This window comes from Mustela nigripes, unplaced genomic scaffold (assembly GCF_022355385.1).
Source record: "Mustela nigripes isolate SB6536 unplaced genomic scaffold, MUSNIG.SB6536 HiC_scaffold_75, whole genome shotgun sequence".
NCBI classification, from domain to species: domain Eukaryota; kingdom Metazoa; phylum Chordata; class Mammalia; order Carnivora; family Mustelidae; genus Mustela; species Mustela nigripes.
In genome coordinates, this window is record NW_026739490.1 from 4,267,233 (window position 1) to 4,334,902 (window position 67,670).

Consider the following 67,670-nt stretch of genomic DNA (forward strand, 5'->3'; position numbering starts at 1 on the left):
ACTCACCATTATAGTATCACACAAAGTAGTTTCACTGTCACAAAAATCCCCTGTCCTCCATTTATTTATCTGTTGAGGGCCTGGCACCCACAGGCAAAAAAAAATTTTGCCTTTTCCAGAATCAAATAGTTGGAATCATACAGAAGGTGGCCTTTTTTTCTCCCCACAAAGATTTTTTTTTAAAAAGATTTTATTTATTTATTTGACAGACAGAGATCACAAGTAGGCAGAGAGGCAGGCAGAGAGAGAGGGGGAAGCTGGCTCCCTGCTGAGCAGAGAGCCTGATGCGGGTTGGAGGCCCCTGAGATCATGACCTGAGCCGAAGGCAGAGGCTTAACCCACTGAGCCACCCAGGCGCCCTTCCCCCCAAATTTCATTTATTCATTTCAGAGAGGGAAGAGGGGCAGAGGGGAAGGTAGAAAGAATCTGAAGCAGACTCCACACTGAGTGCAGCTGACACCGGGCTCGATCCCACAACCGTGAGATCATGACCTGAACCGAAAATGAGAGTCAGACACTCAACTGACTGAGCCACCCAGGAGCCCTCAGAAGGTGGCCTTTCCAGACTAGCTTCTTTCATTTGGTCATATGCATTTAACTTCCTCCATTGCTTTTTGTCACTAAATTACATTTCCTTGTATGCGTGGAACAGTTTATTTATCCATTTACTCACTGAAGTATATCTTGGTTGCTTCCAGTTTTTGGCAATGATAAGTTAAGCTGCTATAAACATTTGTAGACAGAGTTTTGTGTAGACTTGAGTTTTCAGCTCATTTGGGTAAATATCTAGGAGTGTGACTGCTGGATCATATGGTAAGACTAGGTTTAACTTTGTAAGAAACCCACCAACTGTCTTCCCAAGTAGCTGTACCCTTTTGCATTCCCACCAGAAAAGAATGGAGGTTCCTGTTGCTCTGTATCCTCATCAGCATTTGGTGTTGTCAGTGTTCTGGATTTTGCCATTCTGATAGGTATGTAGTGACATTTCATTGTTGTTTTAACTTGCAATTTCCCAATGACTTAGGGTGTTGAGAGTCTTTTCAAATGGTTACTTGCCAGCTGTGGATCTTTGGTGACATATCTGTTCAGATCTGTTGTGCATTTTAAAATGACTTTTTAAATCTGAGGTAATCTCTTCACCCAACGTGGGGCTCGAACTCACCAACCCTGAGATCACGAGTGGCATGCTCCACTGACTGAGCCAGCCGGACACCTCACCCCTTTGTGCATGTTTTTCTGAGGTTGTTTGTTTTCTTATTGTTGAGTTGTAAACTTCCTCATATATTTTGGATACAAGTCCTTTATCAGATAAGTGTTTGCAAATATTTTCTCCCAGGCTGTGGCTTGTCTTTTCATTCTCTTAACAGATTGCCTGTTATTTATGTTTTTCTTCTTCATGCATATGAGCATTCCTGAATTTATCTGCCCTCCTTTCAGCTATAAGCAGAGGCCTAATCGTGTCACTTTGTTCTAGTTCCAGAGTTTTGAGAGACACTATTATTTGACAGTCTGGTGAAGTGGGAAATTAATTTTGGCTGAACGGTCGTGTGGTGGCATTAAGGCAGCTGGAAAGGAGTCTGGGAAATGCAAATGTGGTTTTCCACCCCCTTCAGTACAGGCAGACAAACTAGAAGGAGGTGGGAATGGTGCCTAGTGCCAACCCTCCATAGAAACACAGGAGGTAGCGTGAGGTGGGTGGTGGGGTTCTGATATGGCATAGTCTGTGTAGATAAAGAAATTCAACCAGTACAGGATGGGACAAAATGGAAGACAAAATTGCCTACACCCGTTCCACTCCTCAAAACTTTTTCTATTTTTAGATAGTCCAGAGTTTTAACATTATAGTTCTAAAGAATATGCTTTACCTCTGTTTCTTGGGGTGCCTGAGCAACTCAGTCGATTAAGCATAATTTCAGCTCAGGTCATGAACTCAGGGTCCTGGGATGGAGCCCGGTGTCGGGTTCCACTCTCTGGGGGAAGTCTACTTGGGATTCTCTCTCTCCCTCACATGTGCTTTCTCTCTCTCAAAACAAAACAAAACAAAAAAACAAAACCCAAACAACCCCAAACAACTACCTCTGTTTCTCAATTTAGTAACTCGAGAGCATCTAATGATACCTCATTGTTAATGCAAGAATTTAAATCACACTAGCTCCCATCTCCCCCCAAGCCCACTTTTTCAATTTTGTTGGCTGTATTATTATCACAGTCTCATTTGCTGTTATTTATAGTTCTGATCAACCTATATTTAAGATTGATTTATTTGAGGGAGAGAATGTGCACACATGTGCAGGAGGAGGGGCACAGGGAGAGAGAGAGAGAGAGAAATCTTCAAGCAGACTCCCTTGACTTGAAATCTTCCAGCAGACTCCCTGCCATGGGGCTTGATCCCAGGACCCTGAGATTGTGACCGGAGCCGAGATCAAGAGTTGGCGGCTTAACCTATGACTATGCCACCCAGGTGCCCCTGAACGATCTATATTTAAAACCTAGACAACTTCTTGAGCCCCATCAATACGTAAAGATAATTAATGTCTTTAGTCCACCTGCCATGCTCCTTCCCTACCCCCATCTAATTTCTATTGGTTTTACTTTCACATTTCCATGGCCAAAGTTTACAACATTTACATTTTGTTTTGTAATTATAACTAAATCTCCCATTCTTTATCTTCAAGTTGATCCAGAAAACTGAAAATCAGCCAATTTTATGATTATATAAACATCATTTCCTACAGAACCAAGTAATGGGATAGCTCCATTGAGAAGGAAATGTAAAGCCATTCTCTCCACCCTCTGCTGCCAGAAGAGCATTTGGTGTCTCCAACATCAAGGTCAAGCAGATTTTCTTTTCTTATACTTCACTAATTGTTCAAAATCATGCCTCACATGTGTTTGCTTCATATTCAGTGCCTGGAATAGATTTTGTTGTTTCTGGTTTTCTAATTGCCTTTCTTTTTTCTTCCTGAGAGAAGAAACAGATGTTGTTTCCATTATGTTACCACAAAATCGACTTGCCATGCACACCTTCGCATGCCTGGGCCTTTTGTCTGTGTAGTGAGAGTGGTAACTGCTGTTGTGTTTATCCAGCTCTCCTTTTTCCACCCCTTTCTTTCAGTGAACTGCTGCTTCCCCCGTCCAGTTTTGTGATTTGATTTGTTTTTGGTTTTGTTTCCAATTGCTGTGCCTTCAGGGGTGGGCTTGTACACCAGGCCAGGGAGTTTACCTTGATGGGGACTCATCTGAGGGCTGGAAACACAACTGAGGCAAGGATAAGTAGAGTCTTTCTATAGGATTTGATAAGTGGATATTGGGAAAGAGAAGCACTCACTCCTTTAGCTTCAGGTAAGCCTGGATCCAAGGACTGCCATGTCATCAAGGACCCAGGGTCACTATACATCTTTCCTCAGCCCTCGGTGTTGTCTCCATCCCTGGCTCCTCAGAATGGTCTGTCAGCAGCAACATGTTTCTCTTGTGTATAAAATGGAGGAGGGGTGGTCAATTCCACCCAATCCACAGGCTTCAGAAATCAGAGGGACATCAGAGCATTTTAAAATTTTATTATTATTATTATTATTCTACCAAAAGAAGGGTGAATTCATTTTGGACACCCAAACCACAGATGCTCACCCTCCTTTCTATTGAGTTTGGTTTTTCTTAGTGATTCTATTTTAAATTTCTAAGAATTATTTCTTGCTTTTTTTCATAGCTTCCTCTATTTGTTTTATGAATATAATAGAATGAGACTCTTATTAAGTTCTCTTCTGTTTGAATTATCTGTTTCCTCTGGGATCAGTAAGTCACTTTTTTGGGGGGTTTATTAAAGAGGGAGTATCCTTGGAAGCAGCCCAAGTGTCATCAAAAAATGAATGGATAAAGAAAACGTAGTATATGTACATGATGGAATATTATTCAGTCATAAAAAAGAACGAAATCTTGCTATTTGCAGCGGCTTAGATGGAGCGAGAGGGCTAAGTGAAACGAGTTAGCCAAAGAAAATTCATGTGATTTCACTCATATGTGGGATTGGAGAAACAAAACAAACAAGCAGAGTGAGAGAGAGAGAGAGAAACCAAGAATCAGACTCCTAACTCTAGAGAGCAAACTGGTGGGAAACTGGGAGGAGGACATGGGCAAACAGGTGAAGGGGATTGACACTTATCATGATGAGCACTGAGGAATGTATAGAATTGTTGACTCACTGTATTGTACATCTGAAACTTATTTAACTATATGTCCACTGGATTGGAATTAAAATAAAAAGATTAATAATAATAAGAAAGAAGCAGTAGAGTTGAGTAGTTCAGGTTGCAGTGCAGTAAACAGGCTGCCTGGGTTCAGATTCTGTGTCTCTGCCCCTCATGAGCTGTTTCAATCTTGACCAAGCTAATGTACTGTTCTGTGACTCAGTTTCCTGCAAAGTGGAGGTCACAAGAGCATCTAGCTCAGGGCATCGTTACCTGGTTACTGAACGGTGAGGCTTAGACCACGGCCAGGCGCACATCTTCACTCAGTTGTGGTTTGCTCTGCTTTTCTGAATCTTGCTTTTGTTGGGTTTTCTCAACTGGCCAGTAATACCTTGTGGCCAGTTCGTCTTTAGGAAGGGAGGGCAGGGCTGGCTGGTATTGGTATGGATGGAGGGATTTTCTCTGCCCTGGAGCGTTAGCAGGGGGAGATGGAGAAGTCCATATGCCTTCACACTCAGGGAGCAGAAATGAGTGCATGAGCAGGGGAGGAGAGCCAGAGGGACAGACCACAGGCTCTGGGGTGATTGAAGGAAAGCCAAGGGGTGGTTATAGGAGCAGTCACCTTCGTGGGGAAGTGGGAGCAGTCTTCGGCTACTCTCACGGCACCCACAGAGCTATTCTGACATTCCAGGCTTTGTGGCAGGCTCTTCACACTCACACAAGCTGTCTGGAAGTCTCCAAGTTCAGAGTGGTTGAGAGACTTCCCCTGGTCATACAGCTGGTGAATGATATGTCTGAATTTGAACTCAGCTCTGTGGAAGGCCCAGGCTCCTAACCACTGAGCTATGTGACTCGCATCTGTCCCCAAGCTGACCACAGCAGGCCCTGAGGATCTTCTTTGGGCCACTGTGGGCTGAGCTGGTCATAGGCCTCGGATATTGCTGCTGGATCCAAAAGGACAAAGGTGAGGAAGCAGAGGGCTCTGGCGCCCTCTATGGGGGACAGGAGGCTCTACAGAGATGCTGTCATAGTTGAGCTGGGGCCTGCGGCTGAGATCCCAACGGTTCCAAGGAATGAGAGATTTAATTAGGACCCTGGTTGCTCCATAAAAAGGCAGGGCTTCATCCCTCCACCGCCCACTTCTTAATAATGAACTCCTAGTATTTATCTGGGCACATCATCTATTGGAACAAAGACATAAGACCATGTGACTAACTTCTGGCTAGTGTGATATAAGCAGAAATGAAATATGCAATTTAAGGAATTATCCTTAAAAGACGGGGGCATGGCCTGCTTTGTTCCTTCCTCTATCTTGCTTTATGGAACGCAGATATGATGGCTGGTTTTCCAGTAGCCATCTTAGACCATGAGTGGAAGCAGCCCATTGAAGATGGCAGAACATACACACACACAAAAAAAGGGTTCTAGCTTCGTGACGGTTGGGCAGTTGCCACATCAGCCTTGATGCCAACCCTTACTATTTTATTTAAATCCCTATTAATTCTAATTTTCTGTATTTTAGCCAAAATTACTCTTCATAAGAAAAAAAATATGCTTGGGGCACCTGGATGGCTCAGCCAGGATCCTCAGGGTTCTGGGATTGAGTCCCACATGGGGCTCCCTCAGGGAGCCTGCTTCTCCCTCTGCCTCTCCTTCTACCTCCCCCTGCCTGGGCTTGAGTGTTCTCTCTCTCTCTCTCTGATAAATAAATAAATAAATAAATAAATAAATAAATAAATAAATAAATCTTTTAAAAAATTATACTTCTTTATTCCAGAACAAAAGTAAAACACATTATCCACATTTTACTAAGAGTAGCACCGTGAAACCATGAAATAAATTCATTTATTAACAAGATTTAATTTCATATTCAAGATTTCCCATGTCACGCATTGTCACTAAAAACATAATATGTGACATCTCTGCTCATTCTCTTTCCTAATCCTGCAAGGTTCTATTATTTTAAGATCTGTTATTCCTAGGACAGATTTTGATCTGATAGATTTAATTGCAAAGAGATGGAATTTCAGGATACAAAAGCCTGAGAATGGTTAAGAGAGTTTCTTTTCACCAACCATTACTCCTTTTATTTTACAATCTCCAAACAATAGGGATATAAAAGTGGCTTTGCATGCCGCCTTCAGCCACCTGCCTGAGGCTGAAACGTCAGCTGCCCGAGTCAAGGGCCTGAGTTGATCTTGGCTTCAGGGGCTGGAAGGTGGATGCCAAAGCTGTGGGCCTACGAGTTACAGCCAAAGTCTTGAGAGAATTTCTTTCTTTTTCTTTTCTTTTCTTTCTTTCTTTCTTTCTTTCTTTTTTTTTTTTAAGGAACACACTTTTTTAAAAAAAGATATTTATTTATTTGACAGAGAGGGAACACAATTGGGGGAGCGGCAGAGGGAGCGGGAGAAGCAGGCTCCCCACCAAGCAGAGAGCCCCATGTGGGGCTTGTTCCCAGGACCCTGAGATCATGACCTGAGCCAAAGGCAGACACTTAATGACTGAGCCACGCAGGTGCCCCTTGAGAGAATTTCTGAGCTCTCACTCCAGTGGCCGGAGCGAATGGAATGAGCTTTGTCCTTTCTAGTATTTTCTTTTCCTTCTTCTTTTCCTTTTTCTTTTTTCTTTCCCTTTCCTTCCTTCCTCCTTCCCTCCCTTCCATTCTTTTGAACTGTTTTAGGGTCGCATCAAAACGAGAAGAAGACACACAAATTTCCCATCCTCTTACCCCCACCACATGCATAGCTTCCCCCCGTTATCAACATCCCCTGCCAATTTGTCGTCACTGATGAACCTGCATTGACACATCCTAATCACCTCAAGTCCGCAGTTCACATTCGGGTTCACTCAGTTCTGTACAGTCTGTGTATCTGGGCAGGTGTTTAAGGACATGCGTACGTCATGGTACTATACAGAACAGTTTCACTGCCCTAAAAAATCCCCTGTGCTCCACCTAGTCATACTTCCTTCCCCACTAACCTCTGGTAACAACGACCTTTATGCTGTCTTCCTAGTTTGGCCTTATCCAGAATGTCATATAGTTGGAATCAGCTGCACAGACCTCAAACTGAACCAGCCAGTCTCATTTTGGGGTTGGAGGGGGAAACAATGGATTAACCCATTGTGTTTTGGTCAAAAGAGGAAATGACTCAAGGTTAGGAGAGATAAACGCGGGGCTGCAGAGAGGCCAGAGTAAGTGACAGAGCGCTCATTTTTGTGGGACTTGAGGACTTCAGGGCAGAATGTCAGGAGACAGTTGCTTTGGGCCACTGTGACCTGGGATCCTGGGTTCATCCTGATTCAGGGTTTCATGTCCTATTTGATCTGTACCTGTGGGTTTGCCCCCAGGGTCCAGGGGGCCTGATCTGCCATAAATATGTAGGGGCTGAGTTGAATTAAGTTTGAGCCGTGAAATGAGAACTGTGTTGTCACTTGTGGTGGCCATTATTTGGAGCAATGAACTCCCTTCTCCATATGCTATGTGTCTGGCACATAGTAGGCCATCAATGAAATGGGCTCCAATTTTAAAAAAAAAAGCCATTTCTAGCCATGGTGGAGGGTTTCTTTTTCTGCCTCAGCAGGGGTTGGGGGATGCTGAAATCACATGTGGGTATAGTGGGTAGGAGAGAGAGTAGGGAAGGGAGGGGAAACCAGAGACACCCTTCCAGACTAAGGAGTATCCTGGAGGTTGAGGGCCCTGTGTCTCCCATGACTGGGGCCTGCTTCTTGGCAGGGTGTGGGGGGGTGTTCTCAGAGTGTCCTGGTAGCATTGGGATACTAAGAGGTTCCCAAAGGGCTTGGAGAAGCAATACTTGCATCGGGGCACTCTGTCATGCTCCCTCACCCCAGGCTGGGCTTGTCTCCTTCTCAGTTGTCAGGAGGACCATGGGTAGAAAGTTCCCTTCCTCTTCTCTCGGACTCCCTAAAAAGGCCAGTGGCCGCAAAGAAGAGGAGAATGAACGTGGCTGGTAAACAGGACCCCCCCCCCCCATTTCATTTTGTCTGAGAGTACACCCAGTGTGGCCCCAGATCCCACTTCTGCTTCCTCAAGTCCTTAAGGGCCTTCCCAGGGCCCTTCCCCTGCCTAGGAGGACTTTCTTGTCTTGGTATTACGCAAGGCCTCCAGCTGCCTCCCTGACCAGCCTCCGGGCTGAGGCTTTGGGAAAAGAGGAAGCAGCCTCTGAGCCTGGAACTCCTCTCTTGGGGTGGCAGAGCCCTGGGAAGCCACCAGCACCACGAGCATCTGGCTCTCGTTCCTGTTCTTCTTCCTGTGGTTCACCAGCCTCGCAGCCCCTTCCCCCTGCGGAGCAGGTACCCCCATCTCCGGAGTGCGAGAGGAGGGCTGGGAGAGGGGTTGGGCTGAGATTTGCTGGGGGGCAATAGGGGTGGGTGCTGGGCCCCAGACCAACTCAAGCCCGAGACACTAATCAAGGCTGCAGCCATTACCAGAACCCCCAAATCTTCTCCAACCCATACCCCGGTCCCAGTCCTCACACCTGTCAGCCCTCCCTCACCCTCAGCGACACCCGCAACATTTCCATCATCTCCATGCAGCCTCAACCCTGACCTTCATCCTCTCCTGACCCATCACTCTCCCCTCCACGTCCACCCAGTTCCATCCCACACTGTAGCCGAAATTCATCTTCACACCCGCCCTGGGGCCACCCACCATTCATCTTGGCCTCACAGGAGCCCAGTCCCACTCACTGCCCTCATCACCACTTCTTCCTCCCAGCAGGACCCCCAGCACTGCCTAGCACAGCCTGGGGCGCAGGAGCTTGGGCCGGATTGAAAAAGGAGATGTGAAATCTCTATTGCCCATTTCAAAGCCAGGCGACTTCATTTATGGGCGATAGGGCTTTTCACGCAAAACGTTTGGCTTAGGTTTAGGGCTTTTCACGCAAAACGTTTGGCTTAGGTTTGGGGCTTTCCACTCTTAGGAAGATCATATACTCTGGAGTCTCCCTCCTGTACCCTGATTTCTTATCTGTGGGGAAGGACACTCCAGATGTCTGGATCCCCTCATTTCCCTCCTTCTGCAGCCTGATAGGGAAGTTGAGGGGGGAGCCCTGGTACTAGGAAACAGAAACTGAGCCCTACATAGCTGTCTGTAGTGAAACTCCGTCTGCCCTTCCTTCCCCAGGCCAGACTGGGCTCTGGGCTCAGAGGTCAGGGTTCAGCCAGCCCTCCCCACTTATCATGGGACACTTGGTCTCACATAGACTCTACCCGCCCGCCCACTCGTTCTCGCACAGGCAGCAGCAGACTCGGGCACCCACCTTCCAGGCCATCCCAGTCCCACCCTGATGCAACATACACCAATTTTGAGAGTGGGGATTAAAGCCCATGTTCGGAGCACCCAAGACTTGAAGCTACAAAGATGAATCTCAGAGCCCTGAGCTTTCTGAGGTCTGGTGATCATTGCCTAAGGAAGAGGTTGTTTCAGGCTTGCGGGGTCTGGTCCCCAGGACACCCACCCCCTTTCCTAGGACTGGCAATCACCCCTTTACCACCAGGGGGCGCAGGACGCCCACCAGTACACCCAGCTCAATCCAAGCCCTAGGAGCACCTAACCCCTAGCCCTGAGGTTTCCAAATAGGGACAGGGTCTTCCTTTCGGGGGTCTGTTTTGCCTCTTCTTTTCCCAGGAAAGTTCTCTAGGACGAGGGTGGTCTTAGACGAGGTCTTAGGATGAGGGGTGAAACAGGATGAGTCAATGAATTGGACGCCGGTGGGACTTACCTCTTGGGTGTTGGGGCTGGGCTAAGTGTAGGTGAAACCTACATGATGTGATTTGGGGTGGTTCTAGAAGGGGTCCTCTTGCATGTTTCAATAATCTCTGCTCTGTTCTGGGGTCAGTAGGTCTAAAATCCCACCATCCTGTAGTTTCACCATTGTCCCTTCCATGGCTCCAAATGGGAAGAGCAGGGGCCCTGGGGCCGACATGCCCCCTCTTCCTCATGCCCCTTCTGTAGCAGAGCTGACCTTGTTACCCACCCACCCCAAACATGCCCTGAGCTGCCTTTCAGCCCAGCATCTGGGCCTTAGCTCCAGCCTGGGCCAGCATGAACCTCTCCTGTGGCTTCTCCATTCTCCTGGGAGAGGAGCAGGCCTAGAGCCACCGAAAGAACTGGGGACGAGCCGCTGGGCCTCAGCCAATGACCAGCACTGTCGGCTGGGTTGCCTGAGGAACAGTGCTCTTCCCGGCCTTCCCATGCCTTCACCTTTGCCCCACTCCCTGCAAAGACAGCCCTCCCCCCTTCACACTTGGCCAAGTATCGTCATCCTGATGGACAATTCAGATCCCATTTAGGCCCTGGGTGTCTGCTCAGCCCCTCCCCAGGAGTGTACCCTGGTAGCCTCCAGAATCAGCTGGGCCCCATCCTGCGGCTGATGGGCTGGGGGCTGGGAGATGTTATGAGTTTCCTGTCCCCACTCCCAGCCTCCTCAGGCTCACCCCCTCACTCTGCCAAGTCAGCGTTTAGGACCAGGGAGGATTGCGAAGTTGGCAACATGGGTTTTTGTTTGTTTGTTGTTGTTTTAAAGATTTTTTTTTTTTTTTTTTTATTTGTGAGAGAGAGCACAACAGAAGGGGGGGGGGGGGGGTGCAGAGGGAGAGGGAGAAGCGGGCTTCCTGCTGAGCAGGGACTCTAAGGTGGGGCTCGATCCCAGGACCCTGATATCATGACCTGAGCTGAAGGCAGATGCTTCTCCAACTGAGCCACCCAGGCGGCCTAGCAACATGGGTTTTTGTATGCATGTTGTAAAATACACTTAACATAAAACTTACTGTTTTAACCATTTTTTAAGTGTTCAGTTTAGCAGCATTAAATACATTCATGATATTGTGTAACCATCACCACTGTCAATTTTCAGGAATTTCTCATCATCCAAAAGAGGGACTCTGCTCTCATTAAATATGACCTCTCCACTCACTCCTCCATGCCCCTTCCTTGTCCCTGTAACCTCTAGTCTGCTTTCTGTGTCTTTGAACTTGCATACTCTAGGTACCTCATATAAGTAGAATCATGCAATATTTGCCCTTATGTATATGGATGGTTTGACTTAGAATAATGGTTTCAGGGTTTGCCCTTGTCACACGTGTCAGAATGGGAGAATTTCGATCCTTCTTATGGCTGAATAATATTCTTTTTATGGATGGACCACCTCTCTTTCATCCATTCATCTGTGATGGGCGCTTGGGTTGTTTCCACCTTTTGGCTATTGTGACTAACGCTGCTATGAACACAAGTGTTCAAGTATCTGTTTGAGTCCCTGTTTTCAAATCTTTCTGTTGAGGGTCACCTGGGTGGCTCAGTGGATTAAAGCCTTTGGCTTCGGCTCAGGTCATGATCCCAGGGTCCTGGGATTAAGCCCCACATTGGGCGCTCCTGCTCAGTGGGGAGCCTGCTTCCTTTTCTCTCTCTCTGCCTGCCTCTCTGCCTACTTGTGATCTCTCTGTCAAATAAATAAATTAATTAAAATCTTTTTTAAAAAAATCTTCTGGTTTTGATACCTGGAAGTGGAATTGCTGGATGCTACAGTAATCTATGTCTGACTTTTTTTTTTTAAAGATATTTATTTATTTATCAGAGAGAGAAAGAACACAAGCAGGCAGAGAGAGAAGCAGGCTCCCCCCTAAGCAAGGAGCCTGATGTGGGGCTCCATCCCAAGACCATGAGCTGAGCTAAAGGCAAATGCTTAACTGACTGAGCCATCTATGCACCCCTATGTCTGACTTTTGAGGAACTCCCAAACTATTTTCCACGGGGACGGTGCCATCTTACATTCCCACCAGAATGTAAAGTGGGGAAGCAGTGCATGGGGTTTCCCATTTCTCCACGTCCTCATCAACATTTATTATTTCCTGGTTTTGTTTGTTAATAGCCATTTTGATGGGTATGAAGTGGTAGCTGATTGTGGGTTCAGTTTGCATTTCCCAAATGATTCATGATGTTGAACAACTTTTTATGAACTTTTTGGCCACATATATCATCTTCGGAGAAGCGTGTATTGAAGTTCTTACCCCATTTTTTTATTTTGGGTGGTTTGGGGTTTTTTGTTTGCTTGTTACTGTTCTTGTTGGGTTGCAGAAGTTCCTTATATATTCTAGATATCAGCCCCTAGTCAGCTAGATGATTTGCAGATACTTTCTCCCATTCTCTGGGTTGTCTTTTCACTCTCTTGATAGTGTCCTTCAATGTGTACAAAAGTTGTAAGTTTTGATCAAGTCCAATTTATCTATTTTTTCTTTTGTTGTTTGTGCTTCTGGTGTCATACGTGAGAAGTCATTGCCTGATCCCAGGTCGTGGAGATTTTCACCTGTTTTCTTCTCACAGCTTTATAGTTCTGGTTATATGTGTTTCTGGCATCTCTTGCCCCTCAGATTCTTCTCTGTGGCACCCCCTTAGATCCTCATCTCCAGCAGGGCCCCCCGCTGGCAGAGAGCCCACCTTCTTGTACATGGTAAACAGTAGGGATATGTGTTGTGCGGGGCTTGTGTCCCCTGCCCAGACTTGCCCTGCCACCAACTCCAGACGCCCAAGGATCACACCCCTCTCTTGCTCACTACTGCAAGGCCTGGGGGCTCTGCTCTGCTTCAGGGTGCATGTCCTCAGTCCCAGCTCCTGAGAAATGGGGGTCACAAGCTGCCAAGAACGAGGCAAGCATGGAGATGGCTGTGGGGTGGCTCCAGGGACCCCACAAGGGAAGTTCCGGCTAGAAGCCACCTCCTTCAAGCTGCACCTTGACGACTGAATAAGGTTTCAGCAGGCAAAGATCATTTGTGGTGGGGAAGAGCTGGTCAACTGGAGAGCCCACGTGTAGATGGGAGTTGGCCACAGACCGTGTGTGTGACCAGCAGGGAATGGGGGCAGAACTGGGAGTGGGAACCCTGAGAACCTTTCAGGGATATAAGAAGCTCTCAAAGGCAGCACTTTGGTCAGTGCTCAGTCGAGCCCCATTAAGGCCTACAGCTGGTAAGGCTGGTGGTAAGGACACAAGTTTCAAGCCATCATCCTTGCTGGGTGCCTTGGAGTGAGTCCCTGGGCCTCTCTGGGCTCCAGTTCCTGTTGGGCTGGGTGGTGGGGAAGAGGTGGGGAAGTGGGAAGAAAGAGAAACAGATGTTCATCTGCTCTGGAGGAGTGTCCTTGAGGGGTTGGGAAAGCAGAACTTGGGGTGGGGCTGAGGGACACACAGAGGGCTTTCTGGGGCACAACACCAAGTGAAGGTATTCCTGGGTGTGGTCCACGCCAGGAACGTGGGATCCCGGCTCCCTGCTGCTGGCTGTGCGAGGGTCCTTGGCCACCCGGACCTCTCACTGGGGGTTTGAGGGCGGGCAGCAGAGCATGTGGGGACCGAGGGCTGGACTCTCAGCAGACTCTGAGGCTGAGGTGCCCTGAGGTGCCCTAGGAGGCCCTTGTGTATCCAACCAGCACACAAGGTATGTATCGCCTCTTAGGCACCAGAACCGGTGTGAAGCCTGCTATGGACTCCCTGTTCTGGCTTCTCCAGCTGTTCTCATCGATCTCAACAGGTAAGCTGTGCTGGTTTCTCCCGGCTTGCAGGGCCTGGCCCTGGGCAGACCGCACTGGGCCTGGTCACAGGTTTGTCTGCTGAGGTCAAAGGAGGGCTCAGGGAGGCAGTGGCTTGGAGCGCCCCCACGCTAAGGGGCTGCTCCAGGGGTGCCCGGCTGGGGGCTCATCTGGGGACAGGTCTGGGGGCTCTGCATGATACCAGGTCTTCATCATTCTCCTCTCTGTCTCGCCCCACCCTCAGGCCTGTCCTCATGGGGTGTCTCCAGTCCCCAGGCTGTGAAGGGCGTGAGGGGGTCCTGCCTCATCATCCCCTGCGTCTTCAGCTTCCCAGCTGATGTGGAAGTGACCCGCGGCATCACAGCCATCTGGTACTACGACTATGCGGGCCAGCGGCAGGTGGTAAGCCACTCGGAGAACCCCAAGCTGGTGGAGGCACGCTTTCGTAACCGTGCCCAGTTCTTGGGGCGCACAGAGCACAAGATGTGCAGCCTGCTGTTGAAGGACCTGCGGCCTGAGGATTCAGGCTCCTACAACTTCCGTTTTGAGATCAGTGAAGGCAACCGCTGGTCAGATGTCAAAGGCACTGTGGTCACTGTGACAGGTGAGGGGCAGGGTGAGCTGGCTATGGCCTGGAAGTGTGTCCCAAGCTGCTACTGGCCCCATTGACTCACAGCCCCAACCCTCAGTGTAAGCCCATCCCCGGCCTCTCCCAGCCCTGCATCTCCTTTGCATTCACCCAAGTGGGGCTGGGGGTCGAAAGTAGTCTCTCCTTCCTCTTGAAGGACCCTGCCCAGGTCTCGCCCCTCTGCTGGGCTTTCTAGGGCAGGAGGCCTCCTGTGTGGTGAAGGGGAGTTCTGAGCCTCTGGTCTTTGTCTTCAGAGACGCCTGAGAAGCCCTCCATTTCCTCCCTGGCGGAGCTCCATGAGGGCATGGAGGCCTACTTCAACTGCTCTACTCCCTATGCGTGCCCAGAGGAGCACATCAGCCTGCAGTGGGAAGGCCAGGACCCCGAGCGCTCGGTCACCTCCAACCTCCAGGATCTCAGGCCCACAGGCATCAGCCACCTGGAGACCCTCCACATGGCCCTGTCGTGGCAGGACCATGGCCGGACCCTGCACTGCGAAGTCTCGGTGGCCAAGCAAAAGGCTCGGGGCGAGATTCACCTCCAAGTGCAATGTGAGTGTGCTGGGGGCCCCACCCTTGGGACTGAGCGCACTTCTGTGGCTCCCCAGAGGAAACTAGTCTCTTCTACAGCCTGTAGAAAGAGAACCCTCGCCCCTGAGGCAGAGCCAGGTGCACTTGGACCTCCAGGCTCAGCCAGAGGGGAGAGACGCTGCAAAACCTTAAAAGTCACATTGAATGACTCCCTAGTACCTCGTGTCCCTGAGGCCGGGTTGGGCAGAGGAGGGGAGACACGAAGAGCCAGAGAACTGGGGGCCGGGGAGGGAGGACTTGGGGATTCAACCCAGCTCTGGAGGCTGCTGTGTGTTGGGGGGAGGAAGGTTCACCCTTTTCTTGTCTAAGGCTACTCAACAAAGAGGAGGTTGGAGGAAACCTGAGTTTCTACTTGATTATGCAACTTCCCATCATGGTAAAACATGGCGGCCTATTCTAGAACAAGGGCTGTTCACAGGCATCATCAGGCTGGCTGGGTCCACCACTAGCTGAGGAAACTGGGCGAGTTACTTGACCTTTGGGGCCTCCATGTCTACCTCTGTGAAGGAGAGGAGTTGTTCTCAAGGAACTGTTATGGAAATTGAAGGAGTGCTTAGCACATACCGAGCACTCTAAGATATTAGCTTCTGCTATTTTCATATTTCCCTAGATAAAGCATTTGAAAATAATAGCTTTTATAAGCCTATTTCCATAGCCAGAGGATTTGGAACAAGATTTCTAGAAATGCAGATGTGCTGTATGGTTGGCTCCTTCCTTCCAAGCGGGTTAACCATCCTCTGCCTTTGGCCCCCTTCATGAAGTGTTTGATTCCTTGCCAACAGCTACCAAAAGCCACCTAAGCAGGAACGATGGTGCTCATGATCCCTAGATAGAAGAGAGGGTGATGGCCAGTGTCACGTGGCAGAAAGCCTTAGAAGGCAGTGCAGGCTGGACGCTAGGCCTGCATTATTAGGCCCTCGGTGGAGAAGGAAGGAACCAGAACCTCCTCACGAGGTGGGGGCAGTGCCTGGTGGGGCTTCCTGAAAGAAGAGAGAAGTGGCACCACTGTCTTCCCTGGGCCCTTCCTCTGACGCCCTGCCCACCACCACCCTATGCCTTGCAGATGCCCCCAGGGGCGTGGAGATCCTTCTCAGCCCCTCAGGGCGGAACATCCTGCCAGGTGATCTGGTCATACTCACCTGCCGGGTGAACAGCAGCTACCCCGACGTGAGTTCTATTCGCTGGATCAAGGACGGGGCACCGCTCCAGGTCGAGGGGCGTACACTGAGGTTGTCCCAGGCAACCTGGGACGATGCTGGTGTCTACACCTGCCAAGCTGGGAATGGCGTGGGCTCTTCGGTCTCGCCCCCCATCAGGGTCCACATCTTCAGTGAGTCCTGGAGGAGCCTGGGTCTTGACTGGAGGGTGGGGCGGGGTCCCCAACAGGCCACTGTTGCTCAAGGGAGCTAGGCCAAAGCGCCTTCTGGGACACAGGTGTGGAGCCCTAGCCCTGCCCCAGATAGATGACAAACATCCCCAGCGGGGTGGGCGGTTGCAAGAATCCCAGTAAACAGGACAAAGAGATGCGGTGCCCATCCAGAAGGGGCCTGGTACCGAGCATGCAGGATTCGGGCTGATTGGCTACAACCCCAGGATGCTGGAAGATGTCTGAGTGTCCCCCAGCATGCCCTCTGCTGCCCCCACAGTGGCTGAGGTCCAGGTGAGCCCGGCAGGCCGCATCCTAGAGAATCAGACGGTGACACTGACCTGCAACACGCCCCAAACAGCCCCCAGCGAGCTGCGTTACAGCTGGTATAAGAACCACGTCGTGCTGGAGGATGCCCATAGCCACACGCTGCTGCTGCCCTCGGCCTCCAGGGCCGACACTGGCTTCTACGTCTGCGAGGTGCAGAATGCCTATGGCAGGGAGCGCTCCGGCCCCGTCAGCGTGGTGGTCAGCCGTAAGTGGCCAGGGTGGAGCTGCGGACAGGGGCCCCACAGGAGGGTGAAGAGCCTGGGCCTGGGCGGCTCTCAGCTCACACCCCAGCTCTCCAACTCTGGGCAAGCTTTCACCTCCCTGGGCCTGGGTGTCCTCCTGTTTTAAACCAGTTTTCATTTTGAATGAGTTAAGCTTACAGAAAGTTGCAAGAAGAATACAAAGAATTACCATACACTTTTAACTTAGATTTTCCATTCCATTTATTAACAGTGTGGTACATTTGTTCTCTGTCTTTATTTATTAATTTTTTTTTTAAAGAGTGGGATTAGGGGGTGCCTGGGTGGCTCAGTGGGTTAAGCCTCTGCCTTCAGCTCAGGTCATGATCTTAGGGTCCTGGGATGGAGCCCCTCATCGGGCTCTCTGCTCAGCAGGGAGCTTGCTCCCCACCTCCCCACCCTCCAGCCTGCCTCTCTGCCTGCTGTGATCTTCCTCTCTGTCAAAAAAAAAAAGAGTGGGAAAGAGAGAGCACGGGTGCATGGTGCGGGGAGGCGCAGAGGGGATGGGGAGAGAGGATCTTAAGTAGGCTCCACGCCTAGTGTGTGAGTCTTCTTGGGCTTGGCCTCACCACCCTTAATCATGACTTGAGCTGAAATCAAGAGTTGGATGCTTAACTGACCGAGCTACCTAATAGATTTTATTTTTTAACAATAGTTTTAAATTTACAAAAATATTGAGCAGATAGTACAGAGGTCTGATGTATCTTTCCTGACACAGTTTCCCCTATCACATTCTGGATTAGTGTTGTGTATTTGTTATAATTACTGAACCAACACTGATACATTATTAACTAAAGTCTGTAGTTTACAGTAAGGTTCACTCTTTGTGTTGTACATTACAGGTTTTGAATAATATCATGTACTCATCTTACAGTGTCATACAGAAGAGTTTCACTGCCATAAACATCCCCCGTTCTCCATTTATTTATCTGTTGAATGCCTGACAACCACAGGCATAAAAAATTTTGCCTTTTCCAGAATGTCAAATAGTTGGAATCATACAGAAGGTAGTCCCTCTCTCTCCCTCTCTTTTTAAAAGATTTTATTTATTCATTTGAGACAGAGAGAGAGAGAGCGCACATGTGCACAAGCAGGGGGAAGGGGAGAGGGAGAGGGAGAAACAGACTCCCCACTGAGCAGAGAGCCCGATGTGGGACTTGATCCCAGGACCCTGGGATCATGACCTGAGTGAAGGCAGACGCTTAATAGATGGAACCACCCAGGCGCCCCTTTTCTTGCCTTTCTTGCCATTGAGACTTGAAGAGTATAGGCTAGTTGTGTGAGTGTCCCTGTTTGTGTTTGTGTGGTTTGTGTAGACTGAGCCTGCATACCCGGGCAGCAACAGCGTGGGTGTGACTCTGGGTCCGTCCTGCTGTGTCACGTCAGGGGGCATGTGATGACAGTCTGTCCCATTGCTGGTAGTTCCTCACCCTGGCTCCTTGGACGAGGTGCTACCCGCTGCCGCCTGGCAGTTTTCCCAACTTCATGGTGGGCCCCCGACCCCCCACTCACAGAGTTGCCACAGCTGTTGACTGAGAAAACAAAGTGACTGGCTCCACTCAGGCACAAGTGTATTCGACTGGTCCTCAGAAGCTCTGGGGTTGCTCCCTTCAAGGGGTATTGCAGGGTCATAGCCTATAAAGTGGGATCCGGGATTGCCCCCATCTGAGGGTGACCAGCACCCCCTCATCTCCACGCAGACTCGCCCCTTGCCCCGGACCTAACGGCCTTCCTGGAGACACGGGAGGGGCTGGTGGGTATCCTCCACTGCTCCGTGATCAGCGAGCCTCTGGCCACCCTGACGCTGTCGCACAATGGCCTCATCCTGGCCTCCACGCCAGGGGAGGGAAACCACAGCTCACGCTTCAGTGTCTTCTCCACCCCCAACTCCCTGAACCTGGAGATCCGAGACCTGGGGCTGGATGACACTGGGGAGTACACGTGCTCAGCTACCAACTCCCTGGGGAAGTCATCGTCCACCTTGAACTTCCAGGCCAAAGGTAAGACAGGCATGGGGAGGGGGGCTGGTGAAGGGACACCAAGGAGGAGGCCTGCTCTGGTCTTTGTCCCAGGAGTCCAGGGGACTTAGCTGAGGGGACGAACAAGCTGGTTGGTTTAAAAAAAAAAAAAATCACATCAAAGATCTGGGAGGTTCCTGAAGTCAAGGCAAAGGGGAAACGTGGCAGGTTGCATTATTCCTTTTGTACACATTTTGACTCTGAACTTGAAGGGCCTTCACATCCATTGGTTTTTTTATTTATCAAACGTCTGGGGCAGGCTCTGCTAGGAGTCCGAGGCAGGAGGAAAAATAGCAAAGCGCGGTCGTCTATACCTTCATGCATGCATTGCCATTCCCTCCTTCTGAGGCTGTGGAGGACAGAGCTAATCAATTGTGCCAGGTTTTTGATGGAAGCCTGGGCTCTGGCTCACAATCCTTCTCCATCAAGCTGCAGCCAATAGATTAGAATTGGCATTGAAGGACAAACTCTCCTGATATCAAGACGTTCATGGAGCTAATGCCACGGAGTCCAGACCTACCTACAGTCATGTGGGGAGAGGAGAACCCTGGAGGTCTTCCTGCAGCCGGTGGCATGGGTGCAGCTGGATGCAGGGGACCTGAGCCTTCCTTACTCCCTCCTCTGCCAGTGGCGCACCTCCTCATCAGCCCCGCAGCAGAGGTGGTAGAAGGCCAAGGAGTGACCCTGAACTGCAGGAGTGGTCTGAGCCCATCGCCTGACATCCGCTTCTCCTGGTACCGGAATGGAGCCCCGCTTCTTGAAGGTTCCAGCAGCAGCCTTCACCTCTCTGCGGCCTCCAGCACCGATGCCGGATCTTACTACTGTCAGGCCAATGATGGCCACAGGGACAGCGGACCCTCCTCACCTGCCATCCTCACTGTGCTCTGTAAGCAGTCTTCCCACCAGCCCCTGCCTACCTAGGGAGGGTCAGCCCACAGGAGCCTGCCATCCCCCTCACCTCCTTCAGGCCCGCCCGCCCCGGGGTCTAGATCAGCCACGGGCATGGGCACCACAGAGCTTCCCGCCCAGGGCTGAAATGTGGAGAACAAGCCTGGGGCTTGCTCTGCCTCCCCATATCCTGTCCCTCAATCCCAGCCTCTTTAGGGCCCTCTACTTTTAGCCTCAAAGGCACCATGGGTACCTTGTCCAAGTTTTGTCCTGAGCTGGTCCCTAGGACACCATAATTCCATATATGTGCACACACCCTTCGGCTGTGCTCTCACAAGCTTCCATAGCCTTGACAGCAGAACCTCTCAGCACAGGGACTGTGGCCTATCAAGGGTGGATGCTTCAATATTAACCTGGGGGGGCCAATCAGAAGCACACAATGTTATGCTAGCCCATACGACACCCTTGTCCAAGCTAGAAAATGATATTCCTTCCTCTGGGAAGACTCAGTACAGCACTAGAGCACAGCTGAGCATGAGGGCCATGGGCCGAATTCCTCCTCCTTTTGTTTGGTTGTCCTTGTGCAGTGAACAACCTACACAACTGTTCATGGCAATTCTGAGCACATGCCTTTGTTTGGTGTGTTGCGGGAGTGGACGTGGAGAACCCTGTGGAGGCCACGAGATGAATGCCTATGCTCTTCCTCCCTACAGATGCTCCACGCCAGCCCATGTTCACTGCCCAGCTGGACCCCGATGCTGCAGGGGTTGCGGCGAGACGTCAAGGGCTCCTCTTGTGCCGTGTGGACAGCAACCCCCCAGCCCAGCTGCGGTTGCTCCACAGGGACCATGTCGTGGCCTCTTCCCTGCCATTGGGCTGTGGGGGCTGTTCCCAGCGCCTAAAGGTCACCAGAGCCCCCAACCTGCTGCGTGTGGAGATCGGTGACCCGGTCCTGGAGGATGAGGGTGTGTACCTGTGTGAAGCCAGCAATGCCCTGGGCAACGCCTCTGCTTCCACAAACTTCGATGCCCAGGGTGAGTCAGTGCAGGGAATGGGTGGTTCAGGGTCAGGGGCTGGTACGCTGGACACTCCAAATCTCTCTGCCGTCCAGGGCAGGTCTATTGGGTGAAACCACATCTGTTTGGCCATGGGAACTCGTTTTTCTCCCCAACCCCATGGGCACACCGGGGAGGGGTCTCCTTCCTGCCTTCTCCATGCTGGGAGGCTGGGCCCCCACCCCAGGGGGGAGGCAGTCAAGGGGAGGCCTGTCTCAGGTGGCCTGTGCTGCTCGCCCTCCAGCCACCAGCCTGGTCATCACCCCATCCCACACGCTGCTGGAGGGCACCGGAGCCAACCTGACCTGCAGTGTGAGCCGGGAAGCCGGCGGCCCTGCCAACTTCTCCTGGTTCCGGAACGGGGCGCTGTGGGCCCAGGGCCCCCTGGAAACCATGACGTTGCTGCCTGTGGCCAGAACGGACACTGGCCTCTATGCCTGCCGCATCCTCGCCGAGCCTGGGGCCCAGCTCTCCGCCCCGGTGCTCCTGAGTGTGCTCTGTGGGTGACGGGCAAGGGCAGGGTTGGGTGCTCAGAGGGTGGGGGGGTGCGCAGTGCGGGGGAACGGTCGTAAGGGGCAGAGCACGGCTTGGGCGTGAGCAAGGGCAGGCCTGGACTGCGTGTGCAGAGGGGCGGTGTGCTGTGGTGAGCAGGACGGGGCGTGGCCTGAGCTCCTTCCTGTCTGCAGATCCCCCAGACCCTCCAAAGCTGTCAGCATTCCTGGACGTGGGCCAGGGCCACGTGGCTGTGTTCGTCTGCACTGTGGACAGTCACCCTGTGGCCCAGCTGGCCCTCTTCCACGAGGAGCACCTCCTGGCCACCAGCCTGGGGCCCTTGCTCCCGCTCCATGGCCGCCTCCAGGTCAAAGCCACAGCCAACTCCCTGCACTTGGAGGTCCGAGACTTGAGCCTTGGGGACTCTGGAAGCTATCGGTGCGAGGCCACCAATGCCCTCGGATCCACCAATACCTCCCTCTTCTTTCAGGTCCGAGGTGAGTGTCCGGTCCCTAGGGCCCACGTGCCCTGGGGGCTGCTCTGGCCAGGCTTTGGGCTGTGTCATGTGGATTCGGGGTAGAAATGTGAGCCTTTTTCAGTGACGGTCAGAGGAGTTTCTAGCCAACCAGCAGGCCTCCTTTGGTCTCCAGCTGGATACCTTTCCCTGTAATCACTTGGGTCATCCATGCTGGGTCCAGCTCACTCTTGGGACAACGGACCTTGGCATGATCTAAACCCCTCTGATTTCAGTGTTCTATGGGGTCAAGCCAGCATCTGTCCTGAGCTAACTTGTGCAGGCGCTGCACCTGCCACGGGGTTGGAAGTCCCGTTAGCTGGACCTTCTGGTAGGTGAGATATGACCGACAGAGTGAAACTGTAGCTCCAGGTAGTGAGTGGTAAAAGCCAGGACAGAGCAGGGCAGGGGAGTTGGGAGCAGGACAGGGGGAGGCATGGAGCTGAAGTGGGGCCTTTTGGTGGTGGTCTCATAGGGGGCCTGTGGCTCCAGGACATAGGATTGGGGTCCTCGTGTGGACATACACATAGTCCCAGGCTGGGGGAGAAGGCATGGGGGAGGGCCCTCACCTGCCCTTGGTTTCCCCCTGCAGGAGCCTGGGTCCAGGTGTCTCCATCACCTGAGCTCCAGGAGGGCCAGGCCGTGGTCTTGAGCTGCCAGGTGCCCGCAGGGGTCCAGGAGGGGACCTCATACCTCTGGTACCAGGATGGCCAGCCCCTCCCAGAGTCAAACTCAGCTACGCTCCGCTTCACGGCCATTACTCTGAGCCAAGCTGGGGCCTACCATTGCCAAGCCCAGGCCCCAGGTTCGGCCACCACGAGCCTGGCCGCACCCATCAGCCTCCACGTGTCCTGTAAGCTTTCATCCTGTCCATGTTTCTTGGGGGGTGAGGGACACAAGGGACAGATAGAGGAGGGGCTGGGCAAGCCCTGCCTCCATGCGAGAGTGCTAGAGAAGGGACGGGGGTTCCTGACCACTCCCTACCTCCTGTAGACGCCCCTCGCCAGGCCACACTCACCACCTTGATGGACACGGGCCCTGGACGACTGGGCCTCCTCCTGTGCCGTGTGAACAGTGACCCTCCAGCCCACCTACGACTGCTCCACGGGGACCACCTCGTGGCCTCCACCCTACAGGGTGTGGGGGAGCTGGCTAGCCGCTCTCCCCGACTGCAGGTGGCTGTCGCTCCCAACACACTACGCCTGGAGATCCACAGAGCAGTGCTGGAGGATGAAGGCGCCTACACCTGCCAGGCCAACAACACACTGGGCCAGGCCTCAGCCTCTGCCCTCTTCGATGCCCAGGGTCAGTGTGAGGGCGTGAGTGTGTGCATGGGGGGCTCCTTTAAGAGAAGAGAGGAGGCTGGAGAAGGTTCTGGAAACCTGAGGGACAGCCAGGTGGGCTGAACATAAGACAGCCTCCTTTCAGGACAAATGACTCCAGACTTGGCTTTCACAGAAGAGCCTTTTTTAGAAACAGATGTTTGCCTGGATGTCCAGTGGATAAATCAGAAAAGGAAGGGCGGGGTGTTCAAGGAGAAAATACTGCAGCCCAGGCAGGCTTGTGTTCTTCTTCCATGTGCCCATCAGAGTCAGGGAGGGCTTAGGGTACCCCGGAGCCCTGCAGAACCCTGGTTGGGACCACCTGAGAGATGGTGAGCTGTTTCCCATGTTCAATCTTGAGCCCCCTGTACATGTTTCTCTTCCTCAGGGAGACAAGAGACTTGCTTTACACAGCTTCACAGTCTAACCCGTGTCCCCGGCCCTCTTCCCTCCCCAGCTGTGAGTGTGCAGGTGCAGCCTAGGGCCGTTGTGCAAGAGGGGCAGCTGGTGAACCTGACCTGCCTTGTGTGGACCTCGAACCTGACCCAGCTCACCTACACGTGGTACCAGGATGGGCAGCAGCGCCCAGGTGCCCACTCCATCCTTCTGCCCAATGTCACAGTCACGGACGCTGCCTCCTACCGCTGTGGTGTGGTGACTCCTGGCCAGGCACCCCACCTCTCCAGACCTGTCACTCTGGATGTCCTCTGTGAGTTTGGTTGGATGCAGGATGGGACAAAAAAGAATGACGGCAGCCCACAGGGATCAAGGGCGTGGCCAGAGCCCCACAGATGTCTGACTCAGGAACCCAGACCCCATCAATCTGAAGAAGCCCAGGACAAGGAGCGTTGAGTCAGGGTCAGAGTGGATAGCTTCTTTCTGGGCAGAGGAGCCTCAGTTGGGCAACTAGGGGCCCTTGCGATAGGGAGCCAGGGCTCTCCGGCTTTGAATGCTGCCTTTCAACTGGCCTCCTGGGTGTGGTCTCTGAACTGTTTCCTTCGGTGTCCCTATAGACGCTCCCCGCAGCCTGCGCCTGACCTACCTCCTGGAAAGCCGGGGCGGACGGCTGGCTCAGGTACTGTGTACTGTGGATAGCCGCCCACCCGCCCAGCTAGCCCTCAGCCACGCTGGCCACCTCCTGATGTCTTCGAGCACAGCCTCTGTCCCCAACACTCTGCGCCTGGAGTTGTGGGAGCCCGGACCCAGCGATGAGGGGCTCTACAGCTGCTCCGCCCACAATCCTCTGGGCCAGGCCAATGTCTCCCTGGAGTTGCGGCTAGAGGGTGAGGCAGGGCTGGAGGCCGAGCCCAGTGGGGGGAGAGGGACCAGCTGTGGTCTCTGGCTGGGCCTTGCTGACCCTGGTCTCCCTGGTCCAGGTGTGCAGGTGGCCCTGGCTCCATCCGCCGCTGTGCCTGAGGGGACCCCCGTCACAGTGTCCTGTGAAGACCCCGCCGCCCGCCCACCCGTTCTCTATGCCTGGTACCACAACAGCCGTTGGCTGCAGGAGGGACCAGCTGCCGCCCTCTCGATCCCAGCGGCCACACGGGCTCATGCGGGGGCCTACTCCTGCCAGGTCCAGGACGCCCAGGGCACCCGCAGCTCCCGGCCCACCGCCCTGCAAGTCCACTGTGAGCTAGGGCCCTTGGCTGGGGGTGCTGAGGCTGAGAGCAGGCAGAGGGCACTTCTGGGCCTTTGTGGGGGTGGAGGCAGGACCGTAGCAGATCTTGGAAGGGGCACTTGGGCAAAGAAGAACATTGGTGATGAGAAAAGAGTCCTGCGAACCCCACCTGGGGGACTCTGTCCATGAGGTGTCACTTTGAGGAAGTGACCTTTCATCCAGAGGCTTCAGCCTCACCAATGCCAGGCGGGTGGGCCATGGACGGTCCAGGGTATCCAAACAAGGCCTCCAACTATGTGCTGTCGTGCTCCCAGATGCCCCTCGGGATGTCATCCTGTCATCCTTTCGGGACTCCAGAGTCGGCTCCATGGCCGTGTTGCAGTGTACTGTGGACAGCGAGCCCCCTGCTGAGCTGGCCCTGTCCCGTGACGGCAAGGTGCTGGCCACCAGCCCAGGGGTCCACGGCTTGGCATCCGGGACAGGCGCCGTGCAGGCTGCCCGAAATGCCCTGCGACTGCAGGTGCGAGACATACCGTCCGGTGACAAGGACACTTACATGTGCACAGCCCACAACTTCCTGGGCTCGGTCAGCACCACAGGGCAGCTGCAGGGGGAAGGTGAGTGGGCCGAGGGGGAGGAGAAGGACTCAGGCACAGCGGGGCCTTGTGTATACGAGGGGCGGGCTGACCAGAATGGATAGCTAGAGCCCTGCCCCATCTGATGGAGGAGGAACTCTCTCCCTGGAGGCCGTTGCCCAGCCTGAGGGGAAGAAGCAGCCTTGCCCTTGCAGAACTCTGCAAGTTCTCTGCAAGAACTCTGCAGCCGTGTGGAGGGCCCCTCCGAGGCAGGAGAGACAGAGCCCCGCCCTCACAGAACCCAATCTGGGGTGGAAGCACAGACCTGCTCTGGGGAAGCCTGGGGTGGGAAGAGAGACCCAACCGTACCTTTAGGGGGCTCAGTGTGAGGGATGAAATAGAGCCCCACGTTTGAGGAGTCCCATCTCCGAGCAAGACACAGCCTCATCCATTAGAAAGCCTGGTTTGTAGAGACAAACCACCCTGTCCCAGAGGTACTCAGTGCAAGGGATCTCAGTCTTTTTTTTTTTTTTTTTTTTTTTTTAAGATTTTTATTCATTTATTTGAAAGAGAGAGAGAGAGACGGTGAGAGAGGGAACACAAACAAGGGGGAGTGGGAGAGAGAGAAGCAGGCTTCCTGCTGAGCAGGGAGCCCGATGCAGGGCTCGATCCCAGGATCCCAGGATCATGAGCTGAGCCAAAGGCAGGTGCTTAACCGACTGAGCCACCCAGGTGCCCCAAGAGATCTCAGTCTTTTGAGAGAGCCACAATCTTACCTCTGTGGGCCCCAAATCAGAACAGAGGTTCCCATAATACACTGAGGCCTCTGCGATGCCCAGATCCCATCCACAGGCTCCCTGACATCCTCCTGGTCCTTGGCCTGCAGGGGTGCGTGTGGTGGCCGAGCCGGGGCTGGACGTGGCTGAGGGGGCACCGCTGAACCTGAGCTGTCGCCTCTCTGGTGGTCCCGGACCCATGGGCAACTCCACCTTCGCTTGGTTCTGGAATGGCCAGCGACTACATGTGGAGCCTGTGCCCACCCTTGCCTTTACCCACGTGGCCCGCACCCAAGCTGGGGCGTACCACTGCTGGGCTGAGCTCCCCAGTGGGGCCACCACCTCTGCTCCAGTCATGCTCCGGGTGCTGTGTGAGTACAACCCCCCAACCCCCTGTCCACATCTCACCTGCCTGCCTCGGGTCCTCCTCCTCTTCTGTCTGCAAAGAGCAAAGACTTTGTAGGGATGGAGTCCTGGGTTGGAGGACTCCCGCTGCCTTCTTGTGTGATCTTGTACACCACTGCCTGGCTTTTCTCATGTGCAAAATATCAGCCCCCTCACCCAGTGAGGAGCCCAGGGGATACTGCATGCAGAGTGCCTGGGTCCCCGTTCCATCCCTCATCCAGGCCCCCATGCAGGATCAGCCAGTTGTGGCTGCAATCACAAGCCCCGCGAAATATAGAGCTTCAGGTGACAGCCGTTGTGTTTGCTCCTGATGCTGTCGGTTAGAAATTCAGGTGGAGCGGAGCTGGGCAGGGCTTCGGCTGGTCTCTGTCATTGTCTCGTAGCTAGCTGGTTGAGGATTACTGCATCCTCACGGCCGGCAGCTGGGGCTCGCCTGACCTTCCTCCGGGGTTGTGTTTGCAGGAGGCCAGAAGCTATGAGGCCCCTTGAGGTCTAGTCCTGAAGCCACATAATATCACTTCTGCTTCCTAGTGGTCAGAGCAAGGCACAGACCAAGGAGAGGGGCAAGGGGTTCTACCCCGTCATGTGGCGAGCTGCAGTCATCTTGCCTGGGTTGGCGCTGGTGTTCTGCAACTATTATGCCCCTCTGTGTTCCCACAGACCCTCCTGAGATGCCCTCCATGACGGTCTTCGTGGAGCCTGAGGGTGGCCTCCGGGGCATCCTGGACTGCCGAGTGGACAGCGAGCCCCTAGCCAGTCTGAGTCTCCACCTCGGCAGGAGGCTGGTGGCCTCCAGCCAGCCTGGCAGGGCTCCCGTCGAGCCCCACATCCACGTCACAGCCACCGCCAACGCCCTGAGGGTGGACATGGAGGAGCTGAGGCCCAGCGACCAGGGGGAATACGTGTGCTCTGCCTCCAATGCCTTGGGCTCTGCGTCCGCTTCTACCTACTTCGGAACCAGAGGTGGGGGGTGGGGGGAGGGTCTGTCTCCCACGCCCCTCTGTAGGAAGGCCCAGCTCTCGGGTCCATAGGCTTCCTTCTGAGGTCTTCGCTGAATCCTTTCTACTGTGATCAGTTTGTCTAACTAGTCTAACTTAATGCTCGGTTGCGGAAAGCTTCTGAGATAAAGTGAGAGCTAGAATGGTTTTCATCTCGGGGGAGTCCCCTTGGGAGGGAATCCTGGAGGCCTGGAGCCGCCGTCTGAGCCTCACCCCTGCATTCCAGCCTTGCACCATCTGAGTCTGTTCCAGAAGCTACTCTGGGTCCTGGGGCTGCTGCTGGGCCTCCTCTTCCTGTTGTTGGGCCTGGGGGCCTTCTACGTCTGGAGGTGGGTTCAGGGCTGGGGCAGGATGAGGTCACCTTGTCATCCCCCACTTCCCCTCAACCTTCCCTCATGTCTCTCTTACCAGATGCATGGGCTCTGTACTTTCTAGCCTGTCCCTCTTCTTCCCACTGCTCCAAATTTGGGAATTGCTTCTAGAATCGTCTTTCAAGCCCTCTTGCTGTAGTTTTCTTTCTTCATCTGGAGCCCATCTGTGTAAAGAAAGGGCTGGGAGGGAAGGAAGAAAGATAAGGTCCCCCACTCCCCGCAGTGCTCCCACTGCTCTGTTCAGTGAGCTATCTGGGGCTAAGTAAGCGCTTGGGGTCCGGGGAGGAAATGGGGGTACGCAGGGGAAGTGAAGAGACCCTCTGAGTCTGCTCTTGCTGTTGCAGGAAACAATTTTGTAAGCTGAGCATGGGTGAGAATTTGGTGGAGATGACTTCTCAGAAGCAGACCATGCAGGTATCCATCTGTCACGTGGGCCCAGGCAGACACGACGCCTGGCTAACCCACTGGGCAGGGCTGGTGCACAGAGACAGCTCTCGTATGTAGGACGGGCCCTGGGACTAGGGGGAGACTGGGGAGAGAATACAGAGAACCAGGGACCTCCGGAGAGACAGGGAAGCCCCATTTTAAATGGGGCACACAACAGCCACGTGTTTGCTCGCCAGGCATGATGGGTATACTGTAGGTCGAGTTCTCTGTGGGAGCTGCTGGTAAGGTGACTGGGGCAGACATTCTGACATAGCAGCTTCTCCTTGACTTTCAAGATGCATCCTGGAACACAGAACCCCAGCTGGGTTCTCTCTTCCCTACTCCGCAATCTGCCTATGTCCCTGGGCAGGGGTGAAGGTCTGTTTTCCCTTCCCAGTGATGCGTCCCCTTCTGCAGATCTTCCGGTTTTGCGGGGGTGGGGCTGGGCTCACAGCCTCATTGCCAGCCAGGCACAAGCTCCCCAGTCCCCTGGGGACCCTCACCTAAGGTTTGAGGTCTGGGGAACTGCTCTCCAGAGTTAGAGGCCATGGGATGACCACTCCCAGAGCCCTCCTTGTCACCAGGATTTTCTCTGCGGGAAGCTCACTGATCCTGATCCTGATGCAGCCACAGGTGGGCCCTAGTCCTGTGCTCTGCCGCTGAGCTGATCTGTGGCACTGTCTACCCTCAGGAGGAGGAGGTCACCAGAAACTGTGACAACCTGGGCCTCGTGAACAAGGCAGCACTGAGTCCTGACTCCCTCTGTGAAAACAACTCTACAGCATCTGACTTTCTATGACCCAGATCCAAATCTCTTGCCAAGAAAAATGGGCGCGGAGAAGTAGAGGTGAACTTTAATCTACCCAGGAGGGTGCTGGTCCTGGGGGACTCTGAGGATAAACAAGTGCCCATGTTGTCTACTTGTCTTTTCCTTTTCTCTGGATCTCATCTCTCCCTTTATCTTCCAATGGATGGCCCCTCACATCTTTTCCTTTTCCTCACATCCAAGCCCACCCTGGACTTTTTGGGATGGATTAGAAAAGAAGAGGAGCTTCCTACATCCTCCCAGGCCGACCAGAGTACTCCATAGGAGCTGGACTAGAAGTTAGGCTGCACTAACAAGAGACCAAATACAGTAACTTCAGTATGAGGACATGTTACTTCTCTCTCCCATACTAATCTGGATATGCTATGGTAGTTTAAGATGTCAGAATTTGGGAGCATTCTATCTTCTTTTTCTCCATCCCTGAAATGGTACCTTTGACTGTGAGGTTCATGGTGGCCCCACTGTGTTGACATTCCCTCCAGCAAGAAGAGGAGATTGAAGGCACACCCATTCCCATTGTGGACAGAAGTTGCAGGTCATTTTTACTCACTCTCCATTGGCTGGAGTTGAGTCAAGCAGCCACCTCAAGCTGCAAGAGATTCTGAGAAATATAGTTTTGGTTCTGTTTCCATAGGACTCCCCAACCACAGACTCATGCCTGAGACTTCTGACACTGGTGAGAATGCTGCCGGCAGGCCACGTTTGCAGTGCCCGTCTACTGAAGGCCAGGATGTGTCCCTGGTCATTCTGTTCATGGGCTTCCCAGAAGAGGGAGTCCCTCTCACACATTAAGACTGAGGAAATTAAGATGGTTTGGTGTTCCCTAGGGAAAAGGCATGCCAGGCAATGGGGTTGCCTGAGCAGGCATTTTATCACGCCCTTGGAAAAAGAGGGGCCCCCATTTCTACTCCCAGGGAGTATGGAGAGCATCCTTATTTCTGTGATCAAGTGGGCTCGCGCGGTTTTCCTGGGGGCTTGTGTGCCAGGGGCTGTTAAGCGGAATGAGGGTCACAAAGAAGGAATAACTTGCTCCCAGGAAGTCAGTGCCTGAGAGGGGCTGGTTCTTGGGTGGGCTAGTGTCTCCCCTCACAGCCTGGTGGCAGATGGTACGGGACGCAAAGACCCTGCCTGGGATTTGGGTTGAGAAACTGGGAGAGCAGTGGGGAGATGTCCTAGGGGCTAACAGGTTGGAAAGAAATTGGAGGCTGAGTAAGCTCCATGGAACTGTGGCCGGAAGCTTCCTGGTCCCAGATTTCATTCCTTGCAGTGCCTGATTGCCAGACTCTTCCTGGGGGGGCCTGTCTGGCGTGTCCTCCCAATAAACACCCATCCTGTGACGATACCAGAGTGAGTCTCTTTCTTGCAACCCAAACGGCTGCACCGCAACACGGATCTGAATGTGAATGCAGCTCCTTCTAGGAGACTGCTTGTTGAGGTGGCAGGCAAGTGCAAATTACAAGACATTTGCCACAAACTGCCTTATGTTCAAGAGATGAGCGCTCTCTTCTGCTCCTTGAGGCTCTAGGTCCTGCTCACCTTCTTGGTCCACATGACCAGCACCTCGCTTGGCACGCAGTATGTGAGCACTTAGTAAGCACTGGTTTTTTCCATATTGTTGTCTGGGGGGAGGGGTGGGGGTGGAAAGTGTGCACTAAATCCAGAGGTGGGACAGAGACAGAACAAGCCGAATGTGGCCAGATGTTCTTAGGTTGTCCAGGGAAGAGAGGGTGAGGGGAGAATTCCTTCTGCGCATCTCCAAGGGGGCGTAGGTCCACCTGGGAATGGAAGGTTCTCAGAGGGGTTAGCTGTGTCTACCTCTGGAGGTCTGAGGAGCCTCAAGACTTCTGAAATAAACTCGTACTTCAGGTGTGACACACAAACAGAAAACTGCACACACTATAAGCACACAGCTTGATGACTTTCCAAAAAGTGATCAAGCCAGTGCCACTGGCACCCAGATCAAGAAACAGACCAGCACCAGCACTCCAGAGTCTCCCTCGAGCCCCCTCCCAATTGCAAGCCCCCTGAAGTGAACTTCAAGCTTGCTATCTAACACCAGGGATTTGATTGGCTTGTTTTTGAATTTTATATAAATGGAATAGTATAGAATGATGACTTTGGAAAATTGTCTGACATTATCTTTTAAAGCTAAAACTGTCTAGCCCTCTGACCCTGAAATTCCACCCTGGGTAGTTATGCAAAAAAAGAAGGGCTCTGTCCACCGTGAGGCTTATAGAGGAATGTTTATAGTCACCCTGTTCTGGGTCATTCTTCAGAATGCGTCTTGTTTACAGATGGTGAATGTCACCCATTACGTAAGCACTTTGGAGATTTAACTCTCCGTGGTTTGCCTTCTGCCCAGGACACTCCCCAGTGTCCCCCTGGAGAGTGACTCCAGCAAGACACTGGAGACATCATCTTTCCCACAGCGGCTACTCGTGGGATCCAGCTTCCTCAACTTTGGTCTAGTGGTCCCATCCCCTCCTCTGCAGCCTCCAAATAAATAGTTGCTTGGAGATTTCTGCAGAAAATTCCTCGGATATACTTAGACATATCTCATCCGGGTTGGGAAGGCGTCCATGTTGCAAGGATGATTCCAACGCCCACATAGCTCTTAGGCCACAAGTTCACCTTGTTTTCTTAGCACTGACTGTGTGCCCAGCCCTGTGCCAGGCAGTAAACAAAGATAGCCCCAGACTCTGTGGAGCTCAGGGTCTGGGGGGAGAGAGACAAGGAAATGGCCAGGGAGAAGCATATGCAGAGGGTGGGAACCAGGCTTTGGGTCAGCAAGAACCCCTTGACAAAGAGGCACCCAAGCCTAGGTTTGCAGCGCGAAGAGGAGCTCACCAGTTTGCTCTTTTCTTGTCCGAGAGGACCCTGCTGTCCACAGTGAAGCCTCTGCTCTGTGTTCAGAGTCTGCCTGCTCTGGGGAGTCTGCTCTGCTGTCTAGGCCCCCAGCTCATTTAGAGCTCAAGCCACCTCCAAGTCCTCCCCAGGCCCTGCTAGGCTGCACATTTGGTATTGTCCAATGTCTGTGATCTCTGGGGCTTTCTTAGCTGTCTCTCTCTTCTTCCTATTCAGGACTCCTTTACCACAGTTAGGACTGTGTGTCTGTAATTTCCCCATCCTCGGGATCCATATTTTGCTCTGGAATCTTTCATTGTGCTCCTGGTTCAAGATGGAAGCCTACATACCCCTGTCCACCCCAATTCTTCCCCAAATCCTCCCTAAGAGGAGACGGGATGCTTTGCTTTCAGCTCCCTGCACCACCCCACCCCCACCAGCTCATGTCCAGGGAGGATTAGGGAATTCTGGCCTCTGCAGCTGGGGGCACTCGTGGGAACCCCATTTACTCATCCACAGAGGGAAGAGTTGATGTCTCTCCAGCCTGCCCACATTGGAAACCCCAGCATGACCAAAGCCATCTAGGTCTATTTTAGGTCTGGTTCCCAAAGACGATGTTTCATGTGCAAGCAATGTCAGGCTGTGCTCCAAGGGGGATATCAGTAAAGGGCTGAAGGGAGCAAGACAGGCAAAGGCAGGAAGGGACACACACACACACATAAACGTCCACAGCAGTGTTTTTGGTAACATCTCAAAACTAGGAACCACCCTCAGGTTCGGCAACAGTAGAATCAATGGGAAAAATGTGATAGTCACACCATTGGATGCTAGTTCGCAAGGAAATAGCTGAACTACAGCCACACACAAAGGCTGAATGCATTTGACAAACTGAAAAAGATCTGCAACTCACACTCCAGACAAAAGATGAAACTCCCTTCTATATAAAGAGTTCCTTCCAGTTGTTACGAGAAAGACCAACATCTCAGTAGAAACATGATTCAGGGAACAGGAAATATAAATGGCACGTAAGTGTTTGAACAGTTATTCAAGTTCACTGCTAGGAGAAATGCAAATTAAGACTGTACTCACACCTTCAGACAAGCGTATCACAGTTTGAGAACTGCGTCGGTAAGGTTGCAGGCCAAGGGGCCCTCTAGATACTGCTGCTGCAATTATACATCGGCACAAATTGAAGGACAATTTAAGTGTATCCTCCTAAGTCATAAAAACACAAATCTTTTGACCCAGGAAGCCCATTTTAGGAAATCATCTCACAGATGAGTTTGTATATAAAATTATCCATCACAGCCTGGATTGCAATAGCAGAAGGCCTGGAAACCATTTACATGGCCAAGAGGGGACTATATGAATGAGAGGCAGCATTCAACTATAAAAAAATGGCAGGGACACACAGCCACTGGAATAACTAAAATTAAAACAATGAGCAACACTAAGTGCTGGCAAGGATGGAGAGGAACCCAAACTCTCCTCCACTGCTGGTAGGCATGTAAGATGGTACAGTTGCTTTGGAAATGAGTTTCTTTCAAACTTAAATATGCCTTTGCCATAGGACCCTGCCTTCTACTTCTGGGTCTTCACAGATGAGAAATGAGAAATGAAAACATAGACTCATATAAAACTTCACAGCAGCGTGTAGCGGCTACCTGTAGGAGAGTCTCACGCTGGAAGAGAACCCAAATGCCTCACTGGAGAATAGAGAAAGCGTGGTTCCCCCTGCCCATGGAACATACTCGGCACTACAAAAGCAAACAATGTTAATGAATTTCAAAAACATAGAAGGAAGAAAGCCAGACACAAAGAGTACAAGCTTTGTAATTACATTTATACGAAGTTCTGGAATAGGCAAAATTTATGTATAGACACAAAGCAGATCAATGACTGCCTGCGGCTGGAAGTGGGAGAGAGGGACGGGGGAGGGGGCAGAAGGGAACGTCCTGGGGACGATGGAAATAGGTCTATCAGCTCCCGGCACGGCTGGACTGGTCTGGTCTGGCCAAGGAACCTCCAGGAATGCAACCCCACTAGCTTACAAGTAGTTAATCAATACTACTTTAAGGATATTATTACCGGATGTGCCTAATGAAACCTCTACCGAAAAGAACAAATATACTTTTCAGATTCCAAGTCTCTTGAGATGAAGAAGACCTCCCAGGGAACCAGACAAAGTGGCACCAGGGCACCTGTTCACGTGACCTCCTGAGCCTCCAGTCAAGGACACCCACTTTCTCAGGACAGTCCTGCCCCCAATTTTGCCCTTAAAGCCTTTCACTAAGAAGCCACTGGGGAGACTGGGACTTTAGAGCATTACTTTCCCATTCTCCTGGGTGGTGCCATACCAGTAAATAGCTCATCTTTCTTCACTGCGAAAGATCTGTGTCACTTTTATTTGCCTGCTGCCCACAGGGTGGACAAACTCTCCTACTTGGTTTGGTTACAGAACATTCTATCTGGATTAGGATGGTGATTACAGAGGCGCATGAATTTATCAAGTTCATCTAAATGGACACGTAGAACATGTGCACTTTTTAAAATTCTTTTTTTTAAAAAGATTTTATTTATTTATTTGACAGACAGAGATCACAAGTAGGCAGAGAGGCAGGCAGAGAGAGAGAGAGGAGGAAGCAGGCCTCCCACCGAGCAGAGAGCCCGATGCAGGGCTCGATCCCAGGACCCTGAGATCACGACCCGAGCCAAAGGCAGAGGCCTCAACCCACTGAGCCACCCAGGTGCCCCATATTTTTAAAAAGATTTTATGCATTTCTTTGAGATAGATAGATAGATAGAGATAGATAGAGAGAGAGAGCGAGCGCATGGGTGGGGAGGAGGGGCAGAGGGAAAGGGAGAAACAGGCTCTCCACTGAGGAGGGAGCCTGACTCGGGGCTTGATCCCAGGACTCCTGAGATCATGACCTGAGCTGAAGGCAGAAGCTCAACCAGCTGAGCCACCCAGGTGCCCCAGGTCCACTTTACTGTGTGTAAATTATCTTAATAAAGTTGACTTGAAAACCTGAAGTAATGATAATAGGATACTAGTAATAATCATAAGACCACTTTACATGCACTGATAAGAAGCACCTCCGTGTGTAGTAAGTGGGGGTGGGGGGGAAGCGGTGTAGAGAAATGTTAATAAAAGAAAAAAGAGATCTGTATTGTCTTGGATGTGCATAAACTAATCCAAAACCTATACAAGGAGCTAAGGATAGCGGCTTTGCATTGGGTGGGGGATGTGGGCTCAGAGGGTGGGAAGAAAAGGGAGGTGTGATTCCTGTACATCTTACTATATTTTGTTGTTTGAATCAGACCTACAGAGGTTTCCCTATATCTGCTGCAACTCTTCCTAAGGGAACGTTGGCATTTGTTCCCAATAACAAATAGATTTGCCCAAGAGTTCGCACCCCTCCTGGGCACCTGGGTGATTCAGTGGGTTAAAGCCTCTGCCCTCTGCTCAAGTCATGATCCCCGTGTCCTGGGATGGAGCCCCGCATCGGGATCTCTGCTCAGCAGGGAGCCTGCTTCCTCCTCTCTCTCTACCTGCCTCTCTGCCTACCTGTGATCTCTGTCTGTCAAATAAATAAACAAAATCTTAGAAAAGAAAAGAAAAGTTAACATCTCTCCCTATCAGAATACTGGCTACTCGTTTTCCGGATTTACTACTCAGTACACAAACCTTTAAAGAAAGAAACAGATGTTGTCAAAGCAGGAAGGATCCCCTGTGTCTTGGAGTCTGTGGCTTTGCGCAGTTGTTCCCGGCGGCCACCCCAGGGACAGGGGCTGCCCGCGCCCGCCTCGCCTTTGCCGGGCACCAAGCCCGCAGCACCGCGGCTCCACCCGCTCCCCCGACCCGCGCTCTGGGGCTGGCTGCCACCCCGACGCCCAGGAGCGTTCGGAGCCGCCCGGGCACCTCTCGAGGGCTCCCGCCTCCCTTCTCCTAGGGGCACTACCGCCGGGTTCGGGCCAGGGCCCCTCTGGGCAGGGTCGGTGAGCAGGCGGAGACAGAGGTCCGCCCAGGGGACCATGGAGGGGGCGACCCGAGCAGCAGCAGGTGGCCTCCAGCCCTGCTCTCTCCTCCACCAGCCCCCGATGGCCCTCAAAGGCCCTTCCGAGGGGCCCCGCCCCATCCCCACTCCACACCCGCTCCGCGGCTTGGCGCTGGCTGATCCCCGGGGGGCCGCACGGATTCCGCAGGCCCTGCTCCTAACCTTAGACAGCCGCTCCGGTTCCCCGAGGGCGCACGGGGTCTGGCCGGGAGCCAGGGTCGGGCGGATGGGCTGCGGGGTTCCGTGCGGGGTGGCGCGGGAGGCGGCCGGCCGGCTGCTCTGGGCGTGGGTCGGCCTGGATCCAGCCGGGGCGGAGCCGGGAGCCGGGAGCCGCGTCGTGGAGGCCAGGGCGCTCTCAGCGATGGGCTGGGGGTCTCGGAGAGCTGGAGGGTCGCGGGCGTGGCTGCTGCTGCTGCTGCTCTTGAGGCTACCTTTGCCTTTGTGGGGGGTCGAAGAGTTTCAAGGTGAGTGCGACGTGCCCCGCCGGGCCAGCGAGGTTGCTGTCAGCCACCACGGTGGCTGGGAGGACAAGAGAGGGTCTCCGCAGGGGACTCTCAGCTGTACTTGGTTTTGGGCTGGCCTTGTGGCCCAGACTGACACACTCTGCCCAGATGCCACAGTGCCAATAACAAAGCATTGGCGGGGTGGGGGGTGGGGGATGGGGGGGGTCCCCTCTGAGCATCTGCCCAAATTCCCAAATTCCTCTGGGTTCTTCTGCCTTGACCACCCCCAGACCCCACCCACAGGTGTGGACTTTCCTGCATCTCCCTCTCTGAGGCCCAGTGCACTGGTTGCCCAGAGCCCCTGCTGTGCCCTCAGACTCATGCAGCCGGCATCCCGGGGCCTGGGGGGCAGTATGTGTGTGTTGTTGATATTGTTGCCTTGTTTGATGAGATAGAGAAAGGTACTTCAGACAGAAGGGGCCCTAGAAGATAACCTCCACAACCCCTGTGTGCAGGACTGACTGTGTCCTGTTCCCTCTATGGAAGCACCCTGTGCAGGGACTGGAGCACACCTGGGAGGGGGCAGGAATGGCCAGCTGGGCTGGGCAGCCTGGGGGCACTGGGTTCCAGAGCACTGTTGGGGAGTACCCAATAGGGATAGGGTCCTGTTCTGTCCTGGGGTCCCAAGAGGGTAGGATGACAGCCCTCATGCCTTTGGATGGCTACTCCTCCTCAGTCTGGGGTGGGGGGTGGTTGGGAGTGAGTGGAGAAGGGCTTTGTGCTCCTCAACATCACACTGGCTCCCTAACCCTCATCACCACAGCTCCATCTCTGCCTCCCCTTCTTCCTCAGGGGTGCCATGAAGAGAACCCCCAACCCACATGCACACATGCACACAGACACACCCTCTCCTCTTTACCTGGGAGGCCCAGGGCCAGCAAGAGGAAGTTCTCCACACCCAGTTAGTCCTTTCTGGGATGGGCTGCCCCCCACTTATGCCTCCTCCTAGATTCACTCCGATCCCTCCCCCATCGTGGCAACTGGCTCATCCAAGCCAGGAGGGCTTCCTGGGAGAAGGGGACTCCTATAGCTGCTGCTGTTCTGGGTCTCTGATGATGAGGGCTGGGGGAGAGGATGGAGGAAGAGAAAGGAATTGGGGTGGCCTGGCAGGAGCTGGAACACTTCCACAGTCCGCTGTCTGAATGTGGTGTCAGGGCTGGCTGGGTGCTGGGTAGCTGTCAGTTTTGGGAGCTGGGCTTGCTTCCCCAGGGATTGTGTCAGAGGACAGGGAGGGCTGCCTACAGGCTCTGGGCTGCCTGGGGCCTGACTCCTGGAGGGCGGTTGTGGCAAGAGCTGCTGGGACCCACTGTGGGGTGCGGGGCTGGGAGCATTCCAGGGGAGCATTCCAGAGCCTTCTGAGTAATGCTTGGCTCTAGTATTCCTCCAGAGTCCCCTTAAGCACACCCGGCCTGGGAGGACTCAGGCTGTGTCCCCCCAGGCCGCCCCACCTTGAAAGATCCTGGAATCAGGCTTCTGAGCTAGGGTCCCTGGAAGTCCTGCTTCCAGCATGAGGCCCCTCAAGGGGAGCTCTGGACAAGGTGGGCCTCCGCAGACATCTGGCTGTTGTTTTTCCCAGATGGTGAAGACACAGGCATCCTCTCTTCACAGATCTCTCACCCCAAAGGCATCTGCTGCCCAGTCTAAAAATACCCCAGGCTGCCTCCCCTTTCCCTTCCCTTCTGCACTGGGGGCCTTGATCTCTTCCTTGTGGCCTCTGACCCCCAAGTCTCCCCCAGGTCAATGGGGCTCCTACCTCCCCAGCTGTGTTATCCTTCCCAGGCTTTCTTCTGCCTGGTGGCTCCTTGGCTCCCAGTTCCATGGGTGGCCATCCTTTCCCGGGCTTTGAATGTTGAAGATGGAGTCTCCTGTTCCACCTGGCTGAGGTCCTATAACCTCATCCCTCTGCCGTCCCCACACCCCCCATACTCCCCCTCATCTTTTTCTCTGTCCTCCCCCCAGGAAACCACCCTGGAAAACCAGTCACCTTGCACTGGGTCCCAGATGGAAGAGTCAGGCGCGTGGTCCCCCTGGAGGAGCCGGTTAGTGCCAGCTCGTACTTCCCCTCACAGGGGCCCAGGGTCTTCCAGCCCCTCTGCCCCTCCTCATTCAGCCTGGCAGTTTGGCTGGGGGCCTTTTGGCCCCTTCCCAGAGGGTTGGCAGGTGGGGGTGGGGAGATAGCTGGCTCACATGAGCCTTCACACATGGAAGTCATTTTCAGGCTTCCTCGCCCTGGCTCCCTCCCTCCCAGAATTATCCAGTCCACCCCCATCCCCCAGCAGAGGTGGAGCCAGAATTTGTGGGGCCTGAAACTTTTCAGGGACCTCTTTAAGAAAACACCCAAATATCTTCCTTTTGCCAAGTTTACTAGAACAAGTTACCCTGTGGACACATTGTTGTTCCCTCTGGGAAAACTTCAGCCTTCCTGGCTCACTCAGAATCCACTTCTGGACAGGGGACACTGGTCACTCTCCTAGTGTTGTCCAAGGGCACCTGACTTTGTTTCTCCAGGACGCTCCGCCCTAGCTTCCTGCCAACGCCCACCCATCACTTCCAGAATAACTGTGTCCCCATCTGTATTGATCACACAGCTGTGCTACAAACCAGGAGGCCAGTGCCCTTGGTATCCCCATTTCACAGAGGGGCAAACTGAAGCCCAGAGAGGTTGAGAAAGTGTCTAAGGTCACACAATCTGAGACCAGAACCCTGAGGCCCACTAAAGTCTGAAACACTTGTAACCATTGACCAGTGGCTCCCCTAGATCTAGAGAGTCCCCTTCATCCTGAATTTCAGGCAAGAGAAGACAACCCACTGTCTAAGCCAGCAAGGAGGAAGGCAGGTGGACACTGTCATTAAGGCTAGGAGGGCCCCATAGGCCCTACAGCTTTTAACTGAAGACCTTCCCTGGGTCTCTGAGACCCTCGGGGGCCCCCATTCAAGCTGGCCCAAGCTTTGAGTTGGTTGTCCTGGACACCACTGCCAGAAGGGAAGTCTAGGCACATGCTGGGGTCACAGTGACTTGGTCCTCCCTCCCAGTCCAGCCTGGGCTGTGATGAGGCTGGGTATCCCAGAAGGCATTGCTTTCCCTTGCCTCCGGGAAGCCTGCCAAGATGAGGACAGCAGGCAGAGTTGAGGTAGGGAGTCCCGTCTAAGAGGCAGCAAATACCCACATTTCAGGTTAGGGGTGGGGTGCGTAGTGAATAGCAGGGTCACCAGGAGGACAGGAAACAAGGACATCAGGGGCTTTAGGACAGAGAGAGGGGAGCCCAGGGCTGGTGTTGAGGTAGGAGGAGGCTTTCCATCTGGGGCAGCTGTCCGTGCTTGGTGCCAACATTTCTCCAACGAAGTAAGTGGCATTCTGGTCACGTGGGCTCATGCTTAGAGCCCTGGAGAGGTCTCTTGGCTGGGGTGGGGGATCTTGTCTGCTCCCCACCTGCAGAGAAAAGGCCCCCAGAAGAATCTGAGCCCCTTGGCCTGGGGCCCAGCCCAATGCATGGTGGGATAAAAGGGAAGGGCCAGCAAGGGTGGGGGCCCACATTCCGAAGACACAACAGCTCTCCACGATGCTCCTGGGCCCGCTCCAACTCTGGGCCCCCAGCCAGGCAGAGTGGACAAGGCGGGGCAGAGGGGGGTATTCCCACAGGGTGGGAGAGGCAAAGAAGCTGTGGGGAAGGAGAGGCTGGCCCAGGCTTGGTCCTGACATCTAGCTGAGAAGATTTCCTCTCTGCCTGGAATTGGGGGGTGGGGTTAATGTTTACTCCACAGGCTCAGTGAAGCAGGTGTGGGGCAGGCCTTCAGGAGGCCAGGGAAATTTTTGATTTGTCAGAATTGGACAAGGAGGGAGTAAAGTCTGAATTCTACACAGAGTAGGGAGCAGCAAGATACAGAGAAAAGAGGTTGTAAGGATGTCTGAGTCCTCCACCCAATGTCCTCAGGACCCCACCGTCCTCCCCACTTAGAGCAAGGCTTCTGGCTGTGAAGCAGAAGGGAGAGCCAGAGGAAAAGCTCAGTCACCCTGTGTAAGGCAGCACACCTTTCTGGGATGCCTTGTCTCATCTCTCCAGAGGACATTCACTTAGCGGGCTGTGTCAAATGCCTGTTGTCAGAACCAAAAGCACCCGAGTTTGGGAACATATATGCTTGCATATTCTCACCTCCACACCCATCCATACCTACCATGGCAAGTGGGGAGCTTGCTGCCCCCTGCCCCCCGACTCTCCCTCACCAGCCTGCTCCCCATCCCTGCTCTCCGTCTTGCCCAGGTCTCGAAGCTAGACTCGGGGCTGGTGTCCTTGAAGGCTGAAGGGCAGGAGCTCCTGCTGGAGCTGGAGAAGAGCCAGTGAGTACCAGGCTGGGGAGGAGGCTAGCAACCAAGAACAGCCCCCCACTCTCTGGGGGGAGGGAATCTGTGGGGGGCAGGGACTGAGGGGAACACATGAGGGAGGCTGGCTGGAGGGAGGGCCCCAGAGGCAGGGGTACAGGTGACAGAAAAAGGCACGCCAGTCCATGACCGGGTCCCTCAAGGCAGAAATAGGCTGCTGAGGCTGGGTCAGGCCAGCTGTGGGGCACACACCCCACTCCAGCCCCAGGAGCACCTTGTTAGTTTCCTGCCAGAAATGAGTGAGCATCACCCTGTGGGTGCTCAAAGGGTATGCTGAGTCCGAAGAGACTCCGAGATGGATTCCATAGTTGGGTAGGTGCTCAGGGCTGAGGGACAGCAGGGACAAAAGTGCAGTAGCTAGCAAATCAAGGCGCTTTCAGAGAGGCAATTTGTCTGGCTTGCCGGGAGGGTCTCCATCTGCAGGGAAGGGAGCAGTGGGAAATGAAACTGGGGAGACCCGTTAAGGCCAGATCACAGAGGCCATTTTAAGGCTGAGTGTCCAGGATGAGGCAAAGGCAAAGATTTTGAGCTGGTGAATGAGGAGGCAGAGCTGGGCCAGGTGGGATGGGTGTCGAAGGTGGAGCGTGGGGTCTGGAAACCACCCAGACGGAATTACCAACAGCTTTCATTCACTGAGTGCTTGCTTCATCGGACGCAATGTTGCAAGCACTCTACACATGCTGACTTCTTCCCCCATGGAGCCAGATGCACCAGGAACACATTCTAGTTCCACACAGCTCAGCACAGTTCTGGGGTTCAACATCCCCACACAGGAAAGGGGGTGACCACATCACCTACTCCTCAGGTTGAGTGTGTTGTGTGTGTTGGGGGAGCCAAACTGGAGAAGGGGGAGGAAAGACTATGAGGTGGAGAAGCAGGTATCGCAGGTCTTTGCAGTGGTCTGGGAGGCAGTGGTCTGGGAGTAAAGACGTCAAGGCGAGATGGGGGTTGAGGATTTTCTTTACAGAAGAGAAACTGACTCATGGTTCATTCACCTTGGTGACAAGGACCCTGCAGAGATGGAGAAGAATGGTGGTATTGTTACTGGAGTGGGGTCTGAAGAAGGTGGGGATGGGATTCTGCTGCTCTGCTGGGCAGGCATGAGCAGCTGTGAGCAGGTGGGGATTTTCTTTTTCTCTGGAAGTATGGGGTGAGCATCACTGATGGACAGGTGGGGAGATATGTACAGTCTAGGGGCCGGAGAAGATCTGGATTTGGGGGGCAGGGAAGAAGACAAGAGAGGGTTGACCAGATGCCCAACAAGGCTGAGCAGCAGGTAGGGCCACCAAGGGAGGTCGCTGCACTTCCTTGGCTCTGGGTCCCACTTCCTCATCAGTGTCTCCTGAATCCTCCCTCCTGCCCCTCCCCAGACCAACAGACCCTGCCGCAGGTCCCACAGGGACCACAAACTCTTTCCCCATTCCTGCTCCTTCCTGGTGCCTCCCACACCCCCACTTTCCACACCTCAGCCATTGCCAAGGCTCCTTCCTGCCCTCCACCTTTCTCCCTCTAGCCCAGGGTTTTTCTGATCTGAGCAACGCACAGTGGTTCCTGTCTGTTCCCGAACATCCACGTGGGTGCTTCCTCAGTGCTAGCGTTCAGGGAGGAAGGCTGGGAGGGCATCCTGGAAGAGGCCAGGCTGAATTATGTGACTCCTACAACACCCCCTTCCCAGCAGGCTGCTGGCCCCAGGATACACAGAAACCCACTATAGCCCAGATGGGCACCCAGTGGTGCTGGTCCCCAACCACACGGTGAGATACTTCCATGGGCTCTGAGGACAGGGTAAGGGTGCTGGGGGGCGGGGGGGAGGTGCACTCCCTGAGGACCTCTCCACCATTCCTTCCCCATTCTCCACCTCTTCTTAAGGAGAGCCTGCAGCCAGCCCCCCACCATGCTCTCTCTCTCTCTCTCTCTCTCTTACGCCTCCCAGTTCAGCCCTGGCTGAGCTTTGGGGCTGGGTCCCTTGCTCTCCAGGACCACTGCCTCTACCATGGGCACGTGAGGGGCTTCCCTGACTCCTGGGTGGTCTTCAGCACCTGCTCCGGGATGAGGTGAGGCATTCTGGGGGAGGGGCCTGGGCCTGGGGCTGGGGAAACAGTCCCTTCTCACCCTTCTCTGCACTCCTCGCACCCTAGGGGCCTGATCACACTGGACAGGAATGCCAGTTACTATGTGCATCCTTGGTCAGCCAGAGACTCTGAGGCCTTCGTCACTCACAAGATGTTCCAGATCGGGCAGCTGCTTGGCTGGAAAGGGGCCTGTGGCCACAGGGATGCCAGGAACAAAGGGGACATGGCTAGCCTTTCTCGTGCCACTCAGGTCAAGGTCAGGGGCACCGACAGGAGTGGGAATGGGAATGCAGTAACCACTGCATATAGGAATACACAGTCCCAGTTCAGGGCCTCCAATTCTAACATTTCTAACTGGAGGGTGAATAAACAAGTTCTAGCAATCTTTAAAATTAAATTTGTGCTTCCTGGGAATTGATGTTAGCGGTCAGGACTCAAGCCTGGCAGCCTGCCACTGAAGGTCACCATTGTCTCTCCCCAGGAGAGGCGGGAGGTCGGCAGGAGCCCAAAGTTCTTGGAGTTGTACATTGTGGCTGACCACACGCTGGTGAGCCAGAGGCCCCAGGGGGCTGGCAGGGTGGGATGGGACCGGTTCAGCCTGTGACACCCTCTTATGCCTGCCTTTCCAGTTTTTGACCCAGCACCGGAACCTGAACCACACCAAACAGCGTCTCCTGGAGGTGGCCAACTATGTGGACCAGGTTGGCTTTGGTGGAAAGACAGCCCTGGTGGGGGTGACTGCCACATAGGCTGGCAAGTCCTGGGGCAGGAGGTGGAGGGGCTGGGAGATGGGGGGGGGGGGTGTTGTGGTGTGGCAGGCTTGGAGATGAGGCCAGGGAACTGAGCCTACAGGCACCCCAGGAAGGAGGACCCACACTGTGGCCTGTCCTGTCCTCACTCTCCCCACGCCATCCTCCCTCACCTCCCCCCACCCCTGTCTTCCTGTCCTCACCCCCCGTCTTGTCCACAGATTCTCAGGACTCTGGACATTCAGGTGGCCCTGACGGGCCTGGAAATATGGACGGAGCAGGATCAGAGCCGCGTCACGCCAGATGCCAATGCCACGCTCTGGGCCTTCCTGCACTGGCGCCGAGGACTGAGGGCACGGCGGCCACACGACTCCGCGCAGCTGCTCACGTGGGTGCCCCCCACGCCCACGCGGGGCCCCGACCTGGCGGCCCAGAATCCTGGCTCCTCCAGGTCATGCTGCATTCTGCCTTCAGGGGCCGCGCCTTCCAGGGCGACACCGTGGGCCTGGCGCCCATCGAGGGCATGTGTTGCGCGGAGAGCTCCGGAGGCGTGAGCACGGTGAGCTCCACCCCCTCCCCCCCACCGCCCGGACAGCAGTGGGGAGCAGGGGGCAGGAGGCAGCGGGGCAAGGAAGGGCTGGGGGAGGAGGTGGCGTCCCCGCGGCCTGCCCCGACTGTCCCCACTCCCTCTCAGGACCACTCGGAGCTTCCCATTGGCGCAGCAGCCACCATGGCCCACGAGATAGGTCACAGCCTTGGCCTCAGCCACGACCCTGACGGCTGCTGTGTGGAGGCGGCGGCCGAGCAAGGCGGCTGTGTCATGGCCGCGGCCACAGGGTACGAACGCTGCGGTCAGGCAGGGGCTTTAGGGGAGGCCCCGCGGGACCAGGGCCCTTTCCTTTTCTTTGTGAGAAATGATTACGATTCCATTTTCTCTTTCGTAAAATGGGGATATGATCATAGCACCCCCCCCCCCCCCGAGAGTTCTTTATGACGCTTGAAGGGAGAAAAGGCAGAAAAAGTGGATTGTCAAAAATATGAAGATTATTTTCAGAACATTCTAGCAAGGATTCTCCAACCCCGGGAGGAACAGCTCTAGGTCGCGATCCGACCTCGAGTCCTGGGCTGCCTGGTCCTGGTGTGACGCCTTCCAGCCTCGGGCTCACAGCGTGACCTTGTGCAGGTTCCTTGCCCTCTTTGGGCCCGGCTTTTAGAGGCTCCGGGCCGCTGGTCTCTTAGGCAGTGTGACTGCGCCCGGGGTCTGTGTGGCCAAGTACAGGGGTACTGGTGGGAGGGGATGGGAGAAGAGCAGGGGGCCGAGGGCGGCGGTGCCAGCACGCGGGATGCCCTTCCCCGCCCGTAGGCGCCCATTCCCGCGGGTGTTCAGCGCCTGCAGCCGGCGCCAGCTGCGCGCCTTCTTCCGCAAGGGGGGCGGTGCGTGCCTTTCCAACGCGCCCGACTCGGGGCTCCTCGTGCCCCGGGCGCGCTGCGGGAACGGCCTCGTGGAGGACGGCGAGGAGTGCGACTGCGGCGCCAGCCAGGTCAGGTCCGCGCTCCCGGCCCCTGGCGACCCGAGACTGGCGCCCCACCCTCCCCTTCCCCAACGCCCCTCCGAGGTCTGGGGTGCGGCATCCTTACCGACCGGTCCCTACATCCCCTTTTCGGCTCCAGGAGTGCACGGACGCCTGCTGCTTCGCCCACAACTGCTCGCTGCGCGCGGGGGCCCAGTGCACCCACGGGGACTGCTGCGCTCGCTGCCTGGTGAGGGCGTGGGAGGCTCGGGGTGAGGGGTTAGGGGGCGCTTGCGAGCCGGCCTGTTGGTCTTGGCTGATTGGCGCGCTCGGGTCCCCCGGCGGGTGCCGGCTGTATTCGAGCAGGGGCCTGCCTGGCCCTCCAGCCTCTGCGCTGCGCTCTCCGTCTGGATCTCACGGTCTGTTGTCCCTCTGTGCCTCCGCCAACCTCCCTCTACCTGCGTAGCTGAAGCCGGCCGGCGTGCCGTGCCGCGGAGCTGTGGGTGACTGTGACCTCCCAGAGTTTTGCACGGGCGCCTCCCCTTACTGCCCCCCGGACTTTTACCTCCTGGACGGCTCGCCCTGTGCCGGCGGCCGGGGCTACTGCTGGGATGGCGCATGTCCTACACTGGAGCAGCAGTGCCAGCAGCTCTGGGGGCCTGGTGAGACTACCGGAGCACTCCGGCCCATCCTCGGGTGTGCGCTGTTTTCTACTCTAGGGAAGATTGGGGGGATTGCTAGGGGGACGGAAGCCAGTGCGGTTTTGCCCATGCTTCCTCAGCCTCCAGCCCAGCACCAGAGGCCTGTTTCCAGATCGTGAACTCCGCGGGAGACGCCCACGGGAACTGCGGGGAGGACAGCAAGGGTGGCTTTGTGCCTTGTGCGCAGAGGTGGGGAGTATAGGGGAGGGCGGGGAAGCTGGGTAGTGCGCTGGGGCAAGGACACATGTTACTGTTTGATCGCCCGCCCTGCACTTTCCTCCCCAGGGATGCTCAGTGCGGGAAGCTGCAGTGCCTTGGTGGGGAGCAGCGGCCACGCCCATCGCACACTGTGCCTGTGGACTCCACCATTGGACTAGGCAGCGATGAGGTGACCTGCAGGGGAGTCTTTGTGATGCCCGGTGTCCAGCTGGATGTGCTCGACTTGGGCCTGGTAGAGCCAGGCACCCAGTGTGGACCTAGCATGGTGAGCCCTGCACCCTTCCCCCAGTGCTGAAGTCCTGCCTTTGGGATAATCACTCCCCCTAACTGCCCAGTGTACACACTGCCCCTAGGTGTGCCAGGACAGGCGCTGCCGAAATACTACCTTCTGGCAGCTGGAGCAATGCCTGGCAGCCTGCCATGGCCGTGGGGTGAGTGACCAGAATGTGATTGCGGGGGTGGGGGTGATGACCTTGGAGTTCCTGACCCTGCGGGATCCTCCTCCTTTCTTCTCCTCCTAGGTTTGCAACAGTAACCAAAACTGCCACTGTGCTCCGGGGTGGGCTCCGCCCTTCTGCGACAAGCGAGGGTTTGGTGGCAGTGTGGACAGTGGCCCCATGCAGCCTGAAGGTGTGTCCATGGTGGACAAGTGGAGAGAGGCTGGGGAGGTGCCCCTGCTAAGTACTCAGACTTACCCTGTTGTCCACAGACCACAAGGCCTTCCTGCTAGCAATGATGCTTAGCTTTGTGTTGCCGTTGCTGCTGGGGGCTGGCCTGGCCTGGTGCTGCTTCAGGTGCCCAGGATACCGTCTCCTGCCATGCCTCTGGGGCTTGAGGAGGGATGCCCCAAGCCGAGGGTAGGCTCTGAGCCCACTCAAGCACTCCCTGCTCTGCAGAACCCAGCTGGGCCTGGGGAAGCTAGGGTGGGGTGCTTAGACCTTGCCCCTGGCTACACAGAGGAGGGGGTGGGCAGAGGCGGTGGAAAGGAGCCTTGAGCAGGAGGCCACAGTGGGTGGGTGTGGATCCCCATGGGGCCCCCAAGCCCTCCCAGTTACCGTGGTTCAGCCCCCTTGACCCCCTCTTCTGTCTCTCCCACCAGGGGACTGCCTCATCCTTTGTTCTACAAGCTCATCCTGCAGGTCTCCACTGTGCCCTTCAGGACTTTCCTAGCCTCTAATGACTCATCTGCCTTTTTCCATTTCCTCTGCTTAAATCTCTTCTGTACATCTTTCAAGTTCACAAATGCTGGGCCTGGCACCTCCTTTCAGTCCACACCACTGCTTAGCTAGGGGGCTGGCTGCCCTTGTGCCCAGGGCCTGCTCCTCACCCAGTTTTCCGTGGCCTGGGAGGAGGTCACATAACACCTAAGCAGGGTTGATCACTGGGTGCTGGGCAGGGGAGGCCCCCTAGGGCACATCTGACACAGCCTGACCTTGGGAGTGCTCTGGACAAGTTTGGGCAAGGGCAGGGTTTGGGCTAGAGACTGGGGCTGAAGGCAGCCCGGACAGGGGCAGAGCACCAGCCAGGTCCCAGGTCCCGAGAGGGCTTTGACACGATGAGCAGTGATTGCAGGTCTATGGGGGACAAGCAAGGTGCTCAGAGTTTGGTGTGTCAGCATCAGGGGGCCTAGAGGCCAGGTGTGGTAGGGGCACCCACATATCATCATTAAGGCAGAGTCTCGAGCACAGTGGATACTGTTTCGGAGAGAGAGCAAAGGACAAGGCAAGGCTCTGGGAGATGGGACGTGGGCACCCAGGCATGGCTCTGAGTCATTAAGGATGGCAGGGCCACCCAATGGCAAGGGGCACAGGAATACCTGATATTGGGGAGCACAGACACCTGTCTTTGGAGCCTGAGTGATGCCAGTATCTGAAGGGTGCCAGGATATTGGGGTGATGGCAGAGCTTGTGAAAAATGTCAGGGCTAGAGAGAAGTGCCTGTGGCCCTGGGAGGGCAGGAGCCGGACCTGGAGCCTAGAACCCCAGGGCCTCTCCCAGGAGGGAGCAGGAGGGGAACTGGAGGCAGGGACATGGACCAGAAGGGTAGAGGCGCATTAAAGGCAGAACTCAGGTCAGGTGTGTCTGCTCAGGACCACTGTGCCAGCCTCCTGCTCTCTTATCCCACTGCTCAGGCCCAAAGATGGCCCAAACAGGGACTGCCCCCCCAGCGGTGTTCACTCCATGGAATTGGGCCCTACAGTCATTGGAGAACCCCAGCCCTTGGGTGAGTGAGGCACAGAAGGAGATGGGGAGGGCAGTGAAGGATGCGCTCTTGCCTTCCACCTCCTTCCAGATGGACCCCCCTTCTTTCCATGTAGCACCCAGACACCCTGAGGCCCCAGTCCCCACCCTGCCCCAGGGACTCCTGCCAGTGGTCACAATATGTGGCCTCCACCCATTGCTGCAGACCTTGAGAACTCTGCCAGAGCCCAGGAGCCACCTTGAGGAGCCTCTGGCTGGGTGCCCTGCCTGCAACCCCAAGGTAGGCAGCGCCCTCCGCACATCACCCACCACCTCTGTTGTCCCAACTCGGAGGTAGCTGATCTTGGGTTATTATGCAAGTGAGACATGACCTTGTGGAAGAGCATTGGTCATGGAGACCTGACGCTGGAAGGCCTTAGCGTGGGAGAGAGAGAAGTCGTATCTCTTCTTGGGTCACTGATCCTCAGTGAGGGAGGAAAGGGGGTCTTGGCCCTCAGGGGCAACCATTCCTCTTCATTTTCAGCGGGTCAGGTCCAGAAGCCGAGATCCTGTCGCTGGTGAGAGGGAGCTCCTGAGATGAGGATACTTACCATGGACCGCTGGCAGCCTCTCCAGGGACTAGGTCTCCCAGGCGCAGAGCCACAGAGTCAGACCGTCTGCACTTTGGCAGCCTACAAATTGCTTCCCTAAGTTGAGCTTGCCCACCTACTCCAGGACCCCAGAGCTTTATCAGAAGGTGTGCAGTGCTGTCCCCATTCCTTAGGGCTAGGGAATCCTGGTAGGGTACATACTGCAGCCCTAAAATCTATCAGTCCAAGGAGAGAAGGTCATGTAGTCACTGACCTCCCGTCAGCAGGAGGGCATGACCCAGCCTCTGTCCAGGGAGCCCGGGGGTCTCTGTTCCACGTACTTTACCCAGACCCAGGTCTGCAGAGACTGGTGACTGCTGGGCCAGAAGATAGCCCTCAGGGCCCTACAGTTCAGACAGAGTCCACTTCCCTGGAGCTTGGCCCCAGCAAACAAACAAAATGAAACAAAACAAAAAAATCCTTGGGACCTTCCTCCTTTGCTTTTCCTGCCTTATCTTGTCTCTCAGGCACTTTCTTAGCCTCACCCATGTTCTTGGTCCTGCACTTGAGGTTTCAGAGGAGTGTGGGGTCTGCTGTGGACACTACTCACCCTCTCCTCCAGGAGCTGTTTTAAAAACAATGGGAGCTGTTTTAAAAAGGACACCCAAGTAGAAGTCAAAAGAGAGACAAGCTGCCTTTGAGACTCTGTGAATCTTTCTCTGTATATCGATTCAACCCCAGGGGGCTCCCTATGAGTCCTAAGGGGTGGTAGCTGGTGGGTGGGGCCTCAGATGGCAGCCAGGGCCCCAGATGTACCTGGGCATAGGATGCTGTTCCCTAGCATGAACCGTCCCTTTGCCCCACCTCTTTTGACTCCCTTGGAGATTCTGAGAAGCCACTTACTCATGGAAGAATTGCTGGGTGATCTTCTGTATCAGTCAGCTGTTGCTATAGAACAAAACCACTCCCAAAACTTAGTAGTAGCTGGAAACAACTAATTGGCAAATTAGGTGTAATTCAGCTGCTGCTCAGCTGGGCCAGTCTACTTCTGGGTTTGGCTGGCTGTTGGCGAGAGTGATGAGGATGAGCAGGCTAAGCACCCATTTTCCAACAGACTAGCTCAGGCTTGCTCACATGACAGCTGTGGAGGGTTCGAGAGAGCAGGAGTAGGGCAAGGCAGATGATGCACTTACCTTGAGCACCAAAAAAAAAAATAAAATAAAAAAAATAAAGGCGATCAAGATAATCTTAATGCAAAAGATGCAAAAGTCAAAAGATCAAAATTAATGCCAAAAAAAAAAAAATCAATGGTGAACAAAATATCAGAATTTTAACGGAAGACCGGATCAGTGACAGTGTCATGCCAAGCCACTTTGGAACCTGAGGCAGAAGGAAAAATTCATAATAGTGATCATTTCTCACCCCAGTCCCAGCCGTGCCAGAAAGTAAATGGAAGCTTACAAGGCCTCTGGAAGGTTCTACGACTGGCACATTAAACTCCATAATGCCCTATCGGCACAAGCAAGTCACAGGGCCAGCCCAAGTTCCAGGGATTGGGAGAGAAACTCTACTTCTTGATGGGAAGAGCGGCAGAATCATGTTTCAGGGGCACAAAGGCTTGGGGGAATTTTGACAACCAACCATTCCTGCCATGAGCAGCAGAGAAGAGGTAGCCCCGGGCTTGGGCTGGCTTCCGCTCCATCAGCCCCAGAGATTGAATGAGGCAGTTTTCTACAGCTGCCTTATGTCTTTTTTTTTTTTTTAATTTATTTGAGAGAGAGCAAGCAGGGGAAGGGGCAGTGGGAGAGGGAGAGAGAATCTCAAGCAGACTCCCCACTGAGCTTAGAGCCCGATGATGCGGGGCTCTATCTCAGGATGCAGAGATTATGACCTGAGTGAAACCAAGAGTCAGACATTCAACTAACCCAGCCACCCCAGCGGCCCAAGCTGCCTTCTGTCTTGATTGTACCCATGAGGTTTTTGATTTACAATGATGACCTGAGTACTGACATGGAGAGGTTAATGCCACTGAAAGTTTTTATTACTTATAATTCCCAAGAGAAGGGTGTCACACAGGGCTGCGTGGGGAAGCACGACGTTCAGTGGGGAGGCAGAAGCAGGAGTGAGGGCAGAGCCTATACTAAGGTTTCTGCAGGAAAGGCAAGGCAGGGCAACTGACTAGCTGTGAGGTATAGGGGTGTCTCTAATGGTCTGGTACCTGGCCCTGGGATGATTTAGGGCAAGGCAAATATAGATTTTGTAAGGGTTAGGAAAAAGACACCAGATTGGTTGGTCTGCATAAGAGAGACATATTCATAGGCAAATTTTCATGAGCTCTAGGAATTAGGGTTAGAGGCAGTCTCTCCCAAGCTCCCTCTCCTCCACTCCCTCTAAGTCAAGATGTTAAACCATCATCAAATACAGAAAACAGAGAACATAATGAATACATCACCCCACATTCTCACCCTTTGGCGGGGGGTGATGTCTGGATCCCATGAGATTCCCACTTATATTGCATGTCTCAAAATACTTAAAATTGCATGATAAAGAGAAAAACATTGCATGATTAAAAACTGAATGATCAAATATTGGGGGCCATGAGAGCAGTCCTTTGAGGAAAATGTATAGCTACAGTAATTTTTATTCAAAGAGAGCTGAAAGTCAGGGGACAAAGGTCCACATTTAAAAAGCTAGAAGCCCCAGGCCAGATGATTTTGCTGATGAATTCTACCAAACATTTAAAGAAGAACTAATACCAGTCCTTTTCAAACTCTTCCAAAAAATTAAAAGAGGAGGGAACACTCCCAAATTTATTTTAGGAAACCAGCATTGCCCTGATACCAAAGTCAGCTAAGGATGATACACGAAAACTACAGGCCAATATCCCTGATGAATACAGATGCAAAAATTCTCAACCAAATATTAGCAAAGTGAATTCAATAGCTCATTAAAGGGATCATACACCATGATCCAGTGGGATTTACCCCTGAGATGCCAGGATGGTTTAACATATGCAAATCAATAAATGTGACATACCACATTAATAGAAAGATAAAAATCATATGAGCGTCTCAATAGATGCAGGACAAGCATTTGACAAAATACCACATCCTTTCATGATAAAGACAAAAAAAATAAAACTAGGCACAGGAGGACTATAACTCAACATAACAAAGGTCAGATAATTGCAAACCCACAGCTGACTTCATACTCAATGGTGAAAGATTGAAAACTTTTCCTCTAAGATCAGGAACAAGATAAGGATGCCCACTCCAACCACTCCCATGAAGCCTAAATGAGAGCACAGCCCTTAGGAAAAAAGAAAAAAGAATAAAAGGCCTTCAAATCAGATGGGGGAAGTAAATTTATCTTTGTTTGCAGGTGACATGTTTTTATTTTATTTATTTTTACCTTATTTTTTCAAAGATTTTATTTTTTTCTGTTTTTTTTTTTAAATTAACATAAGTGTATTATTTGCCCTGGGGTACAGGTCTGTGAATCGTCAGGCTTACACACGTCACAGCATGCACCACAGCACATACCTCCCCAAAGATTTTATTTTTAACCAATCTCTACACCCAGAGTGGGGCTTGAACTTACAACTGCAAGATCAGGAGTCACGTGCTTCAACTGAGCCAGCCAGGTGCTCCAATGACGTGATTTTATATACAGAAAATGCTAACAACTCCACCAAAAAACGATTAGAACTAATCCCCAAATTTGATAGTTAGAGCATACAAAATCAACATACAGAAATTAGGTGAGTTTCTCCTCACTGACAAATGATCTTTAACGGAAATAAAACTGCATTTGCAATTGCATAAAAAAAAATCAAGGATTAAGTTCAACAAAGGAGATAAGAGACCTGTACGCTGCAAACTACAAGACTTTGATGACAGAAACTGAACAAGACACAGATAAATGACGAGATATTCTGTGGTTATGAACAGGAAGAATCAGAACTGTATAGAGTCTATCCTACCCAGAGCCATCTATGGATTCAGTGCAAGCCCTATCAAAATTCCATGGCATTTTTCACAGGAATAGAAAAGATCACCCTATAATGTGTATGGGACCACAAAAGATCCTGAATGGTCAAAGCCATCCTGAGAAGGATAGATATAAGGGAACACTAACATTTTTGTTAGCAACTTTTCTTCAAGTCTAAGGTTAGTTAACAATGAAAAGTTAAAATTATAAAAGAAGGGGAAGAACAATGATGTTTCACAAAGTTGACAGTTTGGCATGGGAGAGACAAGGTCTCCTGGGGGTGGGGGGTGGTAGTGGTTGTGGAGAGAGAGAGAGAGAGAGAGAGTGTGTATGTGTGTGTGTGTTTCCACCTAGGCTGTGTACCTCCGGGACCTACCTGCAGGCAAAGCGGAGGAGGGGGTAGGGGGAGACACACTCAGTGGGGCAGGATGTCATTCCCACTACAAGGCTCCTCCCCATGGGATGTCCGCGCCTCAGCACCAATGCAGCTTGCCGCTTGGGTTCCCACGCTGGGCTCAGGCCGCTGCTGGGAAGCAGACACCTGTCCCGCTGGGGTTCTGCTTTCAGTCGTCCTTCCCATCTGTTTGCTGCCTGGCATGGGCCTCTGCTTGGCGCCTGCGCTGCTGCTGCTGCTGCTGCAGCTGCTGGGTGAGTGGTTGCCTCCTCCCGAAGACCCCTCACCTCTGGCCTCTCTGCTTGATCTTCAGGGACAGAGTAAGGGGGCAAGAGGACTGGAAAAAGAGGTCTGGAAAAAAAAAAAAACACAACCGTAGTGCAGGGCACGGGCAGGAGACCTGCATATGGGATGTGCCTACGCCGTGCCACCTGCCACTCCCCACCTCCAAGTCCCATCTTGGTACCTGGTCCCAGAGACTTTCTTTTTCTTCTTGGGTCCCTTCTCCCACCTCTCTTACCCTTCTCCCATCTTCAGTCTTGGAGCTTCACACTCATTCCTTGGTGCCACGCATCTGCTATTCTACCTGCTTGACTTCCCCTTTCCCAGCTGGGGCATCCCGGAGGGAGCCGTCACTTGGCCGGGTGGAGCCGGGTGGGGAGAATAGAATCTGACAATGGTATAAGGCCAAGGAGATACTGGAGCTGAGATGCGCTGTTCTGAGGGTAAAGATGAGGCAAGGGTACTCCTAGCAGAGGGGAAATCTGTAAGCAAAGGAGCAGAGGTGGGACCAAGACCTTAGGTGACACTAAGTGCTGCTGTGTGTGGCTGAAGCTGGGCATGTGAGGGGTTTGGCTGGGACAGAAGGGTAGAGTTTGCTGCTCCTGGAGTCCTGGAGGAGGAGGGGAGGGGAGGGGAGGGGAGGGTTGGGGAGGGTTGGGTTCCCCTCTCTCCTGCCTACCCTCTCCACATACCTACTCATTCTAAGCCCTTGGTATCTGTTCATCCTACCTGCGGAATAGACATGCTGCAGCCACACGGAGAGTCACTGTGGCTCCTGCCATCCAATCCATGGATCCTGAAAGAGGGGGCCAGGGCCAGATGGGGACCCTGCTCCCAGACCTGAAACAGGAGTCACCTCCCTGCACACACTCAGTGAGAAGGATGGGGGGCCAGACTGGAAAACTTGCCCATGAGGGTAGCGCTTCCAGGGGCTGAGAGTACAGAGAGGGGCAGCGGAAGTCTGGTTTTGGTGACCCAGGTCCTAGGAAGGGGCTGCCAAGTCCCTTCCTATGAGACCCTCGCCTGGGCCCCAGAAGACTGCCACCTGTCATGGACTATTGGGCCTTGTGGCTAAGGTCAGAGACCTGTGGCCTGACCAGAGGGTCTTCCCTGGAATTCACAACCTGGCAGCCTAGTCTAAATGGGCCCTCTGCAGCCCAGAATCCTTTCAGGGAATCCCTCTTTTGCTTGGCTGGTAGAGAGTGGAGGGGCCAGGAGACACCAGAGATGGGCCACATGGGAGATGGATGAGAAGGGAGCATCAGAAGGGAATGGAAGGGCAAGACGGTAAGGGGCAGAAGGAGGCACCTGAGAAGGTATGGAAGGTGGGAGACCCAGAAACCAATAGGGAGGAGAAGAAAGGAAGAAAGCTCAGCTGTCCCAGCGTGTCAAAAGAGAAAGAGGAGGAGCCACTGTCCTCAACCCATTTCTGATAAATGCCCATTAGCCAAGTCCCCAGAAGCCTTGCTCTGTTTCCCACGTCAGCTGGGGCCTAGGAGAGTGGCAGGAGCCCCGCGGACCCCTCTTCGAACGGGTGTGGCCGTTCTGCGGAATGAGTGGTGCCTGGGGAGGGTAGGCTTCACCGTCTGGGGGAGGCCGGGCCGAGTCTCGGTGCGCCCGACCCACCCGTGACGTGTTGCAGGACTCCCCAGAGCCAGGGGCCGCCCGTCCCCGCGACAGAGGGGCGGTCAATGCCAGCCGGTCACGCCTTGGAGCCACACTCTGCGCTCCTCCGATTCCGCGCGCCCCGCGCCTTCAGAGGGCGTGGCCGGGGGACGCGGGGGAAGCGCGCTGGTAAGGCTCCCCGAGAACTGCAGCTGCCCGCCGCTCCCTCAGGGTCACCTGGCTCGGCCGGACGGAACCGATGCCTGGACGCGGCCGAGGCGTGTACGGCGGACGCGCGGTGCGAGCGGCTGCGCACCGAGTACGTGGCTCAGTGCTTGGGTCGGGTCGGGGCCGGAGGCTGCCCCCGCGCCCGCTGCCGCCGCGCCCTGCGCCGCTTCTTCGCCCGCGGGCCTCCCGCGCTCACCCACGCGCTGCTCTTCTGCCCGTGCGCCACCGCCGCGTGCGCCGAGCGCCGGCGCCAGACCTTCGTGCCAGCCTGCGCCTTCGCGGGGCCCGGGCCAGCGCCGCCCTCCTGCCTCGCACCCTTAGACGCCTGCGAACACAGCCGGATCTGCCGGTGAGGAGGGGGGTGGGGCTACGTGGGATGGGGCGGAGGCGAGGCGGGGCGGTGGGGCAGGTGTGAACGGGCTGTGGGGGCTGGCCGGGAGGAGACTGGGTGGGAGGGACTGGGCAGGGCCTCCCGCTCACCCTCCCGCCGTGGCACCGCGCAGGCCCCGCCTCCTGGCCTTCCAGGCCTCCTGCTCGCCCGCCCCCAGCGCCCCCGACGGCTGCCTGCTGGATGAGGCCCCCAGCTGCCTGCGTGCCTACGCAGGCCTCGTGGGTACGCACTGCCGGGATCCGGGCGCCGACTGGGGTTCTCCCGAAGATGCCTCTGCCTGGGTGGGCCGATTACTCAGTCCTGGAGTCCCCAGCAGGCACCGCCGTCACTCCCAACTATGTGGACAACGCGAGCGCGCGCGTGGCGCCTTGGTGCGACTGCGGAGCCAGCGGAAACCGGCGTGAGGAGTGCGAAGACTTCCGGGGGCTCTTCACCAGGAACCGCTGCTTGGGTGAGGGGCCCGGACGGGGCGGCGATGACCGCTCCTTCCCAGTTTCGGGCTGGCGGGAGCTTATTTTAGCGGTGAGGAAACTGAGGCTATTTGCTGCAGCCATGCAAGTGCACACCGTCTGTGCTGTCCACCTGCCCCGCAAGAAATACGCGCCCAGTTATCCCCAGAGACCAGGTCACAGACCAAAGCAGGATCTTAGGGATGTCTAGGCTGGTGACCCTGCAGGCGGGTAGGGGTGGGAGGAAACAGTCAAAACAAGTTTCCGAGTTCCTGGAATGGAACCAGGTGAAATTCCTGCCAGCGCCACTTCTGACGTGGTCCCACGCCCAGGTGATCTTGCTTTTTGGGTCTGATTCTGCCACTCACCCGCCCAGAGTTAGCCAACTCCTCTAAGCCTTTTGTGCCCATCTGTAGTATGGGGGTGGTAATCGTCACCCTTCCCTGTGAGGATGACAATTTGGAAGGCCTTGTCATGCACCTTCCATTCCAGAAGCCAATCCTTGCAGATCTCCTATCTTCCCAACCCACTGCAGGAAACCAGAGGTCTCTGTTTGTCCCAGAGGACCTGGGCCTGGTGCTGAGGTTTCCCAGCCTAGCCCATCCTGGCCCCCTTCCTCCATAGATGGTGCCATACAGGCCTTTGACAGTGGGTGGTCTCCAATCCTGAAGAACCAGCCAGATGTCCGCCAGGACCCTGAGCACAGCCTCCTGCAAGTAGGTGTAGAGAGGGGATGGTAAGCTGCCAGCCCCTGGCCTGGCTCCTTCCACACACTTCCAATCCAGGTGGGCTTGGATGGAGGCATGAATGGCCTGGGCTGGAGGTGGTGGAGGCATAGAGTAGAACCCAGCTTCTACCTCAAGTGCACATTCTGGTCCCACCCCTAAGGTGTCCTCCGCAGATGGGCTCCTGGTGGGGGAATCTCTGCTTTCCATGCTGTTTGTCTTGGCTCTGCAGCCCCTGCTCTGACTAGGACAACAACAACAACAACCAACAACAACCTTGGACAACAACATCATACTGACAGCCATACTGCCTGGGATATAGGGCCCCATCTGCACCCTCTTGCCCCCTGAAAGTGGACTGGCTTGCCTCCCAAGCTGACTCCAGTGCTCTTGCACTGCTGTTCTTTTTAGGTCTGGACACCCTGTGTGCCTGTCCCCTAGAGTGAGGGATTTGGGGCTGAGGGCCCGATGCAAAGCCCCTAGTTTCCCTTTCAGTGGGTTTCTTGGTTGTAGGTCCTTCTGTCCACTGACCTTGGAACAGTCAGCTTCTCCTACAGGGTAGGGATGGGAGGTGGTCACCTTTTTAGCTAAGGCCTCAGTGGGGCCCCAGATCACCTACAAGTCAGAAACCATCCAAATTCCAAGAATTTTAAGAGATTTTTACCTGCTTCCCTGAAGAGAACATACCCTAAGGAGTACATCTGGACAGACTTACAGGTAAACTTTTTTTTTTTTTTAACACTGCAGCCTTTCATGGCACCTTCCTAGGGAGGCACCACCTGTCATGATATCCACCTAGGCCCCATCGACTAATGTTATTAAGGTTCTTCCCAACCATGATATGCTCCTTAGTGGGCACCACCTGGAGTGAGATTCCAGTCCCCTGCATTGCACTGGTCATGTCGCCATCTTCCCTGTGGTTTAACCTAGCACTATGAATGGCAACCATAGCTCAATAAACCTGTATGCACTGAAACTGGCCTTGCTTTCCTGTGATCTGTCCTGGGATCCCGGAGACCAAGTCTGCTACAGACTGCTGTCCCTCTGCGGGCCTATGAGACCTCAGATGGTATCAGAACCACTATTAGATTCTAGTGGCAGAGATTTCTGTTGCTTTGTCTTCTCTGCTAGTACTCGGATTCAGGAACTATGCTTCCCAGCCTCCCTTGCAGCCAGGAGGTGGTTATGGAACACAGTCCTGGTCATAAGTGGAAGTCACAGATGAGGCTTCCAGGAGAGTTCTTGAAACAGGAGCAGACTTGTTGACTGGACCCCTCAGGCTTTAGCCTTCTCTCCCTTCTTCTTGCCCAGAACTTGGTGGCCATGTCTGGGCATGTGGGAGCCATTTTGAAAACGGAATCACATGATATTGTGGAGCCACTGTCCCAGCCCCCATCTGCCTCCCGCTGGACTCTTCATTGTATGAGAGAAATAATACCTTTAGTTTGTTGAAGCCAGTTTCTCCAAAACATCTGTCATTTGCAGCTAAATACAGTTTCTGATTGTTCCACAATCACTTCCAGGGTGCCAATGAGCCCTGGGATCACTTAGGATCAGTGTACACAGAGCCCAGGCCTGACAGACACTTTAGAGTGGTGGTCATTTTGTCATTGTTGTTGTTGTTGTTTATTTCCGTACATTCTGCCTGCTTCTGTCCATGTGGAGAGTCGAACTCTTTCCTGGAGTCCAAGGAAGTGTCTCATTAGGTTTTCACAAGCACTTGTGTGTGGCCAGTGTGGGTGAGGGTGTGCCAGGGGCATTGTGTTGATCTGCGGTCCTGCGAAAGTGTTCGGGGAGGAGAAGGCAGAATGGTGGGGGCCACGTATGAAGTCTTCTGCCCGCTTCCTTCTTTCTCAAGAGCTTGGAGACACTGATGAGTGAAGGGTTAAAGAGTCTCTGAGTCGCTGCGTCTGAAAGCTGGTTGAGGCTGTCAGGGGCCGTGAAACCCATGTGGGCCGTGTTGTTGGTACCTTGCTCAGAGACCAATCTGGGCAGGTTGGGTGCCCACCACACCAGGTTGGGTGCTCGGGAGGTTGGGTGCTGACACAGCTCAGAGCTGCCCCCCACTCTAGAAGAAATGCCTGTAAAGTTCTCTGCTCCTGAGGTAGACTGCAGTCATGGGGCAGAGGGACGCTCCTCTACACTGTTTGTGCTCCCGAGCTCCTTGTGGGATTGGGCTAAAGCTAGATCCCAGCTGAGACCACAGCCTCACCTAGCACACCTTCCCCTGCCTGCTCCTGCCTCCCTCAGAGGTTCCCCTGAGGGCACTCCCTCTCCTAAACCATGGCCTGTGAATTCCTGTCTTGGGCTCAATTTCTGGAGAACCTGACCTTAGACCAAAGCTTCAATGCAGATCACACCCAAGCCCAGGCCTGGGGCTGTCCTGACCAGAACAAGAGCCACTGGCTCTGAGACTCTCTATTTAGCACTCAGAGCAAACCCACAGACACCACATACGGCGGCAATCCACCAGCCTTGCAACTGCAGCCAGTAATCGCCTCGGAACCCAGCCCCAATCCGACCTGCTGGGATATGCCCCTGGGCAGCCCGGGCTTCCGGCACAGCTGTGTTCAGGGTTCAAGTGATGGTGCCCCGTTGGCCTATCCATGGCTTCCCTCCGTGGCCATGAAGGCTCTCCCTGCAGGATGCGTTAGAGTGTCATCTGCAGCTGCAGACTGTGGTCTCTCCTTTTAGGGATCTCTGCAGAGAAAGGCTCCTCTCGTTCCCATCATCCATGAACAGAGGCAGGACCCGGGGAGGCCCACTGCGGGTTTTAAGCCTTTACCAGGCAGCCCGCAAAGATCACACGGAATGGGAAGGGCAGTTCTCCAGAGGAAGAGAAGAAGGTGTGCTGGGCAGGGGGAAGCTCAGAGTCCAGCCTCCTCTCACTTCACGAAGAAGGAATGTTCTTGACTCTCTTCACCTGCATGGGAATGGACACCTGTGTGTGGGCTGGGGAGAAATAGACTGTTTATGTGTGCTGGGAGCTGCAACGTGGAAAGCTGCCCACCATGATGGCGCAGTGGCCCAGATGAATTCCGTATCTTCTAAATGACGGGCCACGTGTATGAGTGTGTTTAATTCTAGCACTACATTTTTAAAAAGTTGTTTACTTATTTAAGGAATCTCTATACCCCAAGTGGGGCTCAAACTCACAACCCCAAGATCAAGGGTTGCGTGTTCTACCCACCGAGCCAGCCAGGCGCTCCCATCACTTCATTTTTCTTACTCCAATAATTAGAGTAAATTATACCTTTTGAAAGATTATGAACATGAAAAAAGAGCAGAACCTTGTAGAAATCAGTGGCCCTCTTCCAACAGCAGCTGGCGGTCTCCCTTCGGTAGTTCTCTCCAACTCGGGCTCGGGCTTTAACGAAATGGCGTCGCTTTATCATCAGACAGTGTGTCGTGGGAAGGAGGCTTCCTTGTTGGGAGCAGGGGAAAAGGAACGGTCTCAGGACTCCTGCTGCCTGGCTCTCTGTTCTTCTCCCACGTGAACATTCCCACGTGGGAGGCTTAGGGCTATTCGGAGTGAGGACCCGGGCAGCTTTGAAGACAGAAGCCAAGAGGAGGGGGGACCAGGCACCATGATGTACAGAGGCCACCATCTGGCCACCCCTGGACCCCCTGACTTTCCAGGGGTTTTGTTACTGGAATGGGCTGAATGGGGGCCCCAAAGCTATGTCCACATCCTAAGCCCTGGAACCCAGGACTGTTACCTTAGATGCCCGCAAAAGAGTAAACATTAACTAATACAGCAAAAGATGTGATTAAGGGGGCGCCTGGGTGGCTCAGTGGTTTAAGCCTCTGCCTTCAGCTCAGGTCATGATCTCAGGGTCCTGGGATCGAGCCCCACGTCGGGCTCTCTGCTCAGCGGGGAGTCTGCTTCCCCCTCTCTCTCTGCTTGCCTCTCTGCCTACTGTGATCTTCTCTGTCTATCAAATAAATAAATAAAAATCTTAAAAAAAAAAAAAAAGATGTGATTAAGAATCTGGACAGGAGGGGCTTGGATTATCTGAGTGGGCCCTAAATGCAGTCACATGCATCCTTATAAGAGAGGCAGGGGGAGACTGGATAGACGATGTGAAGACAGAGCAGAGCTAGGAGAGCCAGCAGCCACCAGAAGTAGAAGGGGCTGGGAATGGGTTCTCCCCAGAGTTCCTGGAGGGGCTGGGGACCTGTCAACACTGAGATTCCAGACTTTTGGCCTCCAGAACTGTGAGAATGAAATTATGTTTAAGCCCCCAAGGTTCCCAAAGGTTGGAGAATTTGTTACAGCAGCCCCCAGGAAACCAAGAGTCGTCAGAGTTCATTTTCCATCACTTCTACCTGAAGAGGTCTGCCTTATACATGGTGTTCAATCTGGTCAGACGCCTCAAGGCTGAGTCCTGCTGTGGCCCTCATGACCAGGAATGGCTCCTGTTCTGTTGGTCCACATCTGAGCGCTGGCCTCTGTGTCCTTCCAGATAGCCCACTGGTAGTCTCTCGCGCGTGCCCTCGGGGAGACTGTGGCCCTGGCGTCATCCCCGTGACTGGGCCTCTGCTAGCTGCTGTCGACACTGAGCCTCTAGCTGGCAGGTGACTGGGGGAGGGGGTCAGGCAGAAGGGCAGGTGCTAGAAGCATTCATGGATTTATTGGTGGAAACTTCACGGCTCATGAATGTCCACTCTGGCTTGGGGCCCGTTTTCTAAGTGCAAGGGTGATAGGGAATCTGTTTGTTGTCCCCGTCCTGCCCTCTCAGCCCCCTGGCTGTCAGGCAGGGCCAAACTCCCATCAGCAGCTCACTTTTAGAGGACGTGTGGACATTGTTAGCTTAGATTTCCAGAGTGGCAGGAGGACGGGGGCCATGTGGGGTTTCAGGAGACATCCCCCAGCTGCATGGCAACTTGCCAATGAGCCCGGCATGTGTGTGACAGGAGACAGAGCCAAGGCCATTCTGCTGGCCCACAGGCCCTGGAAGGCCCGAGTTGAAGAGTGTTTCGGGAAGCTGCTCTGCCAAGAACATGTTACCCCACCCTCAAAGGAGCCTCCAGTCCGAGGCAGACGATCCAGAGAGAACAATTAAGATGAGCATACACCAGAGCAAAATACACAACCTCAGAAGCTGAGCCCTCAAGGGGTCAGGATTAAGCAAACGAGGAAGGGCCTACTGGGTGTGCAAATGGACCCTGAGGTGTGCAAATGGACCCTCGTACCCATTACCTCCCTACCCCCTACAACCCAGCTCCCCGTATGGGATGTCAGAACGTTGCATATGGTCAGCAGGTCTTCCGGTCTGGTCCCTTTCTTGTGATGACACAGGATGGGAGAGAATTCCCATCACTAACATGGGGCAGCAGGGTGTGTCTGCTCATACCCAACTCGCCCGCGTGTGTGGGTGGGGCTGGGGAATCAGACACCAGGAAGGACAGTGCCATTGGTGACAGCATTTTCCAAAATGATGACCAGTTCTGGGTGTAGTTCTGAAGAAAAAATTTGGCCTTCCTCCGATTTACACCATAGCTGCCTTTCTGGAAAACTGGCTCTCACTCCAGCTCTCAGATCCTTGTGTTTGAAATGGGGTTGGGTTCCACACTTAAATAATTAGGAAGCGATGTTCTCATCTATACAAATACCCAGCAAGATGTTTTAAAATCGAGTGGGAGGTGGGTCAGTTCTTGGTTGGGTGGAACAATCGTGGGTGTCACAGAATGACCATCTTCAGGCTCACCCACTAAATCGCAGCAGCTCCTCCCCATGCAATGCAATAACCAAATGGCCCCTACCTGTTCCCCAGTTGTCCCAAGATGGGGCACTAAAGAACTATGCCCTACAGGCCTGGGCCCGGCCCAACTCCCGACACTGCTAGGGTAACCCACTTTGTTTTAGCCACTCTGGCTGCTTTGGACCAGCTCAGACCAGCAGGCATGCCCTACCTCTAGGCCTTTGCACCTGCTGCCCCTCCATTTCTGATTTCCCTTGTTCCGAACATCCATGTGCCAGCTCCTACCTCTATTCAGCTGTCACCTGTCAGGATGGCCCTCCCCTGCCCCACTGAGTAAAGGAGCCACCCTTCCCGCATTTTCTGCCCCCCCACATCTTCTGCCCCCTACTGCATCTGTACTTTCACAGAACTTACCATCTGACATCGTACCCATTACCTGTCTCCCTAACTGCCTTGTAGACTCCATGAGGACAGGGATTTTTGTCTGTTCCGTTCACTGAATTCCCTGGTCCTGAAGGACACGCTCATGCAGGAAGGAGGAGGACAGCAGACGTGCAGCGATTCGGAACTCCTTTGGGGCCCTGCGTCGTGCGCCCTTAGACACAGCCTGTACAACCATCTCTAGCCTGCGCGTGGTTCTAATGGAGGCTTCCTCAGCAGGCACAGCGTTGGTTGGTTACCTTTTTAAAGGTCAGACTAATGGTTTCTTTGGCAACATCATTCCCTCCAAAACCTATACTTTTTTTTTTTTAAAGATTTATTTTAGAGAAAGCAAGCAGGGGGAGGGGCAGAGAGGAGAAAGAGAGAGAGAGAAAGAGAGAAACAGACTCCTGGTTGAGCACAGAGCCTGACTCGGGCCTCGATCTCACTATCCTGAGATCATAAGCTGAGCTGAAATCAAGAGTCAGATAGATACTTAACTGACTGAGCCATCCAGGAGTCCCCCAAACCTACACTTTAAAAAAAAAAAAAAAGACTTTATTTGCCAGAGACAGCGAGAGAGGGAACACAAGCAGGGGGAGTGGGAGAGGGAGAAGCAGGCTTGAGTGGGGAGCCCAATGCAGGCCCCCATCTCAGGATCCTGGGATCATGACCTGAGCTGAAGGCAGATGCTTAACGACTGAGCCATTCAGCCTCTCACCGCCCTCCCCCCACACACACCCTTTTTTATTTATTTCCCAGGCAGGTCTAGGGTCAGTGATGACATTCCTGATTCTTTCCTGGACGCCATTCTGAAATTGGCTTTATAGCTTTGCTTCCTTCTGGTCTCTCCCTCAAGATGCTGGCTTTGAGGTTCTGAGTCCCAGGCAGGAACACCACACCCTTCACCTTCTCACCCTGGGAGGACAAGGCTTATTGGATCTTGGTGGATCGTGAGCGCCTCTTAGTGTTTGGAGACCAGAAGCAAGAGGAGTTGGCTTTTTCCAGCTCTGCGGGACCCTGGATTTCAGGGTCCCTTTCCCTTCAGCTTGTAAAGTGGCTAATTCCTTCTGGAAGTCAACTCCTCCTTGTGGCGCCTTGCCGAGAACAGCCGATAATGATCAATGCATGCCACATTCTGGGGCTGTTTCTTCTCTTTTCCTTTCTTTCTTTCTTTCTTTCTTTTCTTTTCTTTTCTTCTTCTTTTTTTAAATCTTTTTAGACCGTCTTCCCTCTGAGCTAAAAAGTCAGCAGACACATAGGTTGCTTTCCAAGTTGTCGAGCTGGAACAGCCTACCAGATGTTTTGCCCCTGCCTGTCAGGGATCCCAGCTGCTCTGCTGCTGCCATCTGTTTGCTCCCTGCCTACCACCTGGCCACAACCGAGGGCAAAGCCCTGCGTTGTAGGTTTCCGTGATGGTTGCGCTGAGCTTCAGGGCACCAATCTGTATAGCGGGAGTAAGAAAAGCCACTTGTTGTAACAAAGCCCCAAATCCCAAATCTCAGTGAGTCGATTAGAGTAGAAGTTTCCTTTCAGTGCTGCAAAGATCGGCATACAGCTCTTGCTGAGCGGGTGACTTACCTCTAATTGGTGACTCAGGGACCCACACGCTTTCCAACCTCTTTGGCACCTGACCTCCAGGGAGCCCCCTGTGGGAGCACTGCATGGGCCAAGTTTGGAACTGGTGTCCATCACTTCTTCCAACATTTCTTTAGCCACAGCTCACTTTATGGCCCCCCACCTAACCTGTGGGTTCAACGGCAAATTCTTTTCTTTTTTTAAATTTTTATTAACATATAATGTATTATTTGCTCCAGGGGTACAGGTCTGTGAATCATCAGGCTCACACACTTCACAGCACTCACCATAGCACATACCCTCCCCAATGTCCATAACCCAGTCACCCTATCTCTGCCTGTCCCTGGCGTTAGGGATCCAGCCACCATATCCCTGAGTTTGTTTTTTGAGATTAAGAGTCTCCTATGGTTTGTCTCCCTCCTGATCCCATCTTCTTTCATTTTTTCCCTCCCTACCCCCTACAACTCTCCGCCCTGCCTCTCAAATTCCTCGTGTCCGGGAAATCATATGATAATTGTCTTTTGCTCAGCATAACGCCCTCTGGTTCCATCCACATCATTGCAAATGGCAAGATTTCACTTCTTTTGATGGCTGCATAGCATTCCATTGTGTGTGTGTATATATATATATACACATACACACCCCACATCTTCTTTATCCATTCATCTGTTGATGGACATCTAGGTTCTTTCCATAGTTTGGCTATCGTGGACATTGCTGCTATAAATATTCCCAAAGGCAAATTCTAAAAGGTTTGGTGAACACAGGGCGTTGTCTCTGCTACAAACCACACACTCACAGATCTTCATCCTGTCCTAAGCAATTGGTGGCTCCCATGGCCCTTCCCCCTGAACAGTTTCATGGTCTTCTCCACCCTAGCAATGGCCACCAGTCCAACCATTTACCTCCCCAGCCCAGTCCCATGCGCTGGTGGGCCAGAGGGACTTAATGCCTCAATCTCCCTCCCCTACAGGAACCACAGCATTTCCTTGTTTCCTCTTCAGTTCTCAATTCCTCTCAAGCTGATCTTCCTTCTAGGACTCCTGCCCTCCATACCAGGGTGCCCAAGTGTACTGTTCTGACCCTGTTCCACGCATAGGAGCTACACCCCCGGACACAGCTCTCTGGGTGGGAAGAACATTGGAAACATCCCAGGACATGCCATGGCCGTGGAGTACTTGACCTGTCAGCACACCTGAGATTGAGCAGTCTGGAAAACCTAAACATTCAGGAACTTGTGAGAGAACGAGAAAGTCAAAGACCAAGGGCAGCTGCGGTGGCTTGGGCCTCGGCCTGGACTGTTCCCCACCCCTGTCGGCCCCCACTCTGGGAACCCTCCCCACACCAGGGCAGAGCTGCTCTTACACGGCTCTCTCTCCCCAGCACAGTCATTTCAAGGGCAACGCTGGCTACAGTGGGGACACTGGGAGTCTGCTCACAGGCTGCGCAGGGCTCCCTGTACCCCTGACTCCAAAAGGTAGCCAAGGGGCCCACCCTGCTGGTTTTATACCTTGACCGTCACTGAATGCCAAGGGCTTTCTCTTAGACAGTCTGAAAACTGGTGACCATTTTAAGCATTTCCCCCCTTTTTGTAAGGTTTTAATGATCAAACTGTAAAAATAAAGGAAGAGAAAGCAAAACAAAAAATCAAAATTCAACGCTCGGAGCAACAACCACATTTTTACCAGATCTACTTTTATTTCAGAAGGAAGTTTGTATTATAGTATTTACTTTTGTTTATATACAAGTTCTTCACATTTGTGTTTAAAATGCACAGACCTCCCTTAATTCTCTTGTTCCTGCTTAAATTAGCTGTTATTTTACAATACAAAAAATACCAAAAAATTGCAGTCCTAAATGTATGTATAACACCCACAGTCCCCAGCAATGAAATAGTTTACAATACTTACTCCATATTTACATGAGTGCAAGAGATGCTAAATTATACATATTAACAAACTAAGCTTGAATCCAAACCAAAAGTAAAAACAAAAACAAAAACCGTAAATACCTATAAAACAAAAACATTTCCAGAGCCAGAATTAATTCAACGAAACAGGCTTCACTAGTGTTTAGAATGTTTTGTGCACAAATTTCAGTTACTGAAAGTCAATTCCATTATTGCCTTTGAAAGAGAAGGCGCCAGTTCTCTCCACTCCAGACCATCTCCCTGCAGGTAAGGGTGTTTAGGAGTTTGGATGATTCCGGGAAAATGTCTCTCGGCAGGCCTGCCGTCACGGTGATTTTTATGATTGGAGCCAAGTTTGGTAAATTGGGCTCACATTTCAGACTGAGAACTGGCGCTTGGCCCAAGGACAGAACTTCTGCCTTCCTGGGTCTGTCCTCAGGGCGGCCAATTCTCACAGAAACCACCAAGAGAAAAGTTCTCCTGGGATGAGAGGCGCCGAGTTGGGTTTTGCTGTCATTCCAAAGAGCTTTCCATCTTGGTCACTGCCCTTTGCGTTAGCTTAGGTTGTTAGTAAGTGCTTAGTGAGTATTCATTGAGGGTGTGGATGGTTGAAAGAAACTAAAGGATCCAGGGTGTTCTCGAAAAATGATACCAGCACCCAAGGAAGTGAACCCCCAACCGCTCCTCAGATACACTCCGTTGAACCGAAGGAGTGAGGTGCACTGAAAAGGTCCCATGTCTTTTTTCTTCTTGTAAGCTCGCCCCAGACCTCCCAGTGAGTATCCCATCGGGAGCTTCAGGCCCGATGTTCTGCTGTTTCCTGCCCAGGGCGGTTCTCCCTCCAGGTTGGCTCAGGGAGTACCTATGGTTTGCCTTCTCGCTACATCTCCTCCCATCTCTTAGAGGTGATCTCACAGGGAACGCAGACTTCTCCGCAAACTCTAAGAGGACGAGTGGGAGATGGCCAGGCGGCCAGGCTGTGCGCGCTTCTCCGGGAGGAAACGGAGCTATCCATCAGCGAACTAGCCACCCTCCT

General features: G+C 53.6%; 4 protein-coding genes and 2 long non-coding RNA genes across 14 annotated transcripts in view; 3 read left to right on the forward strand and 3 right to left on the reverse strand.

Annotated features, from left to right (window-relative positions):
• The first annotated feature begins 8,374 nt into the window (after positions 1 to 8,374).
• On the forward strand, positions 8,375 to 30,495 carry LOC132008135 (sialoadhesin-like). Of its 2 annotated transcripts, XM_059386528.1 has the most exons (22): positions 8,375 to 8,495; positions 13,644 to 13,718; positions 13,961 to 14,320; positions 14,599 to 14,895; positions 15,998 to 16,264; positions 16,581 to 16,835; positions 18,570 to 18,869; positions 19,516 to 19,773; positions 20,489 to 20,809; positions 21,075 to 21,329; positions 21,517 to 21,819; positions 22,429 to 22,689; positions 22,830 to 23,141; positions 23,616 to 23,867; positions 24,172 to 24,441; positions 24,535 to 24,786; positions 25,091 to 25,393; positions 26,238 to 26,498; positions 27,193 to 27,495; positions 27,757 to 27,859; positions 28,246 to 28,315; positions 29,019 to 30,495. In XM_059386528.1, the coding sequence occupies exons 2-22, from the start codon at positions 13,670 to 13,672 to the stop codon at positions 29,124 to 29,126; spliced, it is 5,160 nt and encodes a 1,719-aa protein (XP_059242511.1). In that variant the 5' UTR covers positions 8,375 to 8,495; positions 13,644 to 13,669; the 3' UTR covers positions 29,127 to 30,495. The 2 variants fall into 2 exon arrangements, with proteins under 2 accessions (XP_059242511.1, XP_059242510.1); XM_059386527.1 differs by lacking the exon at positions 8,375 to 8,495 and having other exon boundaries at positions 13,381 to 13,718.
• On the reverse strand, positions 26,536 to 36,304 carry LOC132008138 (uncharacterized). Its single transcript, XR_009401550.1, has 3 exons — positions 36,218 to 36,304; positions 27,939 to 28,081; positions 26,536 to 26,566 (listed from the first exon to the last, which is right to left on the reverse strand). It is a non-coding gene; the product is annotated as an uncharacterized LOC132008138 (long non-coding RNA).
• LOC132008136 (disintegrin and metalloproteinase domain-containing protein 33-like) lies at positions 36,224 to 52,325 on the forward strand. Of its 7 annotated transcripts, none has more exons than XM_059386529.1 (22): positions 36,224 to 36,519; positions 38,518 to 38,597; positions 40,818 to 40,894; positions 42,612 to 42,690; positions 42,914 to 42,990; positions 43,075 to 43,264; positions 43,490 to 43,555; positions 43,638 to 43,709; positions 43,979 to 44,145; positions 44,232 to 44,316; positions 44,452 to 44,594; positions 45,121 to 45,298; positions 45,429 to 45,518; positions 45,735 to 45,930; positions 46,050 to 46,158; positions 46,255 to 46,453; positions 46,542 to 46,619; positions 46,710 to 46,818; positions 46,898 to 47,045; positions 48,320 to 48,411; positions 48,506 to 48,669; positions 48,913 to 52,324. In XM_059386529.1, the coding sequence occupies exons 1-22, from the start codon at positions 36,282 to 36,284 to the stop codon at positions 48,967 to 48,969; spliced, it is 2,694 nt and encodes an 897-aa protein (XP_059242512.1). In that variant the 5' UTR covers positions 36,224 to 36,281; the 3' UTR covers positions 48,970 to 52,324. The 7 variants fall into 7 exon arrangements, with proteins under 7 accessions (XP_059242512.1, XP_059242515.1, XP_059242514.1 ...); XM_059386532.1 differs by having other exon boundaries at positions 48,595 to 48,669; XM_059386531.1 differs by having other exon boundaries at positions 43,075 to 43,258.
• LOC132008137 (uncharacterized) lies at positions 44,780 to 45,924 on the reverse strand. Its single transcript, XR_009401549.1, has 3 exons — positions 45,834 to 45,924; positions 45,396 to 45,515; positions 44,780 to 45,018 (listed from the first exon to the last, which is right to left on the reverse strand). It is a non-coding gene; the product is annotated as an uncharacterized LOC132008137 (long non-coding RNA).
• A 2,990-nt stretch (positions 52,326 to 55,315) lies between the features above and the next one.
• On the forward strand, positions 55,316 to 57,973 carry LOC132008167 (GDNF family receptor alpha-4-like). The gene is made up of 5 exons (XM_059386586.1): positions 55,316 to 55,806; positions 55,961 to 56,070; positions 56,165 to 56,299; positions 56,922 to 57,013; positions 57,255 to 57,973. Exons 1-5 carry the CDS (start codon positions 55,316 to 55,318, stop codon positions 57,264 to 57,266), a joined length of 840 nt encoding a protein of 279 aa, XP_059242569.1. The 3' UTR covers positions 57,267 to 57,973.
• An 8,430-nt stretch (positions 57,974 to 66,403) lies between these two features.
• Positions 66,404 to 67,670, reverse strand: part of LOC132008141 (attractin) — a 149,082-nt gene continuing 147,815 nt past the window's right edge. For both annotated transcript variants that reach the window (XM_059386536.1, XM_059386539.1), the window contains exon 29: positions 66,404 to 67,670. This exon is cut by the window's right edge and continues 3,215 nt beyond it. The gene's annotated coding sequence lies outside the window, so the exon portion shown is untranslated.

What these genes read in the sequence shown, in the direction of transcription:
- LOC132008135 (XM_059386527.1), top strand. Translation starts at nt 13,628, where the DNA reads ATGTATCGCCTCTTAGGCACCAGAACCGGTGTGAAGCCTGCTATGGAC. An exon ending in TGCCATCCTCACTGTGCTCT is followed by an intron (nt 19,774 to 20,488) that starts GTAAGCAGTCTT and finishes TCCTCCCTACAG; the next exon opens with ATGCTCCACGCCAGCCCATG. An exon ending in CTCAGAAGCAGACCATGCAG is followed by an intron (nt 28,316 to 29,018) that starts GTATCCATCTGT and finishes GTCTACCCTCAG; the next exon opens with GAGGAGGAGGTCACCAGAAA.
- LOC132008136 (XM_059386529.1), top strand. Translation starts at nt 36,282, where the DNA reads ATGGGCTGCGGGGTTCCGTGCGGGGTGGCGCGGGAGGCGGCCGGCCGG. An exon ending in TGGCCCCATGCAGCCTGAAG is followed by an intron (nt 46,819 to 46,897) that starts GTGTGTCCATGG and finishes TGTTGTCCACAG; the next exon opens with ACCACAAGGCCTTCCTGCTA. An exon ending in AGGGATGCCCCAAGCCGAGG is followed by an intron (nt 47,046 to 48,319) that starts GTAGGCTCTGAG and finishes CCCACTGCTCAG; the next exon opens with GCCCAAAGATGGCCCAAACA.
- LOC132008167 (XM_059386586.1), top strand. Translation starts at nt 55,316, where the DNA reads ATGCCAGCCGGTCACGCCTTGGAGCCACACTCTGCGCTCCTCCGATTC. An exon ending in GAACACAGCCGGATCTGCCG is followed by an intron (nt 55,807 to 55,960) that starts GTGAGGAGGGGG and finishes GGCACCGCGCAG; the next exon opens with GCCCCGCCTCCTGGCCTTCC. An exon ending in CACCAGGAACCGCTGCTTGG is followed by an intron (nt 56,300 to 56,921) that starts GTGAGGGGCCCG and finishes CTTCCTCCATAG; the next exon opens with ATGGTGCCATACAGGCCTTT.